The sequence below is a fragment of the Bufo gargarizans genome, chromosome 3, assembly GCF_014858855.1.
Source record: "Bufo gargarizans isolate SCDJY-AF-19 chromosome 3, ASM1485885v1, whole genome shotgun sequence".
In the NCBI taxonomy this organism is placed as follows: domain Eukaryota; kingdom Metazoa; phylum Chordata; class Amphibia; order Anura; family Bufonidae; genus Bufo; species Bufo gargarizans.
The window spans coordinates 599,000,606-599,072,694 of NC_058082.1; the positions used below are offsets into that span (position 1 = coordinate 599,000,606).

Genomic DNA, 72,089 nt, shown 5'->3' on the forward strand with positions numbered 1-72,089 from the left:
AAGTCTAATTCTGTCACTAAATCCATACCGGTCACCCAGCGCCTAAATACTAGGCCTCAAATTTATATCCCGCTGAATTTGAATACAATACATTGGGCCAAATAATATATTTGTTGTTGTGGTGAACCATAACAATGAGAAAAACATCTAGTAAGGGACGCGGACGTGGACATGGTCGTGGTGGTGTTAGTGGACCCTCTGGTGCTGGGAGAGGACGTGGCCGTTCTGCCACATCCACACGTCCTAGTGTACCAACTACCTCAGGTCCCAGTAGCCGCCAGAATTTACAGCGATATATGGTGGGGCCCAATGCCGTTCTAAGGATGGTAAGGCCTGAGCAGGTACAGGCATTAGTCAATTGGGTGGCCGACAGTGGATCCAGCACGTTCACATTATCTCCCACCCAGTCTTCTGCAGAAAGCGCACAGATGGCGCCTGAAAACCAACCCCATCAGTCTGTCACATCACCCCCATGCATACCAGGGAAACTGTCTCAGCCTCAAGTTATGCAGCAGTCTCTTATGCTGTTTGAAGACTCCGCTGGCAGGGTTTCCCAAGGGCATCCACCTAGCCCTTCCCCAGCGGTGAAAGACATAGAATGCACTGACGCACAACCACTTATGTTTCCTGATGATGAGGACATGGGAATACCACCTCAGCATGTCTCTGATGATGACGAAACACAGGTGCCAACTGCTGCGTCTTTCTGCAGTGTGCAGACTGAACAGGAGGTCAGGGATCAAGACTGGGTGGAAGACGATGCAGGGGACGATGAGGTCCTAGACCCCACATGGAATGAAGGTCGTGCCACTGACTTTCACAGTTCGGAGGAAGAGGCAGTGGTGAGACCGAGCCAACAGCGTAGCAAAAGAGGGAGCAGTGGGCAAAAGCAGAACACCCGCCGCCAAGAGACTCCGCCTGCTACTGACCGCCGCCATCTGGGACCGAGCACCCCAAAGGCAGCTTCAAGGAGTTCCCTGGCATGGCACTTCTTCAAACAATGTGCTGACGACAAGACCCGAGTGGTTTGCACGCTGTGCCATCAGAGCCTGAAGCGAGGCATTAACGTTCTGAACCTGAGCACAACCTGCATGACCAGGCACCTGCATGCAAAGCATGAACTGCAGTGGAGTAAACACCTTAAAACCAAGGAAGTCACTCAGGCTCCCCCTGCTACCTCTTCTGCTGCTGCCGCCTCGGCCTATTCTGCTGCTGCCGCCTCGGCCTCTTCCTCCGCCTCTGGAGGAACGTTGGCACCTGCCGCCCAGCAAACAGGGGATGTACCACCAACACCACCACCACCACCTCCGTCACCAAGCGTCTCAACCATGTCACACGCCAGCGTTCAGCTCTCCATCTCACAAACATTTGATAGAAAGCGTAAATTCCCACCTAGCCACCCTCGATCCCTGGCCCTGAATGCCAGCATTTCTAAACTACTGGCCTATGAAATGCTGTCATTTAGGCTGGTGGACACAGACAGCTTCAAACAGCTCATGTCGCTTGCTGTCCCACAGTATGTTGTTCCCAGCCGGCACTACTTCTCCAAGAGAGCCGTGCCTTCCCTGCACAACCAAGTATCCGATAAAATCAAGTGTGCACTGCGCAACGCCATCTGTAGCAAGGTCCACCTAACCACAGATACGTGGACCAGTAAGCACGGCCAGGGACGCTATATCTCCCTAACTGCACACTGGGTAAATGTAGTGGCAGCTGGGCCCCAGGCGGAGAGCTGTTTGGCGCACGTCCTGCCGCCGCCAAGGATCGCAGGGCAACATTCTTTGCCTCCTGTTGCCACCTCCTCCTTCTCGGCTTCCTCCTCCTCTTCTTCCACCTGCTCATCCAGTCAGCCACACACCTTCACCACCAACTTCAGCACAGCCCGGGGTAAACGTCAGCAGGCCATTCTGAAACTCATATGTTTGGGGGACAGGCCCCACACCGCACAGGAGTTGTGGCGGGGTATTGAACAACAGACCGACGAGTGGTTGCTGCCGGTGAGCCTCAAGCCCGGCCTGGTGGTGTGTGATAATGGGCGAAATCTCGTTGCAGCTCTGGGACTAGCCAATTTGACGCACATCCCTTGCTTGGCGCATGTGCTGAATTTGGTGGTGCAGAAGTTCATTCACAACTACCCCGACATGTCAGAGCTGCTGCATAAAGTGCGGGCCGTCTGTTCGCGCTTCCGGCGTTCACATCCTGCCGCTGCTCGCCTGTCTGCGCTACAGCGTAACTTCGGCCTTCCCGCTCACCGCCTCATATGCGACGTGCCCACCAGGTGGAACTCCACCTTGCACATGCTGGACAGACTGTGCGAGCAGCAGCAGGCCATAGTGGAGTTTCAGCTGCAGCACGCACGGGTCAGTCGCACTACAGAACAGCACCACTTCACCACCAATGACTGGGCCTCCATGCGAGACCTGTGTGCCCTGTTGCGCTGTTTCGAGTACTCCACCAACATGGCCAGTGGCGATGACACCGTTATCAGCGTTACAATACCACTTCTATGTCTCCTTGAGAAAACACTTAGGGCGATGATGGAACAGGAGGTGGCCCAGGAGGAGGAGGAGGAGGATGAGGAAGAGGGGTCATTTTTAGCACTTTCAGGCCAGTCTCTTCGAAGTGACTCAGAGGGAGGTTTTTTGCAACAGCAGAGGCCAGGTACAAATGTGGCCAGCCAGGGCCCACTACTGGAGGACGAGGAGGACGAGGATGAGGAGGAGGTGGAGGAGGATGAGGATGAAGCATGGTCACAGCGGGGTGGCACCCAACGCAGCTCGGGTCCATCACTGGTGCGTGGCTGGGGGGAAAGGCAGGACGATGACGATACGCCTCCCACAGAGGACAGCTTGTCCTTACCCCTGGGCAGCCTGGCACACATGAGCGACTACATGCTGCAGTGCCTGCGCAACGACAGCAGAGTTGCCCACATTTTAACCTGTGCGGACTACTGGGTTGCCACCCTGCTGGATCCACGCTACAAAGACAATGTGCCCACCTTACTTCCTGCACTGGAGCGTGATAGGAAGATGCGCGAGTACAAGCGCACGTTGGTAGACGCGCTACTGAGAGCATTCCCAAATGTCACAGGGGAACAAGTGGAAGCCCAAGGCCAAGGCAGAGGAGGAGCAAGAGGTCGCCAAGGCAGCTGTGTCACGGCCAGCTCCTCTGAGGGCAGGGTTAGCATGGCAGAGATGTGGAAAACTTTTGTCAACACGCCACAGCTAACTGCACCACCACCTGATACGCAACGTGTTAGCAGGAGGCAACATTTCACTAACATGGTGGAACAGTACGTGTGCACACCCCTCCACGTACTGACTGATGGTTCGGCCCCATTCAACTTCTGGGTCTCTAAATTGTCCACGTGGCCAGAGCTAGCCTTTTATGCCTTGGAGGTGCTGGCCTGCCCGGCAGCCAGCGTTTTGTCTGAACGTGTATTCAGCACGGCAGGGGGCGTCATTACAGACAAACGCAGCCGCCTGTCTACAGCCAATGTGGACAAGCTGACGTTCATAAAAATGAACCAGGCATGGATCCCACAGGACCTGTCCGTCCCTTGTCCAGATTAGACATTAACTACCTCCCCATAACCATATATTATTGGACTCCAGGGCACTTCCTCATTCAATCCTATTTTTATTTTCATTTTACCATTATATTGCGATGCTACCCAAAGTTGAATGAACCTCTCCTCTGCCTGTGTGCTAGGCCTAAATATATGCCAATGGACTGTTGCAGTGGTGGCTGACATGAAGCCTGATTCTCTGCTATGACATGCAGACTAATTCTCTGCTGACATGAAGCCAGATTGTCTGTTACGGGACCTCTCTCCTCTGCCTGGGTGCTGGGCCTAAATTTATGACCATGGACTGTTGCAGTGGTGGCTGACGTGAAGCCTGATTCTCTGCTATGACATGCAGACTGATTCTCTGCTGACATGAAGCCAGATCGTCTGTTACGGGACCTCTCTGCTCTGCCTGTGTGCTAGGCCTAAATATATGCCAATGGACTGTTGCAGTGGTGGGTGACGTGAAGCCTCATTCTCTGCTATGACATGCAGACTGATTCTCTGCTGACATGAAGCCAGATTGTCTGTTACGGGACCTCTCTGCTCTGCCTGTGTGCTAGGCCTAAATATATGCCAATGGACTGTTGCAGTGGTGGGTGACGTGAAGCCTCATTCTCTGCTATGACATGCAGACTGATTCTCTGCTGTCATGAAGCCAGATTGTCTGTTACGGGACCTCTCTGCTCTGCCTGTGTGCTAGGCCTAAATATATGCCAATGGACTGTTGCAGTGGTGGGTGACGTGAAGCCTCATTCTCTGCTATGACATGCAGACTGATTCTCTGCTGACATGAAGCCAGATTGTCTGTTACGGGACCTCTCTGCTCTGCCTGTGTGCTAGGCCTAAATATATGCCAATGGACTGTTGCAGTGGTGGGTGACGTGAAGCCTCATTCTCTGCTATGACATGCAGACTGATTCTCTGCTGTCATGAAGCCAGATTGTCTGTTACGGGACCTCTCTGCTCTGCCTGTGTGCTAGGCCTAAATATATGCCAATGGACTGTTGCAGTGGTGGGTGACGTGAAGCCTCATTCTCTGCTATGACATGCAGACTGATTCTCTGCTGACATGAAGCCAGATTGTCTGTTACGGGACCTCTCTGCTCTGCCTGTGTGCTAGGCCTAAATATATGCCAATGGACTGTTGCAGTGGTGGGTGACGTGAAGCCTCATTCTCTGCTATGACATGCAGACTGATTCTCTGCTGACATGAAGCCAGATCCTCTGTTACGGGAGCTCTCTCCTCTGCCTGGGTGCTGGGCCTAAATTTATGACAATTGACTGTTGCAGTGGTGGGTGACGTGAAGCCTGATTCTCTGCTATGATATGAAGACTGATTCTCTGCTGACATGAAGCCAGATTGTCTGTTACGGGACCTTTCTCCTCTGCCTGGGTTCTGGGCCTAAATTTATGAAAATTGACTCTTACAGTGGTGGGTGACGTGAAGCCTGATTCTAGGCTATGATATGAAGACTGATTCTCTGCTGACATGAAGCCAGATTGTCTGTTACGGGACCTTTCTCCTCTGCCTGGGTTCTGGGCCTAAATTTATGAAAATTGACTCTTACAGTGGTGGGTGACGTGAAGCCTGATTCTCTGCTATGATATGAAGACTGATTCTCTGCTGACATGAAGCCAGATTCTCTGTTACGGGACCTCTCTCCTCTGCCTGGGTGCTGGGCCTAAATTTATGACAATGGACTGTTGCAGTGGTGGCTGACGTGAAGCCTGATTCTCTGCTATGACATGCAGACTGATTCTCTGCTGTCATGAAGCCAGATTGTCTGTTACGGGACCTCTCTGCTCTGCCTGTGTGCTAGGCCTAAATATATGCCAATGGACTGTTGCAGTGGTGGCTGACGTGAAGCCTCATTCTCTGCTATGACATGCAGACTAATTCTCTGCTGACATGAAGCCAGATTGTCTGTTACGGGACCTCTCTCCTCTGCCTGGGTGCTGGGCCTAAATTTATGACAATGGACTGTTGCAGTGGTGGCTGACGTGAAGCCTGATTCTCTGCTATGACATGCAGACTAATTCTCTGCTGACATGAAGCCAGATTGTCTGTTACGGGACCTCTCTCCTCTGCCTGGGTGCTGGGCCTAAATATATGCCAATGGACTGTTGCAGTGGTGGCTGACGTGAAGCCTCATTCTCTGCTATGACATGCAGACTAATTCTCTGCTGTCATGAAGCCAGATTGTCTGTTACGGGACCTCTCTGCTCTGCCTGTGTGCTAGGCCTAAATATATGCCAATGGACTGTTGCAGTGGTGGGTGACGTGAAGCCTCATTCTCTGCTATGACATGCAGACTGATTCTCTGCTGACATGAAGCCAGATTGTCTGTTACGGGACCTCTCTGCTCTGCCTGTGTGCTAGGCCTAAATATATGCCAATGGACTGTTGCAGTGGTGGGTGACGTGAAGCCTCATTCTCTGCTATGACATGCAGACTGATTCTCTGCTGACATGAAGCCAGATTCTCTGTTACGGGACCTCTCTCCTCTGCCTGTGTGTGTGCTGGGCCTAAATATATGCCAATGGACTGTTGCAGTGGTGGCTGACGTGAAGCCTCATTCTCTGCTATGACATGCAGACTAATTCTCTGCTGACATGAAGACAGATTCTCTGTTACGGGACCTCCCTCCTCTGCCTGGGTGCTGGGCCTAAATATATGCCAATGGACTGTTGCAGTGGTGGCTGACGTGAAGCCTCATTCTCTGCTATGACATGCAGACTAATTCTCTGCTGACATGAAGACAGATTCTCTGTTACGGGACCTCTCTCCTCTGCCTGGGTGCCGGGGCCTAAATATCTGAGAATGGACTGTTCCAGTGGTGGGTGACGGGAAGCCAGATTCTCTGCTATGGAACCTCTCTCCAATTGATTTTGGTTAATTTTTATTTATTTAATTTTTATTTTAATTCATTTCCCTATCCACATTTGTTTGCAGGGGATTTACCTACATGTTGCTGCCTTTTGCAGCCCTCTAGCTCTTTCCTGGGCTGTTTTACAGCCTTTTTAGTGCCGAAAAGTTCGGGTCCCCATTGACTTCAATGGGGTTCGGGTTCGGGACGAAGTTCGGATCGGGTTCGGATCCCGAACCCGAACATTTCCGGGATGTTCGGCCGAACTTCTCGAACCCGAACATCCAGGTGTTCGCTCAACTCTATTCTTAAGTCCTTAAAATGCCAAACATCCTCTTAAAGCCCCTGTTCCTATCATCGAGTGATGTCTAGCAGAAGACATAGATTGTTATGTGAGCTTGGAGGGGTCATGTGCTGCCATTTTCAAGCTGAGTCTGTCATATGGAAAGTGACTGAACCTAGATACGGCCTTGTCTGCACATAGCATTTCAGATTTGGAGGTGACCATAGATCCAATCAAACAAGCAACACAATATTTCTTTAATGCAGCATCGTTCACATAAAAAATGCTCCCTGGTGTAAACAGGGCATGTGTTGACAATATGCAGACTGAAAGGGAATAAATGATCGTACTAGTGATCATTCGTTTCCTATACAGTTTGCTTCGGCCTAACTTAAAAGCAAGTGCGGACTGGGAACCAAAAGCAGCCCTGGAAAAAATGGTAAAAGTGGCCCTGTGTTGCAGGTGGATCCAAAGTGACAGAAGGCAGGGCAACATAATTAGGCAGGGACAATAGAAGTAGGCAGCACGAGCAGTACCATAGTGCAGAGCAATATACCACCCCAGCTGAACCAAATATCACAGTGCAGCACAATATACTGCCACCTGCACCACAGTATTCAACTGTATCGCTGTCCTGTGGATGTCGATACAGTTGAATTCAGGATGGCACCTGCTGGCTAGGTGCGTAAGAGAATCGGATCATAATGTACCTGGCTGGTGGCCATGAAGAGGGCTTGGGAGGCCCTCCTAGGCATCGGCCCACCAGGAAATTTAGGGTCTATGGCCAATCCGCCTCTGCTCAAAAGTCCTTTAAACGAGTGCTGATTCACTTGGTGCTCGTTGCAGGCTGAAGTTGTTCCAGCTAATAGGACCCTAGCGGATAAGTTAGTTGCAGGATGTGGGCTGTCATGTATGTAGATTTAATATCCAGCAAAGAGGAAGTAATATAACAAACCAATACATTTTCATATGCGCCGTTCCATTTGCCTTACCAAGAGATCTCTCTCAGTTTGAAGAGGTTCTCCATCCATACCTCCCAACACAAAGATCCCAAACTGCAGGACTTTTTTAATTCCACCCTGTTCCATCCTCAAACAACCTCTTTTTGTGCAAAGTATCAAAACCCTGCCCCTTTTGAGGTCCAGGACAGTATATCTTACCAAAATTTCATGCAGGGGAACCACCAGGAGTAGTCTCTGTTCAATTGACTGCTGACCTATGGACACCAAGAGACACTGGTGCAAAACCATAGTCAGCGCAGGGCAGGCAGTGTATGAGCAATCCAATGAACAGGTCAAGGTAGGAAGTTCATGGTCAGAACAGGGATCTGGCAGAGGTCATGTCAGGCAGCAAAAGGTCAAATCCAGAATTCATGCAGATAATACATGAAACAGGAAAACAAACAAACGGCACGCCTTTGAAGGAAACTAGCAGACCAGAACCTATTGCTCAGGCACCTTCCCACAGGGGAGGGTGCCTTAAAGGAGTTGTGCAAGAATGGGGAGGGGTTTTGGCCAACCCCCCCCCCCATCCTGCCAGATCTGTAAAGGAAAGATGACTTACCTGCTTCCCGGGGCCTCGCTCCTTCTACTCCTGGCCTGTGATGCTTCACTGGGCTCCAGCGATGTCAACATTCAGTTCAAATGGGAGCCCGACACTGCCTCAGCCTGTGATTGGCTCTCAGTTCAGCCTGTGTTTTTTGTTTTAATCCTCTCCTATCCTGGTCTGTTTCAGGCTACTAACCTCAGTATTTAGGTTGTGGGTCAGGACTGGCACGGTGGTGTTACCGGTAAATAACGAGGTGTAGGACAGCAGAGATCTACAGTGCGATTGTCCTCACTCGTCTATGTGGCCTTGTCTATAAACAGACAAACGAACGTCAAAAAAAAATCACATCTATGGAAAAGTGAATTTTATAATTAGTTACATGATGTTTAGATCTCCAATCGTGTTGGGAGATTAATTCATAATTTCAGTGATTTCAGGAGAGCCGAGCTTTGTGGGAGTTCAGATGATAACACAGAAATAGGTATTGAAAGTATTATGGATCTGTACAGACACCAAAGTGTATGAGTCCCTCCTGCGCCTATACACTTTGTATAAAAAGATACGTAACTTCTTGCGTTCCACCAGATGGAACAGGAATATTCTCTAATTAGATGTAGGCCAAATAGCTGTTTCAGGGTGACCGCCCTTCTTCAGTGTAGATCAGAGTACTGGTTTGGCCGGTGAGAGGCCTTGGCAAGGATCTGAGAGGAGTACTGTTTATCATTATGGAGACCACATAGTACAGTAGGTGTAAGGAGTGTTATAGAGTAGAGAAAAGGTTCATTGTAAATTCCCGGGTAGTCTTAGTCATTCAAGGGTCAATGGTTAATTCAGATTACTCTTGGGCAGGGGTGGACTGGCCATAAACCCTACTGGGAAATGTTCCAGTGGGCTGATGCCCAGGGCGCCACCCAAGCCCCCCTCACTGCCACTGGTTGGGTACATAATGGTGTGGTGCTCTCGGCGGTAATTAACGGTGGGAACAGTAGGTACTGGCAACCGCAGGTACCCTCTTGAATTTAATTGCATGGCTGTCCTCAGAGTGGTGATACAGTTGAATACTGCAGAAGGGCATGGGAACACTTAGCTTCAGTTTACCCTCGTAGGCCACAGGCCACTCAGGTAGTATGCAAATGGGTAAGGACACAAGTATCTCAAGCCACAGGCTGATGGCAGTTTGTAAGAGGACTCGGGTAATTTATTTTTTTCTTCTATCCTCAGCCATGTGGGGAGCATACTACTGAGGGCACTATAGGTATCATTACTAGGGGAAGTCCAGGCAGGATGCTGAAGGTAGGGCTGGCTTGGTGTGGCCCACATTTCACCTTCTAAGCCTCTTGCTCCATATCTTAATTAGAGACAATCCTAGGAGGACAGAATGTGGCAGCTATTAATGGCCACCACAGAAGGACAGCTTCTGGAGCAGTATATCGTGCTGCACTGTGGTATTTGCTTGAGCTGGTATGATATTTTGTGCTGCACTATGGTAGCTTGTGTTGGCCCCATCTTCTTGTTTTGCCCCACCTTTTGTTAAGTTGGATCTGCCTACAACATGAGGCCACTTATCGTTTTTTTTTTCAATCCACTCCTGATCTTGGAGCTACTATCCTTGAGATGGGAATGTGCAGAAGAGTAATTGCCCAGATTGTCACTCCCTAAACCTGGCTTTCTATATAAAACCCTGCCCACAATTAACTTGAACCCTACTTTTGCCTGTTAGAACTTCACAGCAAACCCAGAAATCCACCCCTGGCAAATGTATAGAACAAACCATCCATAATATAAAAAAATAATAATAGCCAGAAAAAGCCTTGGGTGTTGCCATTATAAGCTAACGCTATGCAGGCTCTGAAAAAGCTTCTTCTCTACTGCACTCCAGGTCAGTACAGACAGAAAAATTAATGTAAAACAACCAAAATCTCACATTATTTCAACTATCATTTTGAGGCTATCGGGACAAACTTTTTCAAAGAATTTCTTCCTGGATTTTCCTAAACATCGAAAGGCGTCATGTGCCCTTTCAGAGAATTAATATTTAGTAACAGTTCATTAGAAAAATGTTATCCTTCTCAAGACTTGTAAGCCCCAAGAGAACACCCTAAACATCCATTAAAGATTTACTCAACAATTTCCCAATGGGACTTACTATATTAAATAAACCATGACGGCGTAACTTGTAGAGGACACTTGAGATCATTGTGTTGTTGGATACATTCATCATCCAGCCGGCTCTTCCATTTCATCCATTATCCCTTTGAAAATGTTATCACAGGTAGAACAAAAAAAATACCAGTTAACGGGGCCAAAATGTCTCAATCTATCATGATAGAGATGTAGGCAAAGCGTTAATACTAAATACCGCGAGGCCTTCCAGTGTTAAATCATGACAGCAGGCTGGAAGCTTCCTGTAATGCCCCCGGGGGGGAGCTACACTAGGTGTGCGAGAAGCCGTCTGTTGTCATGTGATCACTCACCTGAACGCCGATGTGCGCACACAGATAGCATTATGACAGCAACTGTCTGCTGCAGGCTTCAACACATCACCTGGAAACAGGTTACAGACCCGAAGAAACTGAAAAAATGGATGACTTGCTTTAGGAATGTTGTATAGTCTAGGTGTTTTAGGTTTTTTAGGCTTTTTTTAATCATTATATGACGCATTAGGTTACAATGCTAAAGGAGCTTATCCTGCAGATCAAAAATTGATGACCTTTAATCATGGGGTGTATTGTGTTGTTTTTATTTTTTATTATTTTTATCATTTTATGTTGTATTATGTTACAAACCTAAAGGAGCTCATCCTACAGATCAAAAATGGATTACCTTTAGTCATGGGGTATAGTCTGTTTTATAAGCCAGTTTTTGGGTACTTTCCCACTTGCGTTGTTGGATTCCGTCGCTGGAACTGCCTGCTGGATGCGGAGATCCATATGCAAACGGATAGCATTTGCTAGCAAATGCATTGAAACCGGATCCGTTTCTCCGGAACACTGTCGCGGATCCGGCATTAATGTACTTCAATGGAAAATAATGCCGGATATGGCATTCCGGCAAGTGTTCCGGAATTTTGGACGGAGAAAATACCGCAGTAAGAGTGACTGAACTGAAGACATCCTGATGCATACTGAACAGATTGCTCTCCATTCAGAATGCATTAGGATAAAACTGAAATGTTTTTTTCCGGTATTGAGCCCTTAGGACGGAACTCAATACCGGAAAACTTTAAAGGGATTCTGTCACCTCCCCTAACCCAAAATCCGATTTTAAAGCAGTCATGCAGCACAGCTTACCTTGAATCGGCTGTGCTCTCCTATCTTGTAATCCGTCCAGTAGTTTATGAGGAAAACTACTTTTATGATTATGTAAATTAGCCCTGAAGGTGCCCAGAGGGGCGTTTTGTTCCCCTTAGTGTGCCCAGTAACGCCCCTCTTACAGTGCCCAGCCCGCCTTCCTTCCGACTGCCTAACCGCCCACAGCCTCTCATGCCTCTCCTCCCCCTCCCTCACAGCCGAACGAACTCTTGCGCAGGCACAGTGCCCACTGAGGGCTGCGCCAGTGCGATCTGCAGGAGACTGAGGGAAGAGCGAGCATCGGACGTCACTGGGCACGGCGCATGCCCGGTGACGAGGAGGAAGCTCCTGCCCTCAGTCTCCTGCAGATCGCACTGGCGCAGCCCTCAGTGGGTACTGTGCCTGCGCAAGAGTTCGTTCGGCCGTGAGGGAGGGGGAGGAGAGGCATGAGAGGCTGTGTGCGGTTAGGCAGTCGGAAGGAAGGCGGGCTGGGCACTGTAAGAGGGGTGTTACTGGGCTCACTAAGGGGAACAAAACGCCCCTCTGGGCACCTTCAGGGCTAATTTACATAATCATAAAAGTAATTTTCCTCATAAACTACTGGACGGATTACAAGATAGAAGAGCACAGCCTATTCAAGGTAAGCTGTGCTGCATGACTGCTTTAAAATCCGATTTTGGGTTAGGGGAGGTGACAGAATCCCTTTAACGCAAGTGTGAAAGTACCATTAGCATTTTAGGTTGCATTAGCATACAATCCCAAACGTGCTGATTCTAAAAAATAGACGGCTAAAGGTGGCCATGCATTTCAGTGAGATCAGGTGTCTGGGTGTCCCAAACCTATCCTGACTATAGAATTGATGAAGGTAGACGTGGGCATTTTGGATTTCCGCTGGTGATTAGTTGCAGCCAAATAAGTCTGGTAGCAGTTTGCTCTCCTCTCTGCATTGAAAACGCATGGGCAATTGGCCAAGTTGGGAGGGATAGCTGCTGACATGGCTGACTTGGAGTGGGGTTGGGGGATGATGAAGGTCTGTACGCCAGTTTTTTTGTGTACAAAAGTTGCAAATTGTGCATAAGTAGCGTTTTAAGCAAATATTTGTGACTTTTTCAATTTTATACCACCAGGAACAGACTAGTCATAGACCCTATAGGGAAATTTCCCTGTGGGCCATTGACCAAACGCTCCTCACGGCCCCTATCCAGGTACATAATGATCTGATGCTCTGAGCATTAATTGCCATATTTTCCAGACTGTAAGACACACCAAGGATTTAGAGGAGGAAAATAAGAAAAAAATATTTTTCTTCAGACTTCTGACCAGACAGCCAAATCAGATCCCCATTCTTAATCAAACCTCAGATTAGATCCTTATCTACCCCCAATTTCCAACAGACTCCCAAATCAGCCATCATTCTTCATCAGACCTCAGATCAGACCCCAAATCAGAGCCCCAAGCTCCATCAGCCTCAGATCAGAACCCCCAAACTCCATCAGCCTCAGATCAGACCCCATTAGGCCCGGCCTCCATTATCCTCAGATCAGCCCGCATCCGACCTCCCAGACCCCATCAGACTCAGATCAGACCCCCAATCAGCCTCAGATCCGACCCCTCAGCCCCCATCAGCCTCAGACCAGCTCCCCCACCCTCCATAAGCCTCAGATCGTACCCCCATCAGACCTCAGATCAGATGTTACAAAAAAAATAAAAATAAACTTACTGTACCTCGCTTGCGCCAGATAGCGATTCAGATCCAGGACTCCCTGCATTGCTTCTTCTGGGTCCTGCTGTGTACTGTGATCTGATGGCGCACAGTGTAAGTGCGCACCTATGTACGCTACATACTGACGCTGTGCGCAATCAGGACACAGTGCACATTGGGACCCAGAAGACCAGGGAGGGTGAGTACAGTCAGCTAAGCACTACCCTCACCTCCCCGTGCTTCCCGCATGCTTATGACCGCTTCCATAATGATAGCAGTCAGTAGCATTCGGACTATGAGATGCACTGCCAGTTTTACCAAACTTTTGGGAGAAAAGAAATGCGTCTTATAGTCTGAAAAATATGGTAATGCTAGGAACATCGGGTACTTATGCACGTGCCCAGCAGCCACAGGTACCATCTTGAATTCAACTATATGACTGTCCTCAGTATTGTGATAGGGCAGCATTTTATGCTGTACTGTGGTATTAGGTTCTGCTGGGGTGGTATTTTGTGCTGCACTATTGTATTGCTGACCCTGCCTACTTCTGTTGTTCCTGCCTACTTGTGGTTTGTGTTGGCCCCGCCTACTTGTGTTGCTCCACCTTCTGTCAATTTGAACTCGCCTACAACATAGGGCCACTTAAAGTTTTTTTTTTCCAGGGCCACTTTAAGTTCCCAGTCTGGAGAGCACTTTACATTGGAGCTCCACCACCTGAGCACTGGCAGGAGTAGAACCTGGTAGAATAAAACTTCATATTTACACTACTCATAATAAAAGCTCCACGAATTGTACGTTTGTACTGCTCTCTCCAGCATTTACCTAGTGCTGTCAGCAGTTTAGCATGGTCAAAACTGCTGACAGACCCCTTTAACTCTTTGTCCATGCAGTGACTTTGAAGCTTCGTATAAAAAAAAAAAAAAAACGGATTCGCCGCTGTAAAGATATAGTAGCACCAACTGGATAACCAATTCAACAGACATGGCCCAGCTGCATAACGTTAGTGCCGACACTATGCTGCACAGCAGAGCGACAACTAAATAAAGTGAACTGCTGCCTCTAAACGTAATTGAACAATTATTTAAAGAGCTTTACAAGGATTTGTATCAGCTCCGGCGATAGTTTCTCACTGTGAATTAATTGTCTCTTTTTTTGGAGGGGGGTGGGGAATGGGTTGGGGGGGGGGGGGGGGTAAGTGTCTTCACGGTAAAGAATGCAGACATACATCATGTCTGCGAATACAATAAAAAAAGATCAAATGTAATATTTTCTTTCAACGCAGACAAACTGCTTTGAGATTTTCCATTCAGACAGCCTTGAAGACCGCCTCAGGCACTTGCCAATTACTTCTGACAAATACCATTTGGTAGGGAGTTGAAAAAGGCAGTGTGAGCGGAGATAGCTGGATGAAAGGAATTCTGTTCCCGGCTGAGAAATTACTGTAACTTGTAAGTTCACAGGGCTGGATTTATGCCCTTGTCACTGATTTCATGTGACTCCAACATGGAAACCGAGAAGTTAACAACACGATAAATCGCTAATCCCCAAATTTGTAATAAAAGGGCGTTTAGTCATCAATAAACAATGTCAATCCTGTACTCCAGTATCTGGTAATCCGGAAATATCTGAAAATCCAGCCTGCGAAAGCTAGAACCACGGATGTTGCCATATAGGAAATTTGGCTGATATTATTATACAGCACTTTTACTATATGGAGCTATCAGTTCTAGGGGGCACTATTATTCAAAGTGACTCTATCAGCATGATCAACACTATTAAACCAGGGATATTGCCTGGTAGGGTTGATCATGCTGAATAGAACAATATCTTTCTTTTTAATAAAGAGTTAATAGTTGCTAAAATATATTCATTTTTCTATTTATTTAAATTATCTAGTTGGAGCACCAGGTTTTGGGCCATAGCACTAGAAGCACCACTAGAGCACCCTGACCTGTGCTCTCTGTACTCCCTCCTCCCCTTTGAGTGACAGAACTAGACATTTCGTCCAGCCCTGTGTTCTCATGGCAGCGAGGAGGCTCAGTGACTCTGCGCCTTCGCAGTGGATCTCACTCGCTGAGCCTCAGTGCTGTTGCGAGAAGACAGGGCTAGAAGAGATGTCACTTAAAGGGGAGGGAGGATTACAGAGAGCACAGGAGCTTTGCGCTAGTGGTGCTCCTAGTGCTATGGCCAGCCCCTTGGTGTACCAATAAAGTTATTATTTATAAATATGAAAGTAAATATATATTGAGCATTATATATCAGCATGATGATGGGGATCTGACACTTGGCAACCCCACCAATAAGCTGTTTAAAGAGGCCATGGTGCTTCGGTGAGCACTGCAGCCAAGGGAGTAGCTAAAGGCTCATGGGCCCTGGTGCAATAGTTCAGGTTGGGCCCCCTTTCCCTCAGTACTTTGTGGTCAGGGGTAGGGAAGCACCTAGCCTTTCTGCTGCCTTCAGCAAAAATTGAATTGGCCCCAACATGCCAAATCTGAACCTAACTCCTTCCCTCCAGCCCTTCTGGTAAAGACATACTTGGAAAACATAACATAAAGGATAATACAAAACATGAAGGATAATAAAGCGCCAAATACCTCTTACATCCAGTGACGTCTCCTCTGTAGATGTTCTATTTCCTCATCTTCTCCATTCAGACCAGACCACCATGATGATTTCTTTCATCCATCTCTCGTCTCTGAAGAGACTGACAAACAGACATCTTAGTTCCCTACTGATCAATCATTATCCCCACCTGCAGAAACAGATAGTCCCCCCTTGAAATGACTAGCACCACGCAAAAAGTGTCTCCTCTTTAATAACTATTGGCACACAGTGCCTAAAAAAACTGTGCGCAACAAATAGTGTCCCTGACACTAAGGCTACATGCACACGAACATTGTTTGCTTCCGTGTCCGTTCCGTTAATTTTTTTGCAGATAGGATGTGGACCCATTAATTTCAAAGGGTCCGCAAAAAATGCAGACAGCTGTCCGCATCAGTATGTCCGTTCCGTAGCCCCGCAAAAAAAAAATAGAACATATCCTATTCTTGTCCGTTTTAGGCATTGTTACAATGGATCCGCCCAAAAAAACGGATGGCATCCAGATGTCATCCATTTTTTTTTTGCGGATCCGCAATTTGCGGATCGCAAAACACATGCGGTCGTGTGCATGGAGCCTAATATTGTAAATATAACGTCCCCAAAAATAATTGTGCTAAGCTGATACTGCCCCCCCCCCCCCAGTATTAGTGCTCTCCAAAGTATTGCTTCCATACTAGTAATCATTTCCTCATAGTCCCCCAGTAGTAATAATCCTCCTTATAATGTGTACCAGTAGAAAAATACCCCTTTATAACGTGCACCAGTACAAAAACTACCACCTTAAAATGTGTGGCAGTACAATAAATACCCCCTTATAATGTGTGCCAGTACAATAAATACCCCCTTATAATGTGTGCCAGTACAATAAATACCCCCTTATAATGTGTACCAGTACAAAAACTACCACCTTAAAATGTGTGCCAGTACAATAAATACCCTGTGTGTGCTGTCCGCATCCGTTGCTCCGTTCCGTGGTCCTCTAAAAAAATATAACCTGTCCTATTCTTGTCCGCGTTTTGTTGCGTACTGCAAAACACACAACGGTCGTGTGCATGAGGCCAAATTATTTCTCCTTCCTAGAAAATTATTATCACCCGGCCCTCCAGTGTCAGTGAAGGGTTAACTTATGTCCAGGTCCACATTCCTTCTTCAGCTGTAATTAGGTTTATGAGATGTTTTTGGATCCCGCTGGCGCTGAGATGAGGCTGCTGGTGTCATAGTCAGAGATTAGGATGACTTGTGACCCGGCAGCCACTTATATAAACCACAAATTAAGGTCAGCTTCCTAGTGCCCCCTGTGCAGGGCCTGAATGTAACATAGTCCTAAAACGCAGTAATCTCATGGTGACATGAAATATGGGCCCCTGGGACTGTAATATGCAGAGGGATTTGTGGGACTGGAGATGGAAAGTGGAAATCAGACGGAATATTGCTGTACGGCACCAGAAGGACACCTATGGCTGAGCGTCACTGGGTTAGGTTAGGGCGTGAAATGAGATATAACGCCTTGCATGCCATATATACTTTGTTTTTTGTTTTTATTTAGCATTTAGCCAAAACTAGTAATTAAAAATAAATAAATAAAAACTTTTAATTCAACTTCTCTCTTCCATTCCTTTAGGACATGCCAGGTCCTAAAGCAAGGCAGATGACCATAATCTAAAAATGGATATAAACATATGGAATCAGGTGCACATTTTTACATTTATTTCTGAGGGTTCAAGCGGCTTTACAACAAAGAGAGCCAATAAGCTTCCATCAGCAACAGTACCTGCATACTTACCAGCATTCATGTTGGTAAATTCGGGGCACACCCGAGGAGCCACAAACCCCTCCCAGGAACGTCCACTTCTGGGTGGGAGTTACATAAGCCCCACCCTGGGACATCCAAATTTGCTGGGATTGTTGGGTGAATGTCAACTCATCACCTGTGAACCAAGACAACCCCTTTAGCCCCTTTAAAGGCTATGTACACCTTCGGGGGCAATTATTTTTTTTATGATTGCATGTTACTCATTTTTGGCTAAAAATTATTTTTTCAATTGGCTTTTATTAAAAATACTGAGCTGTTCTGTCACAAAGATTTAACTGTTTTTCTAGCTATGTGACTGGTACTTTCACTTTGTGCCGGTCATCTAATAACCCTCTTCTTTAAACAGAGGTCATAAACACTTATTTAAGCTGCATTTTTATCAGTAAGGTAAGAACTGAGCTATAATGAGTGTTTAGGAGGTCAGAGAGCAGAGATAAGGAGTCCATCAGATTAGCTGGCTGACAGGAGAGAGAGAAAATCCAAAGGGTGCTACTACAGCATCTCAGCTCTGTAAAGATGCCATATTTTATATTTTTTTTTAATTTTATTTAACATCTTTATTACTATTAAAAAAAAAACAAGTACACAAAATACAATTCAGCCTTATTACAAATTTTCAGCATTTTTCCCCTTAACCTCTTAATGCTATATTTTTTTAAAAAAGACCAATATAAAAAAAAGTGTTTTTAGCTCAAAATGAGTACAATGCAATAATAAAAAAATAAATTGCCCCCAAAGGTGTAAAAAGACTATTTTGGACTATAAGTTGTTTTTTTTTACTTTCTTTTGTTTACGTTTTGTACATATGTTTTTAAATGGCACCCCTTTTGGAGTGCATGTAAAATATTGTATAACTTAGGCCAATACAATTATGAAGATATGAAATTTATAGCATATAGTTTGCTTTTAAGCATAATTTATAAATAGAAACATGAAGTTCTTTGTAAACATTTTTATCAAAATGCATTGGCCCACTCCGCATGTCAGGGTGATCTCGTCAAAGTGAGTCCGTACAGTAATTTGGTGCAGCCCCTTCCCATCAACACCCCTGATATCAGGCTAGCTCCCTTGGCATTGGGCTACACCGATTTACAGCCACAGCAGCAACAGCCGCCATGCAGCACCTCAGCATGTGAACAGACCACTATGAACCTAGACTGACACCATGCAGTCAAAAAAAACTGCAATTTTGGCAGTTTTTATTATAATTTTTTTTATGATATTCACTTTATTGGATACAAATTAGTTGATTTTATTGTACAGGTCTATGCAGAAGCGATGATGCCAAGCATGTATATTTTTCTGATGTTTATTTAATGGGGGGGGGAGGAAGTTAATTTTAATTTCCCTTGGATTTTTTTTTTTACTATTTTTTCCTAATAGTGGATTCAAACCTTCTATAGTCTGATCACTTATAACAGGCATGTCCAAACTGCGGCCCTCCAGCTGTTGCAAAACTACAACTCCCAGCATGCCCCAATAGCTGTAAGATATCCAGGCATGCTGGGAGTTGTAGTTTTGCAACAGCTGGAGGGCCGCAGTTTGGACATGCCTGACTTATAAAACATGACCGTCTGAAGGCCTAATAGTTATCCCTACTTAGCAGGCCTAAAGGGCCATTGTTAGACCCCTGACTGCCATCGAAACCCCTTGGACCCCTACGGCTGGGATCAGAGCTTTATAATTTGGGCTGTCCTGGTCCAAAAGTGGATGGAGATTGCATAAGTCCTACCCATAACTTGATGCTCCTGTTAGGCTTAGGGCGTTCACAGGATGGGGCTGAAACACCCATAATTTTTCAACGAGAATGTTGATAAGTATGTGTAACACCCCAGAGTTGTGTTACTATATGCCTCTACCCCGCTACTATATGTTAAGAGCCTGTATACTGTCATCCGTTGTAATTTATATTATGTCTTCACAAATGTGCATCTAAAACCATGTTAAATGTAATTGTTTCCTGTAATTTTCCAGGTTTACCAGCAGGTGGCAGCAACGCATTGGCAAGGTATTTAGTTCTTGTTTAGTGTATCTAGGCTGCAATGGATTATTCCAGCTTAGCTCCCCCTCTGTGGAGGTGTGGACTGTTCCCACATCCTGCAGCATGGGTGGAGAAGGAAGTTAGAGTTAGTGTAGCCCACCCCCTGCTAGGGGTAAGGTGTGTCTGTGTAAGGAGATCCCCCTGCATAGGGAAGACAGCAAGGATCTTGTCTCGGCTGAGACCTGATCACATACCCAGTCTGAGCACACCTTCAGCCTCAGCTGGATAAAGAAGCAGAAACTGCAGACAACCTCCAGATTCCAGGAAGAAAGCATCCCCTGAGCATCTGTGAGTTAAGTCCAGAGACCTAGGAGAAGCCATTCCTCCTCAGCTAGTCTGTCCCCACAAAGCAGAAGGTACAGAAAAGTGCAGAAGATTAATTACTGCCACAGTTACAGAGCTACCAAGCAGACCACTTATCCTGCAAGCTCCCCGCATATCAAGCAGAAGCATTTATTCATGGCAACGATTGCCAAAACCTGCTGGGACCAGAGACCAAAGCTGTATACAAGTTATCTTCAGTAAAGAAATGTTTGAACTTCACCTAAAGGTCTGGACATCATTTCTGCTGCAAAATTCCTCTATTACTCCTACTATCACTACTCTCAAATTTATTGCAAGTGAGCCAGGAGTCCAGCTGTACCCAGGTAGGAGACACCATTGACACAATTATCACCACCCTATAGAGACATTATAGGCCATTACACCACTCTGGCATTCCTAATCTGGGACGTGCGTTATTGGACCTTGGAAGGGCCCTGGGGTAGTACCTTGCGTACGCTGCAATTGGCGTCACAAACAAATATAGACCATTATCCACCCGTATCCTGGCCCACTGCATAAGTGGCGTCTGCGTTACCCCATATCCTGCTCATTGCATATGCGCACTATTATGGCGTTGGGTGGGAAAGGGTTAACCACAATCAGCAGCCAGAAATCTAAAATAATCCCCTCTATATACAGTACATGCCTACTCGTCATACTTGTGTGGATTCATCTAATGTTGTCTACATGTTGTCATCAGACAATCTCAGCTGTGCAGAAGAAAGTTTAAAAAAAAAAAAAGTTTTCAAATTTTTTATTTATGTGAAATGATCTCTCTAACCGTATTTTGGTGGATCTCCTTTGAAGATTAGATGCACCTTATGAAAAATACTTAGATATGTACCCGGCAAGGTTCAGTAAGCTTTATCGTAAGAGGTTCACGAATGTCATGGTGGCCTCGTAAACAGAATGTGTTAATCGGGCACACATTGGTAGATGCGAGGTCAAAGTTTATTTCTGCCGTAAACCCCGACTTTACAGGTCACAGCTGGAATTCCAAACCAGCACGTACATAATCTAGACCCGAGATCTTAAAAATGATCTTAAGAATTTTTTTTCTTCCTCCAAACCAAGGTCACTTCATATTTTCATTGTTTTCCTGGTCCTCGTCATGACAGCCCTCATCCCCTCACCTCATCAGTCCCAGGACTTGGCAGGACCTCAGGGGATCCTCCACCTGCAGAGCTGGGTGCTGTCACCTCATTCCATCTGCTGGTAATACACTCCTGACTTCCTCACACTTTCTGTGTATATACAGCTGTATGGCGAGCGCTCCGTCCTAACACGTTTCATCGCTGCCAGGCCAAGTGTGATTTATTTACCACGTGAAATCCTTTTCCCTTTAACCACAATTGTCTAAGGTAGACCACCCATCGTATGGCGGCGTGTAGTATCACTCACAGGAATTAAGTCTGTCACCTCCAGGCACCCATTAAAACAGGGCTATTGTCATCTCAATATGTTTTCTGAAGTATTAGATACAGTACATTACAGTTACTAAGAGGTTTATGTTTATATTAGATCCTGCTTGACATACCGTATATTGACCGCCATAGAAGAGTTCAGTCCTTCTAAGCTCTAGAAGATCTTCAGGCCCCTGATGGAAAATCTGTACCAGGGCCTCCACCTCCCAGGTGCCATATATAATACTGGTGTCTTATTATGTAGCAGATGTGCCTTTGGGCCCCCTCAGGGTCCACTAGGGCCAGTTGCAACTGCCACCTCTGCTTGAACTATCGCTGGCCCCCCCCCCCCCCCCCTTGGGTTAAGCTAGTCATACACATTAGATGGTGGGAACCATCTAATGTGTGTGGAGCCTCTTGACTCTCCCCCAATGGCAGGTGTCAGGAAGATAAGGATCAGTTGGATTTCAACATGCCTGGTCCTTTTGTTCTTGGGGAGATAAGCCACCACCAGAGTGCGGAGCAACTAACTCCTCTCTTCCCAGTAAGAGCATATGCACACTTGACCGAGCCAAGCATGCATGTGGATGCCTACCATCTAGGCATTCGATACTGGTTTATACATAAAATGTGAATACTGGGGCTAGGCAAAAATGTGCGTAATAACTGACTCAGTGACAAGAAACAAGGGTGGTTAATAATCATCCATTCTCAGATTGGGTCACAGTCTCCAGTGGGGTGCCACAGGGGTCAGTAGTGGGTCCTCTTTTTTATACGTTTATTAATCACTTTTCAAAGGGCCTAAAAAGTTTACATTTTTGCAGATGATACTAAGCTCTACAAGGTAATTTGCTGTACCTTTAATGTACAGTAGACCTCTAGCAATTTATTCATAAACCTCTAGTAGGAATAATAGAGGGACAGCAACAAATACAGTTATATGAGAAGGTGCTTCCATGGGGAATGCAAGTAGTTACTAAAACAGACATGTCAGGAAAGGTGAAAGTTACTCTTTAAATTGAACATTACCTATTGTCTGTATCTAAGGCTGTATAGCAGCTAGAGATACCAGCCAGGTGAGAATCTAAGCTTTAAAACATGACTGGGATTGTGATTCTAGCCACGACACAGCCAGAGATACGGTCAAAGCTGAATACACCTGCAGTACTTACACCCAAACCGGTTTTCATAGGTTCTATGATCATTAGACTGCATAGATTCTCAGCTTTAAAACAATACCTCATGGTTCATATCTCTAGTTGCTATACAGTCTATGATAGAGCAGGTTGAAGTAACCCCCTCCCCTTAAGACAGCTAAGGTCTCAGCCAGCGTATGGGAGGAGAGGGGGGCAATGGAGGACTTGCTGACAGGCTGCAGAGAGTGGAGGAGATGCATGGACCCTTCTCTCCCTGTATAACTGTACATGACACCAGGAGGAATGGGGGGGAAATAGCATGGGGTTATGTGTATGTTACTAAACCCAGCCATCAATCAGATAGCATACTTATAGGGGGAGGTATATCAAGACTGGCGGGTCCATCTGCCAGTCTTGATCTTCCTGCGCTGGCGTTAGATGCTCCTGATCTGTTAAGAAGCAGAAGCTACGCCAGCTAGAGGCTGGCATAGACTTCAGCTGTAACTTCCACCCCCCCCCCCCCCCCCATGTTCCCCAATCTCTCATTGTGACATACAGGGGGTCTTTTTTCCAGAAAAGGAGTGAGAAGATAAGTCAGCACTCTACACTTAATTAGGCCATTTATTGACATCTCAACCCAGATGTTCACTAGTGTCCGGACTGAAGTGTCTAAGACCTCTTTAACACGGGCGTCTCGGATTTGCGTCGCGTGTGCATTGCGGGAAAACCGCGAGTAGGCACGCAATTGCAGTCAGTTTTGACTGCGATTGCTTTCCGATGTTCAGTTTTTTTTCCGCGCAAGTGCAATACATTTTGCACGCGTGTGAGAAAAAAATTTATGTGGTACCCAGACCCGAACCTGGACCTCTTTAGTGAAGTTCAGGTTTGGGTTAGGTGTTCTATTAATTTTATTATTTTCCCTTATAACATGGTTATAATGGAAAATAATAGCATTCTTAATACAGAATGCTAAATAAAATGTGGATCGAGGGGTTAAAACATAAAAAAAAATTAACTCACCTCATCCAATTGATCGCGCAGCCGACATCGTCTTCTTGCTTCTTCTTTCAGGACCTGCAAAAGGACCTTTGATGACATAGTGCTCACCACGCATAACGGAAACAGAACGGACCCGTTTTATAGCCCATAGACTTCTACTATGACGGAATGAAGACCAGAATGCCTCTAAAGACTTTCCGTTATGCATTCCGTCATAGAATTGCGTAATGGTCCGTGGTAACGGAATTCATAACGCAATTTCACCTTTTACCAGTAAACCACGCGTGAACGAATTTCAAAATATGAAATTCGCTCATCTCTAATTATGAGGTTCTGCAGCAGCTGAGGTCTGTATTATGATGTTCTGCAGAATCACTTCACAGACCCTTCATATGTCACAAGTGTTTTTAAACCCAATCTACAAATGCAGACCACACCCGTAAAATGACACCTAAACTGCCTCCATTAACAGCACCATCCCAGTGATCCCAGCAAAGTGCCCTCCATCCGCGGCAATGTCCGCAGACCGCACCCGTAAGTAACAGTGGTCCTCCTTTAGGGTCCATTCACACATCCGCAATTTCGTTCCGCAAATTGCGGACCCATTCATTTCTATGGGGCAGCATGATGTGCTGCCCGGATCCGGAATTGCGGATCCGTACTTCCGGGTCCGCAATTCCGATCCCAAAAATTATAGAACATGTCCTATTCTTGTCCGCAATTGCGGACAAGAAAAGGCATTTTCTATGAGAATGCCAGCAATGTGCGGTCCGCAAAATGCGAAATGCACGGATCCGCAAAACACACACGGATGTGTGAATGGACCCTTATCAATACAAAAAAAGCCTTGTTGTCCCTGGCAACCAATCGCAGCGCAGCTCGAGTGACTTCTAATTGGTTGCTGTAGGCAACAAGGCCAGTTTTTCTGTCAGACATGAAATCCTCCCATTTTCTTAGCGAAGCTTTTCCTTGGCGGTGGGCGCGTAGCCTTCTATAAATAGTATGTTAAAAATGAAAAGAGCGGTTAAAACAATAGCGAGGTGTGATAACCATAGATCAAAAGAAGTTGCTCACCCCGGCGTGTCCCCCAGCCGACCTCTAACGAGGCTAAGGAGACGTAACTCATACTGATGACATCATCAGTTATGACTAGACAGTCCCTGGAGCGGTCTATCGAGAGGTTATATGAAGTGGGTGTCAGTCATAATACTGGAGTAGGGCCTGGTTCACACAAGATACGGGCAGGTTACAGGGTCAAAAATCCTTACCACAGGCCTATGGGACCACGAGCAGGTCGCTGAACTGGGGCAAAGGGAAAGTGGAACAGTTGCTCATGGCAACCAATAGGCTACGACCTATTATTTTTCTTAGGCCCGTTTGAAAATGAAATAAACAATCTGATTGGCTGCCATGGGCAACCTCTCAGTTTACAGAGCCACCGTACAACGTTGCATAGTTGCCAACTGTCCCGAATTTGGTTGGACTGTCGCTGCAAATTTGCACAAAAATGGATAACACAAGCTCCGCCCCTAAGTGGGTGTTCCAGGGCAGATGGCGTTCCCTAGGGTGGGGCTTAGATGTCCTGATTTTAGTAACTAAAACGTTAAGTATAGGGTGGATGCACGCCACAGTTATCAAAACTGGTCTAAAGGAAACCTGGCTTAGTTGCCCATAGCAACCAATCAGATTCCACCTTCCATTTTGGACAGCTCCTTTGGAAAATGAAAGGATGAATCTGATTGGTTGCTCTGGTCAACGGAGCCAGTGTTGATAAATCTCCACATGTCTCTCTTCTGGTGTCATGGCCTCTTATTATAAGGGAAGCCATGACACTGCGCCTGATCCTCCACACAATGGCCTCCTTTGACTCATAATGGGGTCCTGTCAAGGTTTCTGCCATTTTGACTGAAGGAACTCAGTGGCATGCTACTCTGCCTGAACCCCCAATGGACAGGCCTACTGCAGATGTGAACAGAGCCTTACATTTAGATGTCACTTTTTTTTTTTTAACCTTTTTCCACAGTTTTAGTACAATCTGACAATGAAAGAGTTAAAAGTGACAGTTCTTTGTGTGCTAAAGATCTCTGCATGTTGTCAGTGAATAGGAATGTATATATCTATTCTCACACCTGTTTACAACAGGACACTGGCAGCACTAATTGGATAGTGTCAGACTGTGCAGGGACACACCCAAAACTGGTAGCACCCAGCTGGACCTTTATTGCAAAACTGCTTGCGAAGCATTCATAATTTCTTGAAGGAATAATATAGGAATGCCACAACATAGATTAATAGAAACAGATGCTCCAGAATTATTACATGGGGAATGCAAGTAGTTAGTAAAACAGACATGTCAGGAGAGGTGACAGGTCCCCCTTAAGCTGGCCATACACGTCTAATGCATATGGGGCTTTCTACACTCTCCGCGACAGCATAGACAAAATTATCAGCAATAGCACCACACAGTGGGCACATAGAGTCATTACACAAAAAATAGCTCAGTAACAACTAGGGATGAGCGAATAGACTTAGAATGAAACATCCAAAGTCAATTCGCATAAAACCTTGTTCTAATACTGTACGGAGCAGGAGCTCCGTACAGCATTAGAATGTATTGGCTCCGATGAGCCAAAGTGATTGCTTTGCGAAGTCTCGCGAGACTTCGCGCAATAACGTCATAAATTAATTTGTACTGTAAAAAAACTATTTCCCGAACTCGGGTTTGGTTCCAAGGTACCACTTAGAACCGAACCCGAGTTCGGGAAATGTTTTTTTTACAGTACAAATAAATTTTTGAAGTTATTGTGCAAAGTCTCGCGAGACTTCGCAAAGCAATAATTACGGCTCATCGGAGCCAATACATATGGCAGATGACCGTTAAAGAGTTAAACTGAGCGCGTGCGACCACCTCAGCGAGAAGGACAAAAAAAAGATAAGGAAAAGAACAAACAGCAGGTGGCGCTCTACAGATACATTTTATTGAATAGCTCAGTGGCTATAGTAAATTACAAGCTATTACAAAATTTTTAAGTTTCACTATTTTAGTGTTCTGTTCTTCAGTGAGAAGCGCTGGATTCTCCCTTCGAAGTGTAAGAGCGCAAGGATGACGATGACGATGCTGCGCCTTTCTGACATTCGGGATTTACCAGATTGAAGGACAATTAGAATTTGAGCATCCTGACTCCATTATTTCAGCACTTGCTACCACACTCCTAACCTCCACCTCTCACCTCCCCGCAGGCTGCAGCTCAGCTACTGCTTCCTGCCAAGCAAAAGTTTTACAGCTGCCAAATCCTTCTGTGAAGTACGGGAATATTCAGCGCCGTTTATTTTCAATCTGACATCATGAGGAGCCCTTGAAAGTCTGCGATATACTTCATAAAGTGAGAGCCATTTCCTCTTCTCATAAATTTGCAGGCTTCAGGGGGTTGCGCAATGGGTTGGCAAGTGGGAGATCTTAAAGACAACAGCACCACCTGCAGGACAAAGTGCACAGTACAGGCTTTACGCACCATTTAACCCTTTCGCTGACAGACATCTGGGTTAAAGTGGTTATCCCACAAATTTAAAAGTCTTTTAGTCACTTTTTCTGGAGGACATTCTTCCCTTTCTGTGGGTGTGCAGCAACTTATCAATCAACCATATCTCCAAAGATGCAACCCCTACATACAAAATAGTCCCTTCCATATATCTCTTGATGTACATATGGTATGTAATGGCCCCAAAATGTCCTTCTCTGCTTGTCTGGAGAGAGATAGAGCTATATAGTTCTATGGATTCAGAGGCAGGGAAGAAAAAGAAAGAAAGAGAAAAGAAAAAGGAAAGAAAGAAAACAATAGAGAGAGAGAGAAAGCAAGAATGAGGCTACTTTCACACCAGCGGCACGGACCTCCGGCAGGTTGTTCCGTCGGGTGAAGAGCAAGTCGGTTCCGTCCGGCGCTAGTGAACGTGTGCCCCTGGACTGCCACTCTGTCCTCATTGACTATAGTTCCGGCAGAGGCACGGCAGCTCACGGCTGCCGGAATAAATGTTGGACAGGTCGTAGTTTTATTCCGGCAGCCTCTCGCCGTGCCTCCGCTGGAACTCCGCCCCTATTCTTGTCAATGGGGACGGAGCAGCAGTCCGGGGGCACATGTTCACTAGCGGCAGGACGGAACCGACTGGCTGTTCACCCGACGGAACAGCCTGCCCGGGGTCCGTGCTGCTAGTGTGAAAGTAGCCTGAGAGAAAAAGGAAGAGAGAGAGCGTGTGAAAAAAAAAAAAAAGAATGCGAGAGAGAAAGAAAGAAATTATGAGAGAGGAATAAAGAAAAAGAGACAGAAATAAAAGAGAAAAATAATGAGAGAGAAAGAAAGAAAGAGTCTGGGCCGCTTCACTAGGAAATCATAATGCCGACACAGAGGAGGGAGAGAGGAAGCTACTGAGCATGTCCGTCCACCACTGAGTGCAGGAGAAGGTGGACCAGAAGGAGAAACAGCAGGGGGCGCTGCCAGAGAGAATGTATAATGTACATATATTGCAATAATACTGATTTAGACATGCTTTATTCATAGCATAGTAATACTCTACATTTATATCTGTGAAACCAACTGGTGCTGTGATGTGCGACTCGCTGCACCCACTATGTCTTATAGGGTGCAGGTCCACGGCCATAGTAATCACATTTGCATCGTGGTTCCATTACTTTAGATTTCCCTTGTCCCAGATGGGCAGATCAGTCTGGTTAGCTAGACGGAAACCTGATCCCATTACAGATCAACAGGATCAGTTACAAAACTGATCAGCCATGGCTCCCTTCAAAAATATCGGAAAGCTTGACACCAATAGGAACAGAGCCGTGAATCCGTGATAGATATGAAGGATCGGCTTTTAAATGGAGCCCGTGACATCTAATGGGTCCGTCTGATTCATTTTTCTTTCTTCTTTCGCTACCATCACATTGTATTAGGGCTGTTTCACACGAGCGGATGCCGTGCGTGGCATCCGCTCCGTGAAAGAGTGCCAAAACCCGATGCAGACTGCAGAGGCACGGAGCAGTAACATTACTGATAACGCTCCGTGCCTCTCTGTGAGATAAAGTTGTCACTGTGATTTTGTAGTAAAGAGATCACAGAGAGGCACGGAGCGTTATCAGTCATGTTACTGCTCCGTGTCTCTGCTGTCTGCATCGGGTTTTGGCACTCTTTCACGCAGCGGATGCCACGCACGGCATCCGCTCGTGTGAAATAGCCCTAATGAAGAGAGCCATGGTACCAGTGTGAACAGAACCTTAACCCTTTCACTAACTGAGGTTTTTTCGTTTTTGCATTTTCATTTTTCTTCCCCATCGTCCTTGAGCCATAACCTTTTTATATCTCCATTCACATAGCTGTATGAAGGCTTATTTTTCGCGGGACAAGTTGTACTTTCTAATGCCACCATTAATTATGGCATAAAATGTAGTGGGAAGTGGGGTGGAATAAAAAAAAACAAAAACACAATTTCTCCAGTTTTACGGGTTTTGTTCCCACTGCGTTTCGTTTGCGGCAAAACTGACCCATGCCCATCATTCTCTGGGTCAGTACAATTACAACGATACCACATATGTATAGGTTTTTTTTATGTCTAAATAGTATAAAAATAAATGTAAACTTTGAAAAAAAAAGGATTTTTTTACATCACCATATTCTGACCCCCATAACTTTTTATACTTATGTCTACTGCACTATATAGGGGATCATTTTTTGCGGGACAATCCGTAGTTTTTATTGATACCATTTTGGAGTGTGTGTGACTTTTTGATCACATTTTATTAAATTTTTTTGGGTAAAAGAGGCGATGTAAAAATGGCAAATCGCCCATTTTGACCTTTTTTTCCATTACTCCATTCGCTGTATTGGAAAAAAATGTAAAAAATTTTAATAGTACGGGCGTTTTCGGTCGAGGTGATACCCATGATGGTTATATTTATTGTTATTTAGGTATTGATTTTTTTATTATACGGAAAGGGGGGCGATTTAAACTTTTTTTTTTTTATCTATATATATATTTTTTTATTTCTTATCCTGCCTGCCATCTGGTGGCCAAAATAAGAATTGCAGCATGAACACTATGGCCTCTTTCACACAGGCGAGTATTCCGCGCGGATGCGATGCGTGAGTTGAACGCATTGCACCCGCACTGAATCTTGACCCATTCATTTCTATGGGGCTGTTCACATGAGCGGTGATTTTCATGCAACGCATAAGTGATGCGTGAAAATCGCAGCATGCTCCTCTTTGTGCATTTTTCACGTAACGCAGGCCCAATAGAAATGAATGGGGTTGCGTGAAAATCGCAAGCATCCGCAAGCAAGTGCGGATGCGGTGCGATTTTTCACGCATGGTTGCTAGGAGACGATCAGGATGGAGACCCGATCATTATTATTTTCCCTTATAACATGGTTATAAGGGAAAATAATAGCATTCTGAATACAGGATGCATAGTACAATAGCGCTGGAGGGGTTAAAAAAAAAGTTTAACTCACCTTAATCCACTTGCTCGCGCAGCCGGCATCTCTTCTGTCTGTCTTCTGTGCTGTGTGGAGGAACAGGACCTGTGGTGACGTCACTCCGGTCATCACATGATCCATCACCATGTTAAAAGATCATGTGATGACTGGAGTGACGTCACCACAGGTCCTGTTCCTCCACACAGCTAAGATGAAGACAGAAGGAGATGCCGGCTTCACGATCAAGTGGACTAAGGTGAGTTAAATTTTTTTTTAAATTTTTTTTAACCCCTCCAGCGCTATTTTACTATGCATTCTGTATTCAGAATGCTATTATTTTCCCTTATAACCATGTTATAAGGGAAAATAATACAATCTACAGAACACCGATCCCAAGCCCGAACTTCTGTGAAGGGGTTCGTGTACTAAACATGCGCGATTTTTCTCACGCGAGTGCAAAACACATTACAATGTTTTGCACTCGCGCTGAAAAATAGCGCGTGTTCCCGCAACGCCCGTGTGAAAGAGGCCTATAAGTCTCGTCAGCGAGGCTTACAGTGTTCAGCGCAACTACTGATGCCCCCATTGGCCGCAGGGGGCATCGGTAGGAAGCCCGAAAGCGAGAGCTTCCGGGTTTTTGCGCATTTAGATGCCTTGATCTCACTTGATAATGGCATCTAAAGCCTTTAATTACCACAATCGGCATTATTGCCGGTCACGGTAATTAGCCGCAGGTCTCTGCTGTATGAAACAGCAGAGACCTGTTGGCCATGTCGCCCGCTGCACGTGCGTGCGGGCACCATGTTTACACATCACTCCAGTGCCGTAACAAATATGGGAACAAATATGCCCCTTTTTAAAAAAAATATTAATACAAAAAACAATTTTTGCACATTTTTGTTCACAGCTGGCACAGATTGGGTTTCCTGACGCATGGACACCAGAAGATTTGCAAGATGTATTAGATCTGCAATAAATTTTGTGCATCTTACTCCGGCACACTTCTTATTAAGGGTACTATCACACTAGCGTTTTTCTTTTCCAGCATAGCGTTCCGTCACAGGGGCTCTATACCGGAGAAGAACTGATCAGTTTTATCCCCATGCATTCTGAATAGAGAGCAATCCGTTCAGGATGCATCAGGATGTGACTGATCAGGACAAAGATAAAACCGCAGCATGCTACGGTTTTATCGCCAGCCAAAAAAACTGAAGACTTGCCTGAAGTTCAGGCATTTTTTTCCATAGGAATGCATTAGTGTCGGATCCGGCATTCAAAATACCGGAATGCTGTAGCCGTCAAAAAGATGAAAAAAAATCTATTTTTCTGGATGACACCGGAAAGACAGATCCGGCATTTCAATGCATTTTTCTGACTGATCACGATCCTGATCAATCTTAGGCCTCTTTCACACGGGCATCGCGTGTGAGGGCCGGATAGGATGCGTTGCGGGAAAATGCGTGATTTTTCCGCGCGAGGGCAAAGCGTTTAAATGCGTTTTGCACGCGCGTGAGAGAAATCGGCATGTTTGGTACCCAGACCCGATCCTGGACTTCTTCACAGAAGTTCGGATTTGATTTAGGTGTTGTGTAGATTTTATTATTTTCCCTTATAACATGGTTCACTTCTATGGGGCCTGCTTTGCATGAAAAACGCACAATATAGAGCATACTGCGATGTTCACGCAACGCACAAGTTATTCATGAAAATCACCGCTCATGTGCACAGCTCCATTGAAGTGAATGGGTCCGGATTCAGTGTGGGTGCAATGCGTTCACTTCACGCATTGCACCCACTCAGAATTCTCACCCATGTGAAAGGGGCCTTACAAATGCCATCAGTTGGCATACATTTTGCCGGATCACTCTGCTGGCAGTGCACTTCTTAAGTTTAAAAAAATTAAAAATACACGTTAATACACGTTAAGCTCCCCAAATGGAACTAAAAGTATGTTTAAAAAAAAATGTTTAATTAAATTGTATTTCATAAAAGTGATAAAACACATAAAATATAGAATTATATTTGCCCTCACCAATACAAAAAAATTATGCTATCGATTTTAACGAATCACCAATTAAAAAAAAAAAACACAACAAGGTCACAAATACCTCCATAGCCTGAGAAGTAGGAGACAAAACTGAAAAACTATTTTGAGTCACCTGTCTGAAAGGAGCAGTAGTGTTACCTAGTAAATCCGGCGCCACACAGTGGACGAAGCTGGTAACTGCAGTACTGTTCCTATTCACTTCAATGGACGGAGCTGTGTCCTTCTGGTGGTACCTGAGCGGTAAGGGTGCAGGATATTGATTCCCCCCCCAAAGATTTGTTATTGATGGTAGATAGAAATCCTGGACAACACCTGGGAATATGTCACCTGGAGATCAGTACCCAATGACAATGTACAGGGACACAATAGAAAATATAAAAGGTCACTGTCTGAATATTGGTATGACAGTCCAGTTACACTGTTGACGCCAATGAATGTAAAATGTTACAAGTAAAATAAAAAATACAAAAACACCAACTTTTTAATAAAAACAATATTTATGAAAATGGATAAAATACCATCACATAACAAAATGGCATATTACATGGACAGATAAAAAAATTAATATATATATGCTTACTAATATACAGTAGATATCATGTGGATCCACCACTAGGGGGAGCTGACTGCACACTGTGTATTCTTCAGTTCAATATATGAATAGTATGAGCTCCCCCTAGTGGTGGCTGCAAGTAACCAGAATGTTATTACCGGTATTTATCTCTATGTCCAGGAGATTTGGAGCTCTGTATTAGAAAAAAGGGAGCTCTGACCACTGAAGGGATATAGTAAGGAATTTATCAGAGCAAAAGATTAAACCTTTTTAGGTTAAAAAGTAAAAGATACTCAAAAGTGGAAATGTTTTAAAGGTACATCTAGACATGCATCCACATCACATCAAAACAGACATGACCCTGATGGGACCTTTTTAATGTATTTTTTGCACTGGGAAAACTCATTTAAATCAGACATCATACAGTACATGACGATCTCTTTCTAATAAAGCTAGAACCAGCCCTGCACCTCACATGGATCCAGAGATCTCCCCACTCATTGCTCTGCTATTTTTATATCTAGCTGTCAGCTCAGGATGGGGGGGATCCTTTTCTGCTGCAGCTCTCTCCCTATCACAGCTCAGGGGGCATATCCTTTCTGCTGCAGCTTTCTATCACAGCTCGGAGGGTGTCCTTTCTGCTACAGCTCTATCACAGCTCACCAGATGTGTCCTTTTTGCTGCAGCTCTCTCCTTATTACAGTTCAAGGGGCGTGTCCTTTCTGCTACAGTTCTCTCCTTATCACAGCTAAGGGGGCACATCCAGGGGGTGATTTTTTTACTACTGCAACTCTCTCCCTGTCACAGCTCAAGGGCATGTCCTTGCTGCTGAAATTCTCTCCCTATTACAGCTCAGGAGGCATGTCCTTTCTGATGCAGCTCTCTCCATGTAACTGTCACAGTTTCTAACAGTAGATAAGGCTGGTGGCAGTTAAAGGATGGAACCGAGTATGTGCGCCAACCTCAGTCATATTGTAGTTGTGTCTCCATTCTCTAGAATATTGGCTGAAGATGTCAGAATCTTCATTTCCTCTTGTCTTAAGGCTTCCACCAAAACCAGGTGAGGATCCGCTGTCTTCTCACTTTTCCGAGATGAGATCTGAAAAGACAACAATGCAATGAAAATGTACAATTCACACAATGTCTGATGGGTGGGGTCCCTCCAGTGAAACCACCACCTATCGAAAAACCAGGGTCCCCCTTAGGACCAAGCCAATTTGGAAGCAATGTTTTAAATTTTTCCTCCCTGTCTTCCAAGAGCCGTAACTTTTTAATTTTCTTGTGACAAGGCCAGAGGAGAGCTTGCTTTTTTTGTGGGACAGTTGTGGTTTTTAATGGCACTATTTAACATACCATAACTTTCGCCCTATAAGACGCATTTTTCCCCCCAAAAGTGGGGGGGAAATGCCCCTGCGTCTTATGGGGCGAATACTAATGAGCACTTCTATTATGGAAGCGCTCATTAGTACCGGAGGAGCACGAAGCGGTGAAGGCTCTGTACTTACCGCTTCCTGGTCCTCGGCTGTCGGCTGTGCACGCCGGTTCACAGCACAGCCGACAGCGGGAGGAAGAAGAAAGGGGGGGCGGTGATAGAGGTTTATTTATTTTATTAAACATGAGGCAATAGGGGCTGATCTGATTTACAACAGGTAAAGGTCTGCAGTTCATGGGTATCATCTGCCTACACACAAGAAGACATGGTGGAATTTCCAATTCTATTCTATGTAGAAGAATTAAAATGAGGGGCAATCTCCATAAAATAGAGAGCTACGATTTGATAACTGTGTTTAAAGGAGTTCTCTAAGACCGAGAAGCTATTTTAACCCCTTAACAGTTTTTCCCAAGCACTGCTTTATCTCTGAGCTTTGTCATTGAGGCAATGGGGGCTAATATGAGAGGCAGTGGGGGCTGATAGGAGGTCTGATTGGGGGTCATTCACATTCGGGTCTGAGCTGAGGTCTTGTTGGGGTCCTATTAACATTGGGGGTCTGATTGGGGCTATTAGGTGAGGTCTGATAAAACATTTTTTTTTATTATTGTCCCCCTCTGAAACCTAGGTGCGTCTTATGGGCCGGTGCGTCTTATAGGGCCAAAAATACTGTAATGCATCGCGGAACTGTGAAAATGGTATTCGTGCGGTGGAATAAAAAGCTATTCCACCACTGTTTTGGGGGTTTTGTTTTTGCGACTTTCACTGTGGGTTAAATATTAGATGACGCCCTCATCCTGCAGGTCAGTGCGAATACAGCCAAACCAAGTGCATATACCCTTTATTCTGTTTTACTATTTGTAAAATGACATAAAATTGCTTTGCATCGCCGTATTATGACACCCATAACTTTTTTATTTTTTTTGACACCCATAACTTTTTAAGTAGGTTTGCTTTGTATGGACATACAGTCAGAGGTGGGACCCGCGCCTATCAGACAGTGGGGGCATATCCTAGCGATATGCCCCCATTGTCTAAGATGGGATAACCCCTTTAAAGGGGTTCTGCACTTTGTTTACACTGATGATCTATCCTCTGGATAGATCATCAGCGGGGGCCTGACACCAGGGACCCCCGCCGATCAGCTGTTTAAGAAGGCAGCGGCGCTCCAGCAGCGCCGCGGCCTTCTCACTGTTTACCGCAGGCCCAGTGACGCCACGACTAGTATCAACTGGCCTGGGCGCGGCTAAGCTCTGTTCACTTGAATGGAGCTTAGCCCCGCCCAGGCCAGTTGATACTAGTGTTGACGTCACTGGGCCAGTGGTAAACAGTGAGAAGGCCGCGGTGCTGCTGGAGCGCCGCTGCCCTCTCAAACAGCTGATCGGTGGGGGTCCCGGGTGTTGGACCCCCACCGGTCAGATGCTGATGATCTATCCAGAGGAGAAGAATGACCTGCAGTTCCAGACTCAACCATCAGGCAACTGTGGCGCTGTTACTAGAAGAAAGCAGTCTTTTTTTTTCCGCATAAACCCCTTTAGAGTCTACCTAGCTAAAGGGGTTTAGTGAAATATCCATATCTATTTTTCTGGACAAAAATGTAACTACAATTTAATTTCAAATACGTTTCCCTGACTCACCTCGTCTAGAGCACGGGTGGTCTGTTCTAGTAAATGGAGGCAGAGTTTCCGCACAAGTTCCACGGATGCCCGCTCACAAGACTCAGACACAAAACTTCCCAGAAGAATTTTTTTCCAGGATGTGCTGAAATCAAAACATTGAGGAGAGAGAAAAAAAATTAGGAAAAAATTACTGAATTCTTTCTCATTTCATTATTTCTTATCCCCTTTACAGAAAACGTTATGTGTTCCTGTAATAGCAGCGTCTAATGAAGCTGGCTGGTAAGGACCAGGCCCTTCCAGAAGAAACAGATCTGACGTAATCATTATTACCGCAGCACAATTCCTTTACTCTGGCATCCAATAATCCGGCACTTGTTTCAGGCTAAGGACTGAAATAAAATGTGGAACTGCTGACAGCACTAGGCAGGGGCTGAGGTGAGCAGGACAAGCATACCTTTTGGGTAGGTTTATTATCAGCAGTAGGGCGAATATGAACTTTTATTCTGCTCCTAAATGTAACCAGGGCAGAGTTTTAGGCCTCTTTCACAGGGGCGTCATGTTTTTTGCCCGGATAAGATGCGGGGGCTTTGCGGGAAAATGCACGATTTTTCCACGCGAGTGCAAAACATTGTAATGCGTTTTGCACGCGCGTGAGAAAAATCGGCATGTTTGGTACTCAAACCCGAACGTCTTCATAGAAGTTCGGGTTTGGGTTAGGTGTTCTGAAGATGCTATTATTTTCCCTTATAAAATGGTTATAAGGGAAAATAATAGCATTCTTAATACAGAATGCATAGTACAATAAGGCTGGAGGGGTTAAAAAAAAAATTATAATAATAATTTTACTTACCTTAATCCATTTGATCGCGCAGCCCGGCTTCTCTTTTGTCTTCTTCTTTGCTGTGCACAGGAATAGGACCTTTGATGACGTCACTGTGCTCATCACATGGTCCAATCACATGGTTCATCACCATGGTGAGGGACCATGTGATTGGATCATGTGATGTGACGTCACCACAGGTCCTTAGCCGGCAGCTCAACATTACAGAATAGGACAGAGATCCGCAACTACGCGATCAAGTGGACTCGGTGAGTTAATTTATTTTACTTTGCATTCTGTATTTAGAATGCTATTATTTTCCCTTATAACCATGTAATAAGGGAAAATAATACAGATCGGGTCCCCAGCCCGATCGTCACCTAGCAACCATGCGTCAAAAATCGCACCACATCCGCACTTGCTTGCAGATGCTTGCGATTTTCACGCGGCCCCATTCACTTCTATGGGGCCTGCTTCGCGTGAAAATCGCACAATATAGAGCTTGCTGCGATTTTCACTCAACGCACAAGTGATGCGTGAAAATCAACGCTCATGTGCACAGCCCCATAGAAATTAATGTGTCAGGATTCATTGCGGGTGCAATGCGTTCACCTCACCTCTGCATTTGGCTGCTTCACAACCCCTCCCCTCTGCTTTGAGTGACAGCTGTAGGATCCAACCAGTAGACCACTACAGCTGTCACTTAGAGCCGAGGGGAGCGGCTAGGAAGTTCAATGCGGAGAGCATTTCACAGTGAAGCTCCACCCTGGGCACTTGCAGGAGCAAAACATGGCAGAATAATAGTTCATATTCACCCTATTCCTCAAGGAGCAGAACAAAATGTTATGTCCACACTACTCCTGATAATAAAGCTCCATAAAATGCACATGTATCCTGTACTCCTCAGACTCTACCTAGTGCAGTCAGCAGTTTAGCATGGTCGTGACTGCTGACAGACTCTCGTAAACGGCCGATAATAAATCAGGTTCTCACGTGTCTATTGCATACTGTCCCCTCCGCCACCACTTTTACCTGAGGACCCTACCCCTCTCTAGCCGCTTCATTCAGTGCTCTCCTGTTCTTTCACCTTCAGGTCTCCTGTACATGTAGCGTAATTGCTGCAAATTTACGGACTCAAAATCTGCAGCATAATACAATGCCAGCAAAGTAATGAGATTTTAACAATTTTAAGTTTTCTGCCTGTGCGGATTTCGGCAGAAAAAAAAAAATCAGCCCCATGTAAGAACACCTAATACCCTTATCCACATGATGGGGAGGATAACAGATTAGGTCCCAAGTCCCCCATTTGAATGAACTGGCGGTCTAGCATGCACACTGCTGCATCATTCATCTCTATGGGGCTCCTGGAGAAGTCAGATCACTGTACCTACCTGTCTCCCACAGTCCCATAGAGATGGTGCACATGCTCGACCTGCCACTCCATTCCTACAGGAGCATAGTACTCCCATTATCATGAATGGTTGGGGTCTCAGCAGTAGGTCCCCCACTCATCGAACAGCAATCCCCCTATTGAGTGGCTAGGGGATAACATGTTCCAACTGGAATAACCCTTTAAGGGTGCAATCACACAAATCGCGGATCCACAAAACAAGGGCACTGGCCATGTGCACCCCACACCATGACTTCAATGGGTCCGCAGCACAACGCAGGGCGCACACAGTCAGTGGACGCGTTTTGCAGATCTGCAGTTTGCGGACCACAAAACGAGCATGGATGTCACACGTTCATGTGAATGCACCCTAAGCGGAACTTTAGAGGTTGTCCCATTATGTCAACTGCTCCCCAATCTCCACAGGATAAGGGATAAGACAGTGTCTTATAGGTGGGGGCCCAACCATTGGGATACCTGTGAGCACAAAAATGGGGGTCCCTGCTCCCCCATTTGCACGGAGCGGCAGTCACACATGCATGCCGGCGCTCCATTCAGCTCTATGGGACTGCTGGAGATAGAGCGTATTACAATCGCTGGCCTATCTGGCAGTCTCATAGAGTTGCATGAAGCAATAGACAGTCACGCCAGCATATCTCCTGCTCCATTCAAACAGGGAGCAAGGACCCCCGTTCTTGTGGTCGGCAGGGGCCATAGCGTTCGGACCTCTGCTGATCCTGAAGATAGGGGTAAGTTGTCTTAAAAACAACCCCTTTAAGTCAATAGTGATGAATAAAGAAGGTCCCCAAGACACTTTGCAGCAGCAGGGGCTGCACAGTACACCCTTCAGATGCTGCAGAACCTCAAGAAAGAAGCTGCATTGTATCTTATCGATGAAGTTCTGCAGTAATTGGGGAGGGGTACAAAGCACTTTACACAAGCTGTGGCAGTAAAACACTATTTAGCTGCTGCAGAAGATCTTTGAAAATAGAAGTGAAAATCTTATGTCAGTCACTGAGCGACTAAAGTCATTCATCTCTCGCTCACAGCGACTACGGGGTGTGCTCCGGAAGCAGGAGACGGTATGTCATCCTGTCAGGTCTGGCCATTCACACTGATCACTTAGGCAACTTTCACATGTACGGTAAAGCCTTCCGGTAATATGACGGGAATCGGCCAGAAAAAAACCTGCGTGTGCAGCGTATTTTTTTCCTGGCCATCCCCAGTATATTTGCCGGGTAGCGGCTGGATCTCCCCCGGACTCCATTATAGTTAATGGGGCCGGCGGGCATTCCGGTACCGTTCGGCAATGCCAGATCCAGAGAGCTCTGCCAGATCTCTTACTGCATATGTGAAACTAGCCTTACTATCTGAACCTATGTAATTAGATGCAAAATATACAGGAAAACTAATAACTTCATAAACAGAGGTATCAAGATGAAACGAGTGTCATACAACTCATCAGCGCCAAGGCACAGTAGTCTGCAGGCTGTAAGGAGCCTCCAGGAGGGGCCATCTGGTCCAAATGTCAGGTTCCTGGAAAGAGAAAGAGAGTGTCTAATGGATGGCACAGAATTACTGCCGATGTCCCCAAGACGCCAGAGATACACTAAAAGTTCCTGGACGTTTACTGTCGCACCTACACGGTCGTGAAAAGTGGTCACGATGAACACTAGGATGTGCCACTAATGTCACATAGGTGTAGGTCCCACCTCAGGAACCCGCACCTATCTCTACAACGAAACTCCCAAAGTGAAGGAAAGCGTCCTCCATTCATTTCTATGGAGCGGTGGCTGCGCTTGCGCGGTGCCCTCTCCATTTCTATGGGACTTCTGGAGATAACCAAGCCCGTTGCTCAGTTATTTTCAGCACTCCCATAGAAATGAATGACTGCGCGGTAGGGTCTCCTTCACATTGGGAGCTCAGTTCTGGGGACAGGAGCAGGTCCCTGAGGTGGGACTTACACCTATCTGACACTGGTGGCATATTCTAGTGATATGCCAACCATGTCTGATGTGAGACAACTCCTTTAAAATGTTGTGACGCATTGCTGCTGACCCTTCCACAGCAGATACTTGACTTCTTTATCTAGAAGAGTCGCCATAGGACCTTATTGTCTAGAAAGGCATAAAAGTGACTGAAACACATAATAAATCTGCCATGCTGTAGGTATGACACTTATCTAGCACATTCGGCTAAGGCTCTGTTCACTTTTCCATTGAAGGCTTTCTCAGAAATTTCATAAATATTTGAATGGAACACGAGCACAGCATGCAGCCCTATTGTATCCATCGATGGAAACCCCACATCAATGGGGTCCATCAGGAGCTACTGGGGGCGTGTAAATGGACCCTTCAATATACTGCTAAAAAACACCACGTACTGAGGGGCAATCTGAGGTGGATGATGAAAAGGAACTTACTCTAAAAAGCCATTTTCTTTAAGAAGTGACCATTTCTTCTGTAACTGTTTGTCTTTTCTGGAAACAAACTGAAGGATGGCGTCTAGAAGAATTACAATCATTACGGATGAAGAAGATGAATTGATAGATAGATAGATAGATAGGGGAAGAATAGATAGATAAATAGATAGACAGATAGATAATTATGGAGCTGCACTGAAGACTACACAAACCTCTTGCCACATACACACTTTGATGAGGATTGTGAGCTGCAATAAAGCCATACTCCAGGAGGAGGCGCTGGTTATCATGATGAGCGTAGCATATGAACACCTGCTCGTATTTCTTGTAAGGAACCTTAGTCCTTATCTCGTAACATCGATTCTTCTCATTGAAAGAAGCTTCCACCTGAGATGGAGGAAATAAGAGCCAAATGTCAGGCAAATGACTATCACTAAAACAGAGAATATATTGTCCAAAGAATATCCATAGAGAAGCCAGGAGATGAAATGAACTCCCCCTCCCTCTCAGTAGTCACAGCAGGAGCCCCCCCACCCTCCCCTCTCAGTAGGAGCCTCTCCCCTCCCTCACAGCAGGAGCCTCTCCCCTCCCTCACAGCAGGAGCCTCTCCCCTCCCTCACAGCAGGAGCCTCTCCCCTCCCTCACAGCAGGAGCCTCTCCCCTCCCTCACAGCAGGAGCCTCTCCCCTCCCTCACAGCAGGAGCCTCTCCCCTCCCTCACAGCAGGAGCCTCTCCCCTCCCTCACAGCAGGAGCCTCTCCCCTCCCTCTCAGTAGTCACAGCAGGAGCCTCTCCCCTCCAGTCTCTCTACAGACAAAATAAACACTAGGGGGCATAATTACTCCAGTGAAATCTTTGCAGTCATATTACATACATACATATTACATACATACATATTACATACATATTATTACATATGCACCAGTCAGGCAGTCTCCCGTTACCTGCACGCCAGCATTGTGGTTCAGGAGATCTAGATATGGCGCCAGAGCATACACATCCTGCTCAGCAGAGAAACATTCCCTGTGAGCGTGTTTCATGTACACCGTCCTGGTATTCACCGTGCACCAGGCCCACCGCACGGCCTCATAGCTTAGTATGTTCTCCGGGGCCTCCGGAAACAAGGGACTGAGGGACTTGAAGAACGGCAATGCTGAGGAGTAGAATTCCTGAATGGCGCTCCTCTGCTCCACGGCTTTCTGCCTCACAGGATCCGGCAAATAGTTCACCGTCTCTTCTTCCCAGTACACCGGACAGTCGTAGGCACTAGGCAACACGTCCAAGTACGGCTTCCATGGGGACTGATCTCCAAGGTACTTCTCCAAGACCAGGAACGTGCACAGAGCCAGCAAAGGGGACACAGGGGGGCGCCACCTAGACAAAAAACATAAAAATGCTCCATAAATGGCAATGATGCTGGTCTGATGCTCCCGAGATGAGCTTGTCCTTTGGTCCTCATGATGAATACTAAACCTGCTGAGCCTGGATGTTCATGGCTCTGAATGACAACTGCATGTGGGAGCATAGCGATGTCACTGCCATGACCTGCACATGGGTATCGCGCATGCACAGCGCAGTGAGGCGTACTGTCCCTGCCTCAGATGCACATACATCCGATGCCTCTGGAAATAAGTCCTTGTCTCATCTCCGGCAAATTTTGACTTCTTTCACCGCTTTCGGTGCTGGTGAACTTCTGCCAGCACGCGACAGGTCCTCTTTATAGTGGTTATGTCATGTTTAAAAGTAGCAATCTAACAGTCCGCCAATAAGCTGTTCTGCAGCAGCTCCAGCACCGGAAGTACAGAGCTCTGTCTATTGTGAAGTGGAAGGAGCTGGTAAATGCAGTGCTGCTCCCACTAAGGTATGCTCCGTCCACCACACAATGGATGGCGCTGTGTGGTTCCTGCGCGAAACAGCCGATTGGCGGGGGTGCGGGGAGTCTGATCAGATACTCATAACCCATCCTGAGGATCAATATCAAAATCTTGGACAACCCCTCTTATCTCCCAATTTATCTAAATTGAACCATAAAGCAACTTTGCAAATAGTCTTATTAAAAAAGATCTATTGTCTTGTTTCCAAACCTCCTACCGCCCCCGACATACAGTTGGTAGGTTAGCGGGATGTAGGGGACACGGCGTCTAAAACGCTGGTCTTAATAAATGACCTTCATAGTTCTCCTGCCCTGTAGGACCCGTCCTGCATTACACATCCATTCATTTCAATGGGCACTTTGTAATGCTTCATTTCACCTATGGTGGCGCTGCAGAGCAGGTCTCCCACAGATGACAGCTGATCACTGGAGGTCCCAGCAGAGGGTCACTTTGTGATCGGTTTATGGTCAAGGGATTCTTCTAATAAGTAGGAATTAGCAGAGAACCCCCAGGACAGCAGCCCACGTGCCCTTCTAGTCATGGTAGCCATAAGTGGTCCACTCACTAGAATTAGCATTGAAATTGAAAACTGAATTGACATACAGTACTGATATTGATGCTAAGTTTTATGTCGATACCTGAAAAACCAACATGGAGTCATGAAATGCTTACCCGTGGATATATTTGCCAAGGTAACTGGTGAGGACCGTGCTGGTGGTGAGCAGGCAAGATTCTGGCAGGGAGATGATCAGCTCTCCTGGCTGGGAAGAGGACAGAGATCGGGTAAACTGGGGTTTAGGTCCCTTAAAGGAATATTCCAGTTGTTAAAAGTTATTCCCTATCCACAGACTAAGGGATAACTATTACACTGGGTGGGGTCCTACAACTGGGAGAACAAGCACCTCTTACCCCTTGGAGACCCCCAAAATGAAGGGAGTGGCAGGTTGTGCTTGTGAGTTCAGGGGATAGCGATCCGTGATCTACAGAACTCCTATAGTGATGGATGAAGCTAAGGCTAAATGCTCCGTTCATTTCTGGGGGCTCTGATGATCGGAGTAGGACTCCCACTCATCTAATAGTTATCCCCTATCCTGCGGATAACTTGTAATACCTTTTTAAAAGCAAAATTCACCTGAACTTATCATCGGATGCATCAGAAGATACACAAGACACAATCCCACCACACAGAAATTGGCAAAACCCTACGGAAGCAGCCTGGACACCTAAAGTTCATAAATGTACGGCGGAAGTCTGCTGTTTTACACGGCAAATACTCGGGGCTATTGTCTACGATTGGCAATAACGCCCATTGAAGATATTTAAACCTTCAGATGCAGTGGTCAATTGTGGCACCTAACAGCAAAAAACGTAGGCACCCGCGAGCAGCAATTGGGAGAGCCATTGGTTCGCTCTGAAAGCTCTGGTCTCTCTGAAGAAACCAGGAGTTTTGGAGCTGTAGTTCCTATGGAGCCCTGGGGGTTTTATAGGTATGTGCTGAATGCCTTTCTAAGGGCTCATGCACACGACTGTGACGTTTTTTTTTTGCGGTTCGCAAAAAAACGGATCCTGCCCGTGTGCCTTCCGCAATTTGCCAAAAGAAACAGGAGGCCCATTATAGAAATGCAAAACGTACAAGAATAGGACATGCCTAATAATTTTTGCAGGGCCACGGAACGAAGCAACGGATGCGGACAAAACACAGTCCATTGAAATTAATGGTTCCGTATACGGAACGCAAAAAACGTTAGTGTGCATGAGCCCTTAATGTGAGGCACAGGGTCTTATTACTTTAGTACCTCCATGTGCCTCACATCAATATTAACCCCATAATGGGCAACATGGGGTTAATGTGAGGTACATGATGGGGTCATTTACTAATAATGTGAGGCACTTGGAAGTCTAAATTGATAAAACCATGTGCCTCACGTTGATAACCCCGTCAACTACATCCTCACATAATGGGCAACATGGGGTTAATGTGAGATACATGATGGGGATACTTTCTATTAGGGTGCATTCACACAACCGTAGTGTTTTGCGGTCCGGAAAACACGGATACCAGCCCGTGTGCGTTCCGGCACTGTGATAGAAATGCCTATTCTTGTCCGCAATTGTGGACAAGAATAGGACACGCTCTATCTTTTTTGTGAGGCTGCGGAACGGAACTACGGAAGCGGACAGCACATGGTGTGCTGTCCGCATCTTATGCAGCCCCATTGATATGAATGGGTCCGCAGCCATTCCGCAAAATTGCGGAACGGGTGAGAACCAGTTTATATGGTCGTGTGAATGTGAGAAACTGGGGTCCAAATTGATAAAAACCATTTGCCTCACATTAACAGTAAGTATCCCCATCATGTATCTCACATTAACCCCATGTTGTTCATTATGTAAGGATGTAGTTGACGGGGTTATTATTAACGTGAGGCACATGGTTTTATCAATTTAGACTTCCATGTGCCTCACATTATTAGTAAGTGACCCCATCAAGGAACTACTCACATAATGGGCAATTGACACTTTGTCAAAAAAAAACAACCCCGAGGTTATTGTGTGGGTATTTTTTGTTGTTTTTTTTATGCATGGTATTGAATGGTATCGTGTATCACAATACTTTTTCTTGGTATCGAAATCGAATCAAAATGTTGGCATTGTGGCAACACTATTCTACTGACCCGGAGAATACAGGTCAGGTTTACCGTATGGTGCACGTCATAAAAACAAAATCCAACCCAAGTTGGATTTTTTTTTTCCAGCTTCCCACTACATTGTATGCAATAGTAAATGATGCCATTAGAATTTGTCTCTCATAAATACGAATATGTGAACGGATAAATTAAAAAAAAGTTACGGATCCGGAAAGGCAGGGAGTAAAAAATGACAAATCGTCCAGGGCCAAAACAGTTAAATCAGTGCATCAGCCGCTAAACCTGACCCGAGAAGAAAATATGTGCATATTAACTATTTACCTATCTAATTGCAAACTCTATATTACTTATTGCTGAAAGTGCATCATCACCTACCTGCAGCAGCTGGGTGGTCATCAGCCCCCTCCCCGTATCTAGGAGATAATTATAAGCAGGTGTTAGACAGGGAAACCAGGGTGGGAGATGGTCTCCTACTTGTCACAGTAAGGCCGAATGCACACGGCCATGTTCCGCGGCATGCCGGGCTGGATTCCTGTATAGAGCAGAAGCGCATGGCGTCATTGGTTGCTATGACGCCGTGCGCTTCAGTAATACACTGGTATAGCGTATTACTGTAGTGCAGCGGTGGCATGAAGCGCACGGCGTCATAGCAACCAATGACGCCGTGCGCTCCTGCTCTGAACAGGAATCCAGCCCGGCATACCACGGACCGCTCTCGGCCGCGGAACACGGCCGTGTGCATTCGGCCTAAATGGAAAGGAGGATCAGACTACACAGGGCATGTTTGTAGTCTGCACAGCAGCTGAATGCATAAAACGGCAGGAGATGATTAAAGAGGTTGACGCATCAGATTCCGGCCGCTGCAGCAAACAGTTCCTTTTGCCAGGCCTTGATGGACCTCCGTCCAGGTAATACATGAAAAGCTTGAGCCCACCACAACAGGAGCTGCTCTTCAGACCAAAGCTCTTTTCTGGCCTGTGCAGGTGGGTACCAAGCAGGGAGCCCTGCCCCCATGACATGCATATGTCCTAATAGGGGATCCACAGGAGACTGGAAGCGGCGCTGCAGTAACCAGCTCCATCCACTACAAAATGGATGGCGCTGTGTAGCTCAGGCACCAGGGCTACTGCAGAACAGCTGACTGGCAGGGTTGTCGGAAATGGGACTGCCGCCGATCCAATACTGATGAACTATTCTGAGGATAGGCCATCAATAGTGAAGGAGTGGACTAGCGATTTGTCTCATTAAGAGTCCTTCACCTGTGAGGGGGCTGCCCCCGCTGCTGAAGAAGCTCCCCCCGCTGCTTGATTGACAGCAACGGACATCTCGCCCAGGCCTGACAATCTCGCCTCCGCTCCGAGTAGCGACACAAGCACAAAGGCTCTGCTTCTAAAACAGCGATTGTGCCGCTACTCGGAGGATGTCTATCCCTGTCAATCAGGCAGCGGGGGGAGCTTCTCCATCAGCGGGGGCAGCCCCTCACAGGTGAAGGACTCTTGATGAGACAAATCACTAGTCCACTCCTTCACTATTGATGGCCCCCCCGAAGGACTCTTGCTGATGAGACGAATTAGTACGAAATCAATTTGCTCATCTCTAGAGCGGACAAAACCTTTAAAACTTCAGTTTTTTTTGCGGACCCATTGAAATCAATGGTTCCGCCTACCGTCCGCAAAAAAAAAACGTAACAGACGCGGATAGCCCTAAGGAGGACATGCAATTCCTTAAAGGGAACCTGTCACCGGGATTTGATGTATAGAGCTGAGGACATGGGTTGCTAGATGGCCGCTAGCACATCCGCAATACCCAGTCCTCATAGCTCTGGGTGCTTTTATTGTGTAAAAAAAAACGATTTGATATATATGCAAATTAACTTGAGATGAGTCAGAGCTTGAAAATATGACTCTTCTCTGGTCACACAAGTAAGATATGACTCTTATGTTAATTTGCAGATGTATCAAATCGGTTTTTATACACAATAAAAGCACACAGAGCTCTGGGGACTGGGTATTGCGGATGTGCTAGCGGCCATCTAGCAACCCATGTCCTCAGCTCTATACCCAAAATCCCAGTGACAGGTTCCCTTTAAGGAATTGCATGTCCTCCTTAGGGCTATCCGCGTCTGTTACGGTTTTTTTTTGCGGACGGTAGGCGGAACCATTGATTTCAATGGGTCCGCAAAAAAAACTGAAGTTACTCCGTGTGCATTTTGTTTCCGTATGTTCACATGTCCGTTCCGCCAAAAAATAGAACACGTCCTATTATTGTCCGCATAACGGACAAGCATAGGACTGTTCTATTAGGGGACGACTGTTCCGTTCCGCAAAATTCAGAATGCACACGGACGTCATCTGTGTTTTGCGGTCGTGTGCATGAGCCCTTATAGAGCAGACTGTGATTTACCTGGAAAATGGGCCGTCCTGAGTCGCTTATCCCGGAATCCTCTCTCCTTCATCCACCTCATCAGCTGGATGTACGGCCTTCCATGACTCTGATTCACTACAGGCGATAACAGCAAATGACTCCGGTCCTACAACCCCTTCCCTTCACAGACATTCCCCTTAGGGCTCATGCACACGACCGTGTTTTCTTTCAGTGTCCGTTCCGATTTTTTTTTTGCAGCCCGTATGCGGAACCATTCACTTCAAACAGAACATTTCTGTATGTCCGCAAGTCCGTTCCGCAAAAAAAAAAATAGATCATGTCTTATTCTTGTACATTCTGCGGACAAGGACAGGCATTGTTACAAGGGATCCGCATAACGGATGCAACACGGACATCACACAGATGTCATCAGTTGTTTTTTTTGGGCGGATCCGTGTTTTGCGGACTGCAAAATACATACGGTCGTGTGAATGAGCCCTTAAAGTGTCCCTGTACTTTAGAAAAGCTTGTGTTATGTCATAGTGACAGATCTAAGGTGTAGATCGGTGCGCTGAGACCCCCGCCGATCGCTAGAAGGAGGAGAGAATAGCACCCACACAGAGCGATCTAGCTCCTCGCTGCTGGAAATGGACTGGAGACGATCTCGTAGACCTTCTATTGCGCCCGTCTTCAGCGGCGAGGGGAGGCCGCGCTCTGTGTCGGTGTTTCTTTCTCCCCCTTTTTAGGATCGGCAGGGTTATTTCATTATTCAATGGCTGTAGATTCTCTTTCGTGGCACGTGGACTGTCACAAGACGCGCCAAATTTATTACAGGTCACACACCTGGCCCATCTCACTCCTGTGCACACCGGGGGTCATTTACACAGCAGGGACTAACAGTGAACAGAAATCTGCCAACAGATGCCCTTTAACTGGGCACGAGTGACCCATGTAACAGGCTTCCTATGAATTATGGGCGTGTGAGTCCCTGGAATAGAGAAATTAGACTGTAAGCTCACTGGGGCAGGGCCGATGTGAACATACAGCACTGTGACACATGTTGGTGCTGCCCGAGAACCTCTGTACCTGTAGATAAGACCCGGTCCTGGTCTGATGTTACCTGTAGATGTCTCCGGCCCTTTCCTCCTCCTCCTACCCGTCCGCCCTCGTTTAGGACTCATTCTTCATACTGGTTTGTACCTTTTAATAAAATGCAGAAGACGAATATCAGCACGTGGCCTATGGGTGGCTGGACACAGGGGCTCCGCTACGGTCTGACAGCTCAATGACTGTCCACAGGGGCAGCCCCCTCGTGGAACATTATAGCAGATCACTAGCACACTCTGATCAGTGGGGGTCCCACTTCTGGAATAGGACCCCTTCCTTCTCGGTATCGGTTGTGCACCCCGCTGATCGAAGCAATGGCCTATCCTAGCAATATGACCTCTCACACCACAAATCACATCCTGTGTGGACGCCCCCCTACAGCTGGTTGTGCACATAGATTGGATGAACCCGTTGATTTCGGAGGGACCTCCCAACTCGCCCATGATGGCTGATGTGAGGGGAGATAAGGATCAGGCACTTGATCTTCTTCTCCCTGTTTATAGCACATGCATGCTCAGCCGAGCCGAGCGTTCATGTGCACAGAGGAGCGGAGGGAGGTAGTTGTCAGACAGGTACCAGGTGAGTAGCCTATACTGTAAAAAAGGGGTTTCGGAATTTAAGGTTGATTCCTCATCATTTTCAAGACCACGTCACACAGCTGCAGCCTTGTTACAATGTATCCATACTACAACGCAGCTAAACACAGCAGCTTCCCCTGGATTCCAGACTGGACAATTGGAACGAACCCTCAGCTGTGGTCAGTCCCGGATTACAGGCCATTTACACTGAGCTATCATCCAGTTTCACATGACAGGAGACAGGCTTACATCTCCCCCGATCTGGAGGTGAGGACTCCAAGAGCAGCGTCCATGTGGGAGACACAACTTTACTTCCGGGGAACGATACTTCCGCCAAAACGCCTCTTTGGATACAGTTGTGTGACGTCACGGACAACGCGGTGCTAGAGCTAAAGACTGCAGAAGTCTGTATTCCGTGCGGTGTCTCCGCTGACAACGGGCCGCCATCTTTCCAGAGTCTCGCAAAGCAGATTGTGTAGAAATTATGCACCATGTCATGTGGTGGGCGATAAATGACAAGTCTTGCTGGAATTTGTAGCATAGTGGTGACAGGGATCCATAAAGGGTGTATACTTTCTATATGGTATAAAACTTCCTCAAAAATGGCGTTAAAAGGTGCATTAAATTCATATATGGGGAACATGTACCCAAAATAGAGGTGGTTAAAGAGGAGCATGAAAAATGGGTAGCGCATTTGTGCTGGGAGGTCACTTTTTTGCAGTGGCATTGTCGGAGACTGTATTGGAAACCTCCGTCGCAGATTTAGTTTAAAAAAAATCAATGGAGATTTATCAAAACTGGTGTAAAGGAAAAGTAGCTTAGCTGCCTATAGCAACCAATCAGATTCCAGCTTTCATTTTTCAAAGGAGCACTCAAAAATGAAAGATGGAATCTGGTTGGTTGCTATGGGCAACTAAGCTAGTTTTCCTTTGCACCAGTTTTGATAAATCTCCCCAACAAAGAGGTCATCGGGCGCTGGTCCTTTCCATTATATGACAGATCTGTTGCCACAATTTTTATCCATATCTGATTGTTGGGTCCCCTGAACAGGTGGCGGGTCTGACCGCTACTGAGGACCCGGATGCCGGGCAGACACACAGAGGTGGGACCATCCCTCCGCTCTCTCAAGGTCCCCCATTTTCCTGATCGATGGGGTGTCGTTGGTCGTACCCCCACCGATCGGATACTTCTCAGCTATCCTGTGGATAAGTGATCATGCAGTATGGTAGGACAACCCCTTTAACACTCCATCATGTCTACGACTCCATTATTTCTTGGTTTGCCTCTCCTAAGAACAGAAGAGGAGATTTACGAAAGCCTATGCAATAAAAAAAAAAGTGATGTAGTTCTTCATGGCATCCAATTAGGTTGCTGCTTTTCCAAAAGGCCTCTTAAAATAGATCGCTATGGACGACCACTCCAGTTTATCCTTGCACTGGTATTTGATTAATCTTGCCCAGTGAACGCCTGGCACGGATATATGCCGCGGCCCATGGACGCACTTCGTTAATAATAGGTGTAATGATTGGAAAATTACAATTGTGTATATATCGGGTCCATAGAAATTGGGCAAATAAACTACTCACAAAAAGTGAGATACTTGGTTTGTGGGTGAAATTTCAGGATGAACCTAAAATGCACTCTAACCTTTACAAGTGAACTTAAAGGGGTTATCCAAGAGTATAAAAAGCTCCCCCATATACCCAGGCATCAATGGGGGAGCTTTTTATACTCTTGGGTAACCCCTTTAATGGACCTTCTCTAAACCGTCTGAATGCACATGTCCAATAGTTCAACGTTTCAGTACTTTTTGCACAAATTGCTGTTCCATTAATCGCCCAATAAATTTCCTGGTTCAATTAGAATTGGTATTTAAACAGTCCTCCTCATCATGCGGTTCATATTCTGACATCATGAGACCAAGACGACACCTAACAATTGATTGACAGTACCTCGCCTTTGTGAGGCTTAAAGCAGGATGTTCTCAGACAGAAGTGGCCACTGAGTGTCATCAGCAGGTTGAACAGAGAGACTTATGTAACAAGGCATATGTAACATCCCAGAGTATGTCACTAAACTCTGTCTCCCTGCTACAATATGTCAAGTGTATATTTATTGTCATCTTGTGTAGTCAAACTTTCCATTTTCCATTATGTGTATTTTCTAGGCCTGTATTATGTATTTGCTGTAATTTACCTGTCCGCCAGCAGGTGGCAGCAATATGTAGCAGACCATAGCCAGTTAGTATATCTAGCCTGGAATAGCCCATTCCATCCTAGCCTCTCCTGTGTGAGCAGAAGTGGGACGTTCCCATGTCCTGTCTCATGAGGAGGAGAGGAAGTTTAGTTAGTGTACCAGCCACCCCTGTCAGGGGCAAGCTGTGTTGGTAGGAGCTCCCAGAACCAGGGATCCCAACCCTGGATCCCGCCTCTGCTGAGGCAAGGATCCATCTTCCCAGCCTGAGTCATTTACCTAGCTGGTGACAAGCAAGCAACAACCTCCAGAACTTCAGATCTCCAGGACGGCATCATTCCCTGCGAGCAGTGCTGTGAGTACATATCCAGAGTCCAGGAGAAGCCAAATTCCTCCTCAGCTAGTCAGGCCCACTACAAGCAGAAGTCAGACAGAGCAGAAGATAAATACCTGCCAGACTCTTTAGGCACATGACAAGAAGCAGAATAGATGTAAATTCCTGCCACATATTGCCAATACCTGCTGGGACCCGAAAAGACTATTGCTGTAACTCGTTTGGATATCTGTTGCCATTAAGTAAAGACAAGTTGGATTATATCTCCTGTTTGGATCTCAATCATTCCACCATTACTCCTACTGACCACACTCTATTTTTTGCAAGTGAGCCAGGATCCAGGCGTCCAGCCGTACCAAGGTAGGAGACACCGTTGACACTACCATTGTCACGACCAGTGATACAACAACACTCCGGAACAACAAGCACTTACCTCCCGCAGCAACAGGGAGGAAGACCAACACCGATGACTACATGGTCCCCATGCGGACAGGATGCATGGCGGCACCAGGCAGAGCTGCTCACTGACTTGTAGTTCCCCCTCCGGGGAACCCGGGAGCCCTCTCACCGAAGGCACAAAACAGACAGGGAATATGTCTAGCATCCAAGCCGGTCAACACACCACACAGACCAGACATGTAACACAACACTAGACATAACAACACACCCTATACATAAACTTTCACAAAACATATACAAGGGAAAAAAGGGGAAAATACATAAGGATGACATCAGATGACCTCGATGTCTAACTAGGTGGCCCTCACACTGGAAGGATGGACTATCCAGGGCAGGAGCATAGCTCCAGCACACACCAAGGCTGGAGAACTACTGACCTCATTCTCACAACACCAGATTAAGTAGAGCCATGAGGCCACACCCATAACAAACCTAGCCAAGAAGTTAACCCCCCCCCCCCCCCCCCAGCACCAGACAGGGAAAGAACCAGAGGAAGGCGGAAAGCACAAACATGCTGTACCACAACGCGTTGCCACTGACAACCAGCATGCATGGCTAGCATGTCACTGCTCACAACAACAAGACCGTGACACAGCCATGACACTCATTTGCTTAAAGTTGTTCCTTTAGAGGGTAGAGTCCTGACCAAGTTTTCACCTCCAGTAGAAGAGTAGATATTCTCAACTAAGACTGGGCCCCCTCTTGCCCTAGGCCCCATAGCAGTCGCATGGGCTGCCGCTATGGTAGTTACGCCCCTGCCCCAGAATCTCAATGACCTGAGGGCCGTCCTTTAAAGAAGAGTGGGATGCCATGCCTCAGCAGAAAATAAGCCGACTTGTGAACAGCAGGAGACATCGTTATTAAGCTGTAATTGATGCTCAAGGCCACATGACAAGTTACTGAGACAGTGACATTATTTGTGGGCGTATACCCAGCACTGGTGTTGGCTTTTGTTTCAATAAATTGTTGAGATTAGGAAATCACCTTTACTGCTTCCACTTAAATGTCCTACTTTCATGATACAATATCACTATAGTGTGAACTGTTTACGTTTTCCATAAATTTCACCCGAAAGCCAAATATCCCTAACTTTTTGTGAGAAGTGGGTATGTCACTGCAGTGTGAATATGTGCATAACCTAGTACAGTAGTTCACCTCTGTGACCAGCAGATGGCAGCAGCATCACACAGCTCTATAAGAAGGAGGAAGACCTCAACCCTGGCCTTGCAGGGAGGAGCAGTTTGCCATCACTGCCTCCTGTGAGTACAAGCCCTGTCTGCCTCCTGCACTGTGCATTTCCTTCGCTCTTCTCGTGCACATTGTTGCAGTCACTATCAGCATGGCCGGGGTGAGGGTTGCATTAGTCACAGGGGGCAATAAAGGAGTTGGGCTAGCTGTGGTCAAGGCCTTGTGCAAGCAGTTCCAGGGAGACGTGTATCTGACAGCCAGGAGCCCCAACCTTGGAGAAGAAGCTGTCAAGGCCCTGAATAAGGAGGGGTTGTCCCCGCTCTTCCATCAGCTTGACATCAATGACCTGACCAGTATCCAGGCTCTAAGGGATTTCCTGAAGGCAAAGTATGGTGGTCTGGACGTGCTGATCAATAATGCAGGAATTGCATTTAAAGGTAAGTCCTTGCCACTTATGAGTAAGTTCACATATCTGGCATATTTTCCATTTTTCTCTTCTGGTCTAGGACCAGAAAAGCAAAATAAAAAATAATAAAGGAATTAAGCGCCAGGTCTGTAAAATGACATACAGAACTGGTGCCGACAGACCCCACTGATGTTAATGGAAATGGTGCAAGGCAAAATACTGCTGCATGCCGTCACCTGTGATCCACATCTTAAAAATAAAGACCACTAGACGGGGACAAAGTTTTCCGCTAGTGTGGTTCCGTATTTTCATAACTTTCTGCCATGCTTCTAACCCCTCCCAATTTCTCTCTATACATGCGTGATTCTGCACAGTCTTCATAGTAATGATACCCCTTTACAGTAGTTATTTCCCCTTGGTGCCCACCTTTGCAGTAGTTTTGTCTACTTGCTGTCCCCCTCGCAATCATGGTGCCCCCTTAGTGCATCCCTTGCAGTAAGAATGGCCCCAGTGATGCCCTCCTCACAATCCGGGACTGTCCTGCCAGATCTGGAAGCTCAGGAGTCATGCAGGAGGCCATAGCGTGATGATTAGAGGGGACGGCGCTCTTGTCTTGGTAGCTGTATAAATGCACAGTCATGCTGAGCTGGGTTTTCTCTATAACTTGTAATTCTGGTTTTATTTGCCTTCTCACCTTTTATCATAAAGTAGTTTTTTTTCTATTTAGGACACTAAATTAACAGATGCTAATTTCAGCTCCCATGGGGGTTTTAATCCTATCCAATCACAGTTCCATACCATACATGGGGCCCACTGGATTGTATCTCTGGGGTCCATACTGAAAACAGCATTGGTCATTGGAATCAGGAAAGATTTGTGCCTTAGAAGCATTGCTGTATACTCCCATATGCCTTGTGATGGCACATGGCGTCCATATAAAATAGGAGAAGTGCGGAGGGACAGAATGGGCACACCATAAAAAAAACAAAAAACTCTGTTTAGCTGAAATCTGTGTGAGACTAAAGTCCAGGCTCAGCTACACCCTAGAACTAGATGAAAGCTTACACAACCTGCTTCAGACTCCTCGAGCAATAGAATATTCTCACAAGGAGCATCAGATTATTTCAAGATTCTCCACCTCTCAATATTAGAGCTTCGAGAAGACGTACTTTATTAGTGGCGGTTTCTTACGCTTGATGCCACTTCATCGGACACCCTCTATCTTTTGAGATCTCTTAGAGGAAATGAAGACAGAAGACCTTTAATGGTGAAAAATCATAGCACAATTCCAATTTTGCCGGAATAATCTCGCCAACTGGGCTGTGAAAGGGGCAGGGCTTATGCAAGCCCCGCCTCATAGTGGCCATTTTTGTGGGCGTAACAATCCTTTTTGGGGCATTGCTGGCTTAATTGTCTCATTTCAGTTTCTACATGTTGGTGTAGGATTCTTGGATGTTCAAGGATGTCCAATTAAGTGCCTTCTCCTGTAGCAACCATGAGTTCCAATTATTGATGTACTATCTTTAGGAGAGGTCATCAAGATGAGATTGGCATGTGTCTGACTCCGGGCCCTCTGCCGATTAGCTGTTTCTGGCCCCCGAGCTCCTGAAAACAGCTGATTGGTGGTTGTGCTGGGTGTTGGACCCTCACCTATCTGATATTGATGGCCTGTCCTAAGTCCTGGAGAACCCCTTTAGAAGTACAACGTGTTCTTCATGTTTTGATATGGATCTGTGAAGAATCAGGAAATAATCTGATGCCCTATGTAAGAATTTGGGATTTTCAATGTGTCCATAGGCTGTGCATATCCCTTTTATTACCCTAGCTACAGGCACTATGTTTCAACATGGATCCCTAATGTGGCTACATGCGTGGGCCACTAACCTTCATGCTGAGTGGGATGGAAGTAAAACAAGTCTGTTTAGTGTAAAGAAGAAATCCATAGAACATCTGCTTGTGATTTCCCCGACTAGACATTGCTGAGGAACCAGAAGTACCACAGTCTACAAACACATCCTTTTATTATTCTTTACTTGTATAATTTATTTTACTTTCTGTATCCTTTTACCACAAAAGGTTTTTTCCACAATGTCATTAGGGCTTATACATACGAACATGTGCTGCCTGTTCCATGTATTGGGGACCACAAATGCACGGGCACCATCCATGTGGCTGGCACAGACAGACGCAGACCCTTTTTAACTTGAATGGGTCTGTGATCCATCTGCACCCGGTGTGAAGGGATAGACGGAAAACCGCAGAAGCACTCCGTAGTGCTTCCTTAGGGTTCTGTGCCTCCGTTCCGCACCGTACCTTTCGGATTGTGGACTCATTACCTGAATGAGTTCACATCCGTGATGTGATGCACAAACGTCCCGTGCCCGTTTATTGTGGACCCGCCAACAATGGTTGTGTGCATGAGCCCTTAGTTAAATTGATAGGCTATGAATGGCCCCCACTGATAACAAGAACAGTTGATGGGGCCTTGTCCTTGTGTTCCTGGTAGAAAATTGATCACACATGTCTGTTACTCTTCATTGATGACGTACCAAAAGTATACAACTTACTGGACCTAAACATGGCCCAAATCTCATGTTTCCATGTTCGATTTTTCCAGTTGCTGACACAACCCCATTTGCCACCCAAGCAGAAGTTACTTTGAAGACCAACTTCTTTGGCACTCTAGATGTTTCCAATGAGCTTCTTCCACTGATTAAACCAAATGGTAAGTATACAGTGATGGGAATGGACTATTTAAATGAGTTGTCCAGGTGTGTAATATTGATGACTTATTCTCCCAGTACTGATCAGCTGTTTAAAGCCATGAGCGCTGTAGGCCCTTCCTAGGCCAGTGACCTCACGTTCATCGATCACATGGCCTAGACGCAGCTCAGTCCCATTCTAGTGAATGGGGCTGAGTTGCTATACCAAGCACAGCCACTATACAATGTACGGCGCTGTGTTTGGTAAGCTGAGAGGAGGACGTGCCGATCCTCTTCAAACAGCTGATCGTCACGGGTGCCGGGTGTCTGACTCCCACCAGTCAGGTATTGATGACCTATCCTGAGCAATGGCAGACAGGGACGAGCCCCCCTAGCGTCACCAGCGCGTCACCACCCCCCCCCCCCCGCCATTGGATAACCGCTTTAATTAAGATGGTCAGTTCAGCTGGAATAATTTTATGGGGGCCTAGGGGAGATGAGCGGTTGCCATGTACCTCCTTTAACACAGTGGGGAACAATAGCATCAGGAAGGAGAAATCCCACCCAACATCAGGATAAAGATGATGGTTTATAGCCCCCATAGACATCATGTAAATAGCTTACAGTCGGCATTAATTTTCCATGGTTCTTCATAAACGCCATATATTTGTTCTCTTACAGGAAGAGTTGTCAATGTCTCCAGCATGGTCAGCCCCTCCGCACTCGCCAAGTGCAGCCCTGAACTTCAGGAGAAGTTCCGCAGTGACACAATCACTGAGGACGAGCTGGTGAAGCTGATGCAAAAGTTTGTGGAAGATGCCAAAAACGGAGTCCATCAAGAAAAGGGCTGGCCAAACACTTCTTATGGGGTGTCCAAAATCGGTGTAACAGTGTTGTCCAGAATTCAAGCTCGTCAGTTAAAGGAGACCAGGAAGGGAGAGGGCATTCTACTCAATGCCTGCTGCCCAGGGTGGGTGAGGACTGATATGGCAGGTCCAAATGCTACCAAGTCCCCAGATGAAGGTGCTGTTACCCCAGTATATTTGGCCCTTCTTCCTGTTTCAGCGGATTCACCATATGGGGAGCTGGTCAGTGATAAGAAAGTTGTTCCCTGGTAGACGTCAGATGCCAGTGAATCCAACCGCGGTGCCCTTAAGTCAGCTCTTGGCCTTAATTATTGATATAATGGTGGGCTATTTTTCTTCCCAGATGTAGTTTTATATGTGCAAATAAACTGTTACCTGAAATGTGTGGTTTTCTGGTCTTGTATGGTAGAGGAGACTGTGAGGTCACTACAATACAATAGGATAGCTGAGGAACCAAAAATTCATGCAATTCTTGGCAATACCACTTTTCTTAGGTCTAGTTCCCCCTTAAGGCCAGTTTCACACTATTGTTTACTCCCATGCCGTATCTGTACTACAGTGTACACCCGTGTGCTGCCGGAAGTCCACTCGGCCCCATTCAATATAATGGGGAGCGGGGTAGACCCGGCCACAGCACGGCAAATATGCCGAAAGGCGGCCGGACAAAAAACACTGCGTGCAAGATAAACGCCAGTGTGAAAGTAGCCTTAGGCCATCATAAGTCATGTGTATCCCTACATGGCAAAGTTCTTAAGGACACTCCAGTACAAGGTGTGGGAGGGGGGGTGGGCTTCAAGACTTGTTTAGGCTACTTTCACACTAGTGTTTTTGCTGGATCTGGCAGAGTCCAACAAAAACGCTTCTGTTACTAATAATATAACCATCTTCATCTGTTATGAACGGATCCGTCATGAACTTCATGGAAAGTCAATGGGGGACGGATCCATTTTCTATTGTGGCAGAGGTGTTGCGGTTTGCTCTCTGGTATGGGAACGCAACTAAACGGAACGGAATACATTTTTGGAGCATTCAGTTCTGCTTAGTTGACAATGAATGGGGACAAAACTAAAGCGTTTTTTTCCGGTATTGAGCCCCTATGACGGAACTCAATACCGGAAAACGTGGTGCCGTTGTAAGGCATACAGACCAGTGTTAAGGAATCCATTCCTCCAAAAGGGGCAGTGTGGTGATCCGGCGAGTAGGTGTAGCTACCATATCAGGAGGGGATCATGGGCTCACAAAATAGCAAAATGACTCAGATAGGTGTATTGACGTAAAGACAGACCCACAGGAGTGAATGCTATGGATTTTTGTGAGGAAACTTAAAAAGTAATGGCAAAACACTGAGGTAAAGTCAGTCCCACAGGGAGTGAATGCTATGGAACAGTGCTATGGGCAGTGGAAGGTATAAAGGAAGGGAAAATGCCCAAGACCGGGTATTTGGATAAATTGTGAGAGTTCCAGTAGAAAGAAAGGAAATGGATGGAAAAAGAAAGAAGTGAAGGAGAAGGTAAAAGCCTTGTTAGAGGTGTTTGAGTAAGTGAAGAGTAGAAGAGGTAAGAAAGCAGAGGAGAGGTAATGTATGTGGTAGGATAGTAAGACTGATGATGAGCACCTGCCCAGGAGTCCCATTAATCTTCCCCGATAATCACAGCTCAACCACAGGCGCCGCCACCTCCTTCTGCTCCCATTGTATAACTTCCTTGTCACACCAGCAACCGATGAGCTACAATAACCTGTTTCGAGAGACGATTGCTTTTACCAAGAGAAAAAGTTAGGGAAAGCTAGGATATCTAGACACTAGGGTCCTGTAAATTATAGTCATTCACATAGGTATTCTAATATCACCAGATCACCCCACATATCAGGAGCCTGAGATTCAGTCACTGGATCTGTACAGAAAACAAATCATACCCGTCAGATGAGAATTTTTCCCCCTCCTCTGGTGAACAATGCCCACAGAGAAGTCCCATACAATGTTTGACAGCAGAGGAATTGGACCCCCCCCCCACAAACTATCTCCAAACTATTCAGAAGTATCCCAATCTGACATCCCTACTGTCCTCCAAACACAAACACATATCATGAAAGGAGAAAGGACATACAGAAAACTATTTCCCCAACTACAGTTAGGAATGTTGGGCCTGGTGGGATACTGTTGTGAAGGGAAGCGGGTACCTCATCACTCCTACATCCCCTAGATGATGCCATCTCATGTACTCACAAGGCTCAGTCTTTTACATTAAGGCCTCTTTCACACTAACGATACGGATTCAGTCAGGATGCGTTCAGTGAAACTCGCACCATTTTGCAAGCAAATTCAGTCAACTTTGCCTGCATTTACTTTCAGTGGTTCAGTTTTCTCTGCGCAGGTGCGATCAGTTTTTGATGCGTAAGAAAACCCTGAAGATTTACAAAGAACATCATCTAGCAACCATCAGTGAAAAACACATTGCATCCGGATGCAATGCGTTTCTCACTGAAGCCCCATTCACTTCTATGGGGCCAGGGCTGCGTGAAAAACGCAGAATATAGAACATGCTGTGATTCTAATGTAACGCAGAAATGATGTGTGAGAAACTAGGCTTATGTGCACAGACCCATTGAAATTATGGGTCAGGATTCAGTGCAAGTGCTGTGCGTTCACTTCACGCATCACACCCGTGCGGAAAACTCGCTCTTGTGAAAGGGGCCTAACTGAGGAAGAGCCCTCTCAGCCCTAGCCTTAGGGATTCCTGACTACTTTGCCATTAAAGGGGTTATCCCATGACATGTAAAAAATTAAAATCAGACATCATACACTCACCTAAAGAATTATTAGGACCACCATACTAATACGGTGTTGGACCCCCTTTTGCCTTCAGAACTGCCTTAATTCTACTCGGCATTGATTCTGGTGCTGATAGCATTCTTTAGAAATGTTGGCCCATATTGATAGGATAGCATCTTGCAGTTGATGGAGATTTGAGGGATGCACATCCAGGGCACCAAGCTCCCGTTCCACCACATCCCAAAGATGCTCTATTGGGTTGAGATCTGGTGACTGTGGGGCCATTTTAGTACAGTGAACTCATTGTCATGTTCAAGAAACCAATTTGAAATGATTGGAGCTTTGTGACATGGTGCATTATCCTGCTGGAAGTAGCCATCAGAGGATGGGTACCTGGTGGTCATGAAGGGATGGACATGGTCAGAAACAATGCTCAGGTAGCACGTGGCATTTAAACGATGGCCAATTGGCACTAAGGGGCCTAAAGTGTGCCCAGAAAACATCCCCCACATCATTACATCATCACCACCAGCCTGCACAGTGGTAACAAGGCATGATGGATACATGTTCTCATTCTGTTTACGCCAAATTCGGACTCTACCATTTGAATGTCTCAACAGAAATCGAGACTCATCAGACCAGGCAACATTTTTCCAGTCTTCAACAGTCCAATTTTGGTGAGCTCGTGCAAATTGTAGCCTCTTTTTCCTATTTGTAGTGGAGATGAGTGGTACCCGGTGGGGTCTTCTGCTGTTGTAGCCCACCTTTCTTTCCCATTCTGACATTCAGTTTGGAGTTCAGGAGATTGTCTTGACCAGGACCACAACCCTACATGCATTGAAGCAACTGCCATGTGATTGGTTGACTAGATAATCGCATTAATGAGAAATAGAACAGGTGTTCCTAATAATTCTTTAGGTGAGTGTATATTACATGACAGTCTCTTTCTAACAAAGCTAGAACCAGCCCTGTACCTCACATGGATCCAGAGATCCCCCCATTCATTGCTGTACTAGATTTATATCAAGTTGGCAGCTCAAGGGGAGTGTCTTTTCTGCTGCAGCTCAAGGGGCGTGTTGCAGCTCTGCCTATCACAGCTCAGGAGGCGTGTCGAAGCTCTCCCCATCACAGCTCGGAGGGCGTGTCTCAGCTCAGGAGGCAGTTGAAGGATAAAACTGAGCATGTGCGGCCATCTCGGTGAGCAGGACAAAGAAATAAGATAAAGAACAAACAGCAGGTAGCGCTATACAGATACATTTTATTGAATAACTCAGTGCTATTGTTGCACATATGCTGAAAGTATGGTCAAAAACTCCAATGTGCGAAGGGAGCGGGCTGGGTGAAACCAGAAGTATCTTTATTGAACATTTTTCTGCAATGACAAATACATGACCTTCAGTCTGAGCAATAGAATAGTAACAAGATATTCTGTCCCTATAGATTAATACACATCTATCTATTCAATACTGACATGCACATATTCAGCTATAACATTCTTATAAGAGATAATCCATTATCATGTGCAGCTCTGAACCTGCGTCACAGTAAGCAAATAGTGCAGTATACTCATATATATTAACATCAGCTCCTATAGCAATCGCATTCACTATGCATTAGTACCCTGTGACGGGACCTACTAAAAGGAATGACAGAATGGAATGTCCATAGACTTTAACAGGAATGTGGAATGCCCATAGAGAATAATGGAAATGTAATATTTGAATTAGAGACAAAACCATTTGACATATCTAATAATTATTTAGCAGGTTTACTCTCCAAGTTCAGTGGGATTATTTAACCTCTTAAGGACACATGACGTACCGGTACGTCATGAATGGTTCCGATCACCGCCGCTCGGCGGGCGGTGATCGGAACCCGGTGCCTGCTCAAATCATTGAGCAGGCACCTGGGGCAAATGCGCCGGGGGGTCCTGTGACCCCCCCATGTCGGCGATCGCAGAAAACCGCAGGTCAATTCAGACCTGCGGTTTTCTGCGTTTCCGGGTTATTCGGGTCTCTGAAGTCCCGATAACCCGGAACAGGATGGTGATGGTGGTGTGATTTCACTCCACCAATCACCATCCAGCGATCCTGAGTGGTGATGGTGACATCACCACTCAGGATCGCTTTCTGATTGGTCAGTGGGCGGTCCGGCGGCAGATTCAAAAGAGGCAGGCGCTCCTCTCCTCCTCCTTTTGTGTTCCGGAGCCGGAGGAGAGAGGAGCTGCCTGCACGTGTCTGCTGCCACCGCTGCACCGCTGCCTGCACCCGATCTGTGCCCCCAGGACCCGATCTCTGCCACCAGCACCCCCCCATCAGGTACATAGGGACAGCTAGGGAAAGTTTGGGTTAGGCAGGGAAAAAAAGGGAAAGTTCGTTTTTTTACTTTTCATTGCATCACCCTAGTTAGGGTGTCTGGGGTCCACAGCACAGCTGTGTGACCCTAGACCCCCCAGGGGTGCTGCCTAACTTTTTTTTGTTAGTTTTAGGGTGAGTTCGTGAACACCCGTGCCCCCACACACACGCACACAAAATAAAGAGTTACACACACGCACATACACACGCAGACACACACTCCCCTATGGCCCGCCGGACGTTCTCGGCCGAGGAGGCATACGCCCAGCTTGCCTCCGACTCCGAGAGTCCCAGTGAGGATGAGGATGACGCCACATTCCTGTTGTCATCCGCATCCTCCTCATCATCTAGCGATGATGATGAGCCCCCAAGGCGGCGGAGACGCCGCCAGGCGGAGCAAGGGGACCGCCATGTTAGGGACCCTGTGGCCCAGCCTAGTACGAGCAGCTCTGGGGCTCGTACTGGTTTCCCGGCCCACCAGTTAAATCCACCGGAGCACCCTGCCGGTGAATTTGTCTGGTGTAGCCCAGAGCGATACGAGCCCGTGATTCCTGATTTTGTAGGCCAATCAGGAATCCAGATTTCCACAGTGGGCTACACTGAATATGACTTTTTTTGTCATTTTTTCAGTGACCCACTGGTAAATCTGATGGTGGAGCAGACGAATCTGTACGCCCAACAGTTCGTCGCTCAGCACCCGGCCGGGCTCCTTTTTGGCCAGGCCCGGTGGCTGGACGTCGGTCAGTGCAGCCGAAATGAGGACATTTTGGGGCCTCGTGCTGCATATGGGTCTGGTCAAGAAACCCAGTGTCAGGCTGTACTGGAGTGGGGACGTCCTATACCAGACCCCACTTTACAGTACGGCCATGACACGCTCCCGGTTTGAGGCCATCCGGAAATGTCTGCATTATTCCGATAATTCAGCATGTCCCCCCCGAGGTGATCCTGCCCATGACCGTCTGTACAAGATACGGCCGGTCATCGATCACTTTGGGGCCAAATTCATGGAGGCCTATGTACCTGGAAGAGAGGTCGCGGTTGATGAGTCTCTCATTGCGTTCAAGGGGAGACTCATTTTCCGCCAGTATGTGCCCTCCAAGCGGGCGAGGTATGGCGTGAAGCTATACAAAATTTGTGAGAGTACCTCAGGGTACACTTACAAATTTCGTATATACAAGGGGCGAGATTCCCGGATTCAACCCCCAGAATGTCCCCCCACTCTGGGTGTTACCGGGAAACTTGTGTGGGACCTTATGTACCCACTGCTGGATAAGGGTTACCACCTGTACGTGGATAACTTTTATACCAGTATCCCCTTGTTCCAGTCCCTTGCCGCCAGGTCCACGTTCGCTTGTGGGACCGTGCGGAAAAATCAACGCGGCCTCCCTGCCCTCCCCCTCCAGGTACCTATCCCCAGGGGTGAGACCCGTGCCCTTACCACTGGAAACCTGTTGCTGGTCAGGTATAAGGACAAGAGGGATGTCCTTATGCTGTCCACAATTCATGGTAACGGCATCACCCCTGTCCCTGTGCGAGGTACCGCGGCAACGGTCCTCAAGCCCGATTGTATCATCGCCTACAATCGGTATATGGGAGGAGTTGATCTCTCTGATCAAGTCCTCAAGCCATATAACGCCATGCGCAAAACTCGGGCATGGTACAAAAAAGTTGCGGTCTACTTGGTACAGGTTGCCATGTACAACTCTTTTGTACTATCCCGAAGCGCTGGCAGCACAGGGACATTCCTCCAGTTCTATGAGGCAGTCCTCAAGGCCCTGATCTTTTCGGACCGGGAAAGAGCAGGCCGGAGTACCTCGGGAACTGTAGGCGCCCGGATCGTCCCTGGCCAACACTTTCCAGGTGTGGTCCCCCATACTGGAAAGAAGGGACGAACCCAAAAAAGGTGCAGAGTGTGTCACAGGAGGGGGATACGGAAGGACACCACAACTCAATGTGACACGTGCCCCGATCATCCGGGCCTCTGCATTATTGGTTGCTTCAGGGAGTATCACACTTCCATGGAGTACTAAATTTATATCCCAATTTAGGACTGACATCGGATAAAAAAAAACTGGTTCTCAGACTTGAGACACCCAAAAAAACTAAAATAATTTATTAAAAGTATACATATTAGGTATTGCCGTGTCGGTAATAATCTCCTCTATAAAAATACCCCATGACCTAACCCCCCAGATTAACACGGTCAAGGAAAAAAAATAAAAAAAGGTGCAAAAAAAGGTTTTTTTTTGTCACCTTACATAACAAAAAGTTTAATAGCAAGCGATCAAAAAGTCATATGGCCCCCAAAATAGTTCCAATAAAACCGTCCACTCGTCTCGCAAAAAATGAGCCCCCACATAAGATAATCGGATAAGAAAAAAAAAAAAAAATGACACAGACTTTAGAGATACAAAATTATTTTTTTTGTATCAAAAAGGATAATATAGTCTAAAACCAAAATAAATGTAAAAAAAGTAGACTTATTAGGTATCGCCGCATCCGTAAGAATCTCCTCTATAAAAATACCCCATTATCCAACCCCCCAGATTAACACGGTCCAAAAAAAAAAAAAAAAGGTGCAAAAAAAGATTTTTTTTGTCACCAAACATAACAAAAATTTTTATAGCAAGCGATCAAAAAGTCATATAGCCCCCAAAATAGTGCCAGAAAAACCGTCCGCTCGTCCCGCAAAAAATGAGCCCCCACATAAGATAATCAGATAAAAAATAAATAAAAAAATGACACCTAGACTTTAGAGATACCAAAAAATTTTTGGGGTATCAAAAAGGATAATATAGTCAAAAACCTAAATAATTATAAAAAAAAAGTAGACTTATTAGGTATCGCCGCGTCCGTAAGAATCTCCTCTATAAAAATATCCCATGACCTAACCCCCCAGATTAACACGGTTAAAAAAAAAATATAAAAACGGTGCCAAAAACTCAATTTTTGGCACTTTTTCATTTCAATCCGTTTTTTTCCGGTAACAAAACAAGGGTTAACAACCAAACAAAAGTTAATATTTATTACCCTGATACTGCAGTTTACAGAAATGCCATATTTGTGGTCGTAAACTGCTGTATCAGTAAAAGGGAGGCCGCAAAAGGAAAGGACTGACATGGTTTCTGGAAGGCCGATTTTGATGGCCCTTTTGAAGCCCCCCTGATGCCCCCCTAGAGTAAAAACTCCCTAAAAGTGACCCCATCTAAGAAACTACACCCCTCAAGGTATTCAAAACTGATTATACAAACTTTATTAACCCTTTAGGTGTTCCTCAACAGTTAATGGCAAATGGAGATGAAATTTCAGAATCTCAATTTTTGGTAACCTTGCCTCACAAAAATGTAATATAGAGCAACCAAAAATCATATGTACCCTAAAAATAGTGCCCCAAATAATGCCACCTTATCCCATAGTTTCCAAAATGGGGTCACTTTTAGGGAGTTTCTACTCCAGGGGTGCATCAGGGGGGTTGAAACAGGACACGGTGTAAATAAACCTGTCCATAAAAATCAGCCCTCCAAAAACCGAACGGCGCACCTTTCACTTTACGCCCCGCTGTGTGGCCGTACAGTAGTTTACGGCCACATATTGGGTGTTTCTGTAAACGGCAGAGTCAGGGCAATAAAGATACAGTCTTGTTTGGCTGTTAACCCTTGCTTTGTTAGTGGAAAAAATGGGTTAAAATTGAAAATTTGACAAAAAAATCTAATTCTCAAATTTCATCCCCATTTGTCAATAACTTTTGCGCAACACCTAAAGGGTTAACGACGTATGTAAAATCAGTTTTGAATACCTTGAGGGGTGTACTTTCTTAGATGGGGTCACTTTTAGGGAGTTTCTACTCCAGGGGTGCATCAGGGGGCTTCAAATGGGACATGGTGTAAATAAACCAGTCCATAAAAATCAGCCCTCCAAAAACCGAACGGCGCACCTTTCACTCTACGCCCCGCTGTGTGGCCGTACAGTAGTTTACGGCCACATATTGGGTGTTTCTGTAAACGGCAGAGTCAGGGCAATAAAGATACAGTCTTGTTTGGCAGTTAACCCTTGCTTTGTTAGTGGAAAAAATGGGTTAAAATGGAAAATTAGACAAAAAAATGAAATTCTCAAATTTCTTCCCCATTTGCCAATAACTCTTGTGCAACACCTAAAGGGTTAACGACGTATGTAAATCAGTTTTGAATACCTTGAGGGGTGTAGTTTCTTAGATGGGGTCATTTTTGGGAGGTTTCTATTATCTAAGCCTCACAATATGACTTCAAACCTGAACTGGTCCATAAAAAGTGGGATTTTAAAGATTTCTGAAAAATTTCTAAATTTGCTTCTAAACTTCTAAGCCTTGTAACATCCCCAAAAAATAAAATATCATTCCCAAAATGCTACAAACATGAAGTAGACATATGGGGAATGTAAAGTCATCACAATTTTTGGGGGTATTACTATGTATTACAGAAGTAGAGAAACTGAAACTTTGAAATTTGCTAATTTTTGCAATTTTGGGGTAAATTAGGTATTATTTTGTGCAAAAAAAATAATTTTTTTGACTTCATTTTACCACTGTCATGAAGTACAATATGTGACGAAAAAACAATCTCAGAACGGCCTGGATAAGTCAAAGCGTTTTAAAGTTATCAGCACTTAAAGTGACAGTGGTCAGATTTGCAAAAAATGGCCTGGTCCTTAAGGTGAAATAAGGCTGTGTCCTTAAGGGGTTAATGTTCAGATTAAGTGGAATTATCACTGTTTTCTGCAGAATGACGAGGGTGAATGACACAAAGGAATGCCCATAGACTTTAACAGGAATGTGGAATGCCCATAGAGAATAATGGACCAGAGTGGAATGCCCATAGACTATAATAGAAAGTCAACTGTGAGCTCATTTGCAGGTAAATCTGTGTTATGTAGGACATTAACCTATACCACAAGTGTTCACTGGGTAGAGTAGCATATTGTAAAATGAAAATTACCTTGGATTATAACCGTTTTCTATAGAATGCAAAGGTGATGGAATGCCCGTAGGCTATAATGGGAAGTAAAATGATTTGGTGCCTGAACCATTCAACATATCAAATACATCTGTAGAAGGCTTACTCTTCAAATTCAGTGGGATTATTTAAAATTGAGATTAAGTGGGATTATCATATTAATGTACTACATAACATAGATTTACCTGCAAATGAGCTCAGAGTTTACTTCCCATTATAGTCTATAGGCATTCCATTGCATCATTCCTCTTGTCATTCCATAGAAACCAATGATAATCCCACTTAATCTTAATTTAAAATAATCCTACCGAGTTTGGAGAGTATGTCTGCTAAATATTTATTAGATATATCAAATGGTTTTGTCTCCAATTCAAATATTACATTTCCATTATTCTCTATGGGCATGTCACTTTCCTGTTAAAGTCTATGGGCATTCCTTTGTGTCATTCACCCTCATCATTCTGCAGAAAACAGTGATAATTCCACTTAATCTGAACATTAAATAATCCCACCTCACACTGCCCCACACGCTTCTAATACCACACGCACCTCACACTGCCCCACACGCTTCTAATACCACACGCACCTCACACTGCCCCACACGCTTCTAATACCACACGCACCTCACACTGCCCCACACGCTTCTAATACCACACGCACCTCACACTGCCCCACACGCTTCTAATAACACACGCACCTCACACTGCCCCACACGCTTCTAATAACACACGCACCTCACACTGCCCCACACGCTTCTAATAACCACCACACGCACCTCACAGCTGCCCCACACGCTTCTAATACCCACACGCACCTCACCACTGCCCCACACGCTTCTAATACCACACGCACCTCACACTGCCCCACACGCTTCTAATACCACACGCACCTCACAGCTGCCCCACACGCTTCTAATACCACACTGCACCTCACACTGCCCCACACGCTTCTAATACCACACTGCACCTCACACTGCCCCACACGCTTCTAATACCACACTGCACATCACCACGCACCCACACGCTTCTAATACCACACTGCACCTCACACTGCCCCACACAGCTTCTAATACCACACGCACCTCACAGCTGCCCCACACGCTTCTAATACCACACGCACCTCACCCCTGCCCCACACGCTTCTAATACCACACTGCACCTCACACCTGCCCCACACGCTTCTAATACCACACTGCACCTCACACTGCCCCACACGCTTCTAATACCACACACCCTCACACTGCCCCACACGCTTCTAATACCCACACACTCACATCACATCCCAACACTAAGCTCTCACACTGCCACACACTTCAATTACCACACCACTCACACTGCCCCACACACTTCTAATACCACACGCACCTACACACTGCCCCACACGCTTCTAATACCACACGCACCTCACACTGCACCACACGCTTCTAATACCACACGCACCTCACACTGCCCCACACGCTTCTATTACCACACATCACCTCACACTGCCCACACGCTTCTAATACCACCACGCACCTCACACTGACCCACACACTTCTAATACCACACGCACCTCACACTGACCCACACGCTTCTAATACCACACGCACCTCACACCTGCCCTACACGCTTCTATACCACACGCACCTCACACTGCCCCACCACTTCTAATACCACACGCACCTCACACTTGCCCACCACTTCTAATACCACACGCACCTCACACTGCCCCACACGCTTCTAATACCACACGCACCTCCACTGCCCCACACACTTCTAAACCACACGCACCTCACACTGCCCCACACGCTTCTAATACCACACGCACCTCACACTGCCCCACACACTTCTAATACCAAACGCACCTCACACTGCCCCACACGCTTCTAATACCACATGCACCTCACACTGACCACACGCTTCTAATACCACACGCACCTCACACTGCCCCCACACGCTTCTAATACACATGCACCTCACACTGCCCCACACGCTTCTAATACCACACGCACCTCACACTGCCCCACACGCTTCTAATACCAATGCACCTCACACTGCCCCACACGTTCTAAACCACACGCACCTCACACTGGCCCCACACACGCTTCTATACCACACGCACCTCACACTGCCCCACACGCTTCTAATACCACACGCACCTCACCACTGCCCACACGCTTCTAATACCCACACACACCTCACACTGCCCCACCACGCTTTCTAATACCACACGACCTCACACTGCCCCACACGCTTCTAATACCACACGCACCTCACACTGCCCCCACACGCTTCTAATACCACACGGCACCTCACACTGCCCCACACGCTTCTAATACCAAAGCCACCTCACATCTGCCCCACCACGCTTTCTAATTACCACACGCACCTCACACTTGCCCCCCACGCTTCTAATATCCACACGCACCTCACACTGCCCCGACAAGCTTCTCATTACCACACACACCTCACACTGCTCCACACGCTTCTAATACCACACGCACCTAACACTGCCCCACACGGCTTCTAATACCACACGCACCTCCACCCCACTGCCCCACACACGTTCTAATACCACACGCACCTCACACTGACCCCACACGCTTCTATACCACCACGCATCCTCAGCACTGCCCCACACGCTTTCTAATACCACACGCACCGTCCCACTGCCTCCAAACGCTTCTAATACCACACACACCTCACCACTGCCCCACCCGCCTTCTAATACCACCACGCACCTAACACTGCCCCACACACTTTCCTAATTACCACACACACCTCACACTGCCCCACACGCTTCTAATACCACCACAACCTAACACTGACCACACGCTTCTAATTACCACACACACCTCACACTGACCCACACGCACTGATGTGTGTGTGAGATGCATGTAGCGAATGCAGGCTATTAAAGCCAAGTGGTAAAGTAGAGGGAGGATCCGCCATATTGGACCGGACTTTATCACTTCACTATAATTACCTCATGAAGGGGCCCCCCAGAGCGTATAGCTTGGGGGACACATGGTGGCAGGGGCACTGGATTTTATTTTATTCAATTATAGGGTTTCTGTTAATGATGCTGGTTTTGTAGGGATTTTCTCTCCCCCCTCCACTTCTTTTTCCTTCAATTTAGGGTTTCCTGACAGGAATCCGGTTTTGGCTAGGTTCTCCTTGGTGATCTGCCTGGAGACGTGACGCTTGGAACAGCTGTAGGATTGGCCAGCTGTTCTGAAGCGGGAAAATGCGGGACAGCTGATTGGCAGCTGTCATTTTCAGCTGGAAACCTATGTGGATAAAAGTGACAGCGCACGGTCATCAGCTGTCAGTTCCAGTGGAGCACCCTTCAAGGAGCAGCGCCTATTTTATTGTCGTGTTGCATATTTGGGGGTGATCTGTCACCCAGCTCGTGCTGGGTGGACTTAATGGTCCATAAAGTTAATGAGATTTAAGTATTTATTCAATTATTTATATTTTATGGTTGGATTATTTATTGATATTTATTAATTCAATATTTTTGAAATTGGTATGATAACTTGGTAAAACCCCAAATAAAGCAACAGGGCCTATTTATTCCACACTAAATTGTCTCGTGTTTTTTAATTATTTATTTGGTAAGGTTATATGGTTTCATGAGATGTGTCCTCTGCCACCCATGTTATTTAGACCAGTAATGGTTTCCTGCATGCTCACCTCTTAGGCCCCGTTCACACCACCGCTATTTATTTCTTTTCTGCTCTGTTAGATGAGCAGAACAGAAATGAACGAAGTTCTGGATGGGGCACGTAAGGGTGGCTTTTTGTCAACATACACAAAAAACATATACATTATCGGACGCCTCACTGACGCCGTACTGTGGCATCCGTGGAGTTCCATTGTAAACAAGTAAAGTATAGGTTTGTTGTAGGACTCTGCAGGATGGGACAGTGTAGTGCACCACTGCTGCAGTTTGCAGTTTTTCATCCTGGAAAAAAAATGATATAGACTAACGTATATATATTTTTACACTATGGTACTCTAAGGTGATGCCACAGTATGGCATCTGTCTGAGGCACCTGGTAACATATATACATTTTTGGGCGTACATTAAATGTATGGCAAAAATTTGATATGAGCCCGGCCTAACTGACAGGGAAGAAGCTGAACAGACCCCGCCGACTATGATGGAGTCCGTCCAGTTTCTGTTTAGGATCTGACTTTATACCAGACAAAAAAGTGCTGCATACATGGCTTTTTTTGTCTGTGATGGAAAAATGAATCTAGCCAGCAATGGAGGCAATGTGGAGAATCACAGTACATTAGAAGGTGGCTTGTATTAACTTTATCTACATCAGGGATGCTCAACCTGCGGCCCTTCAGCTGTTGTAAAACTACAACTCCCACCATGCCCTTCTGTAGGCTGAAAGCTGTAGGATGTCCGGGAATGATGGTAGTTGTAGTTTTGCAACAGCTGGAGGGCCTCAGGTTGAGCATGCCTGATCTACATGATGAATGCTATGTGCTGAAGTGAGAGGACCCCTTTAACTGGGTTAGAGGTGGGCTAGGTCAGAGTTGGGGGAGTACAGTTTAGGCACGTTTATAATGGTGTACTACTGTTTAGGATTCTGTTGGTGCACTGGGGTAACATGGTTTAGCACTGGCACGGTGTGCTGGAGGGACATGAGGATGGTGGCATGCTTAGATGTTTTTTTTTTTGTCCCTTACGAAAGGTATATTAAAAGCTTGTGGGGTGCTGTAACAGTGGTGGGTGTAATCTGGGGTACATGGGTGACCCAGTGGGGTGCTGGTAACGTGTGGGTGTAGTCTGGGGGTACATGGGGGACCATGGGGTGCTGGTAACAGTGTTGGTGTAATCTGGGGGTACATGGGGGACCAGTGGGGTGCTGGTAACAGTGTGGGAGTAGTCTGGGGGTACATGGGGGACCAGTGGGGTGCTGGTAACAGTGTGGGT

The 72,089-nt window shown here is 46.1% G+C and overlaps 2 protein-coding genes across 4 annotated transcripts; one reads left to right on the forward strand and one right to left on the reverse strand.

The window, feature by feature from the left end:
- Positions 1-32,635: 32,635 nt before the first annotated feature.
- Positions 32,636-49,260, reverse strand: LOC122933032 (SET domain-containing protein 4-like). Of its 3 annotated transcripts, XM_044287765.1 has the most exons (11): positions 49,147-49,260; positions 48,333-48,412; positions 47,252-47,347; positions 45,224-45,261; positions 42,873-42,961; positions 41,271-41,700; positions 40,540-40,714; positions 40,328-40,409; positions 39,361-39,441; positions 35,714-35,837; positions 32,636-33,746 (listed from the first exon to the last, which is right to left on the reverse strand). In XM_044287765.1, exons 2-11 carry the CDS (start codon positions 48,391-48,393, stop codon positions 33,615-33,617), a joined length of 1,308 nt encoding a protein of 435 aa, XP_044143700.1. In that variant the 5' UTR covers positions 48,394-48,412; positions 49,147-49,260; the 3' UTR covers positions 32,636-33,614. The 3 variants fall into 3 exon arrangements, with proteins under 3 accessions (XP_044143700.1, XP_044143702.1, XP_044143701.1); XM_044287767.1 differs by lacking the exon at positions 47,252-47,347; XM_044287766.1 differs by lacking the exon at positions 49,147-49,260 and having other exon boundaries at positions 48,299-48,412.
- Positions 49,261-53,122: 3,862 nt separating this feature from the next.
- Positions 53,123-57,426, forward strand: LOC122933033 (carbonyl reductase [NADPH] 1-like). The gene is made up of 3 exons (XM_044287768.1): positions 53,123-53,508; positions 56,095-56,202; positions 56,861-57,426. The coding sequence occupies exons 1-3, from the start codon at positions 53,223-53,225 to the stop codon at positions 57,295-57,297; spliced, it is 831 nt and encodes a 276-aa protein (XP_044143703.1). The 5' UTR covers positions 53,123-53,222; the 3' UTR covers positions 57,298-57,426.
- Positions 57,427-72,089: the final 14,663 nt, after the last annotated feature.

Coding starts and splice junctions, on each gene's coding strand:
- LOC122933032 (XM_044287765.1), bottom strand. CDS start 48,393: ATGAGTCCTAAACGAGGGCGGACGGGTAGGAGGAGGAGGAAAGGGCCG. Junction 47,348..48,332: donor AGGGCCGGAGACATCTACAG/GTAACATCAGAC, acceptor TATCGCCTGTAG/TGAATCAGAGTCATGGAAGG. Junction 42,962..45,223: donor TGACCACCCAGCTGCTGCAG/GTAGGTGATGAT, acceptor TCCTCTTCCCAG/CCAGGAGAGCTGATCATCTC.
- LOC122933033 (XM_044287768.1), top strand. CDS start 53,223: ATGGCCGGGGTGAGGGTTGCATTAGTCACAGGGGGCAATAAAGGAGTT. Junction 53,509..56,094: donor TGCAGGAATTGCATTTAAAG/GTAAGTCCTTGC, acceptor CGATTTTTCCAG/TTGCTGACACAACCCCATTT. Junction 56,203..56,860: donor TCCACTGATTAAACCAAATG/GTAAGTATACAG, acceptor GTTCTCTTACAG/GAAGAGTTGTCAATGTCTCC.